This window comes from Rhinopithecus roxellana, chromosome 2 (assembly GCF_007565055.1).
Source record: "Rhinopithecus roxellana isolate Shanxi Qingling chromosome 2, ASM756505v1, whole genome shotgun sequence".
Taxonomy (NCBI): domain Eukaryota; kingdom Metazoa; phylum Chordata; class Mammalia; order Primates; family Cercopithecidae; genus Rhinopithecus; species Rhinopithecus roxellana.
The window spans coordinates 134,926,916-134,982,230 of record NC_044550.1 but is presented as its reverse complement, the minus strand read 5'-3'; the positions used below and the strand labels follow the sequence as shown (position 1 = coordinate 134,982,230).

The window sequence follows — 55,315 nt, the reverse complement described above, 5'->3', positions numbered from 1 at the left end:
CGCTGTCACCTTAGATATTTTTCCTTTGTTTAAACACCAAATATTTTAAAAATTGTTTAGAAATGAGTTACATGAAACACAAGGTGGTTTAATTGGGACGTTATTTCCTAAGTAATAAAACCTAATTTCAGTTTTATTTTGGAAAGGAGGGAGACGGGTAGTGTTTGAAACGCTGAGAATGTGAAGTGGCTGAAATGAAGGCAGGGCATGACCCGGATGCCAGCGCTGCCCACCCTGCAAGGAGAGGGCGGAGAGGCCACAAGCTTCTCATGCTTCGGGAGTTTCTGTCCATAAATCAATTTTAGGTATTGGGCCTTTCCTTTTCCAATGGGAAGTCGGAGGTTCCACATCAGGATTCCAGCAGCTGTAAATCGGTGAAAACTACAGGCGTATGTGGCCAAGCGTTTTGTCGGCGTTGGCCTTGGTACCGCAGGCACGAGGGACCCACAGGAGACCACCCCGCGGGAGCCCCGAGTAACTGGACGGACGCCAAGTCCCCCAGCCCGCTCGGCCCCAGCTCTACCCGCCCGGGCCGCTCTCCGCACCCCACCGGCCTGCCCCGGGACCGGGAGCATCCCCAACCCCGGCGTCTGCGGCCTGAACCTGGCAGCGAATTCAAGGAGGAAACCGCCAGCCGGGGCTACCGTTGATTGGCTGAGCGGGAGAAAACCCGGCAGTGATTGGTTCGCGCCTTCTTCCGCCTCCGGCCGACTGGGCGGATACGATTGGTGCAGGCGCATCGGCCCGCCCCCGCCCCCTCCGGCCGGCGCGCGCGGCGTCATTTCCCGGCGTGCAGCGCGCTCGCGCGTCCCCCGCCCGGTAATGTTTTGGCCGCTTCAAGATGGCGGTGCAGGAGTCGGCGGCTCAGTTGTCCATGACCCTGAAGGTCCAGGAGTACCCGACCCTCAAGGTGGGCGCCTGCGCCGCGCAGGCCGAGGGCAGCGATGGCGCCTCCAGCCAGTGCCCATGGGCCGCGAGGGACCGCCCCGGGAGGGCCAGCGGCGAGGGCGGCGGGAGCTGGGCGCGGCCTGACGGGGCCGTGCGGGCTCCTCGGGGGCGCCGGGTCCGCGCCGGGCAGGTGTGACGGAGGCGGCGGCTTTGGCCCTGCCCAACGCCCGACTGTGGCCCCTCTGCCTGAAGAGCTGCGTGAGCCGAGGCAGGGACGACTCTGGCAGCGCGAAGGCTGGCGAATTTGGGGCTGGGGTGGAAGCCGGAGTTTGCGGGGCGTGGGATCTCTGGCGCTCAGGCAGACAGAATGCGCGGCGTGCCCGGCCGGTGCCCGGCCGCCCTCCCGGGAGCCCAGGGCTGGGAGGTGCCGGGTGCGCCGGTCGCTAGGTAGGAGCTGTAGGGAGAAACCTCACGGCCTGATGGCACCCAGCGACCTTTTTGATGGGCGTCACCAAACCTGAAATACAGCTTTTGCCGTCCGGCTGCCGGTTGCGTGACCTTGGGTGGTCACTTAGCCACGTCGCACTTCTTAGAATGAAATTTGTGCTCCTAGTAGAAGGAGCCGATACTTGCTCTTTACCTAGTTAGTAGAGGATTTCCTATGAAGCACCTGGGAAGGAATTCCTTAAAAGATGAAGGTCATAGCTTTCTCAGAGCTGCGGCTGAGCTTTGTGGTTCTGTGTTGCCTTCCTGGGGAGCTGCGTAGCTTTTCTCTCCTCCCTGGGCGCCCTGGTGTTCCCGTCCGTCTCAGGACGGACGGTGTGGCGACAGGTGTGGAGGATGCAATGTGGCCAGGTTGCTGTGCGTTCCCCCAGCCCCAGGGCCATTCGGCAAAGGGCTGAAGAGCACAGGCTGTGAGCCATCCTGCTGGGGTGTGAATCGGGCTCCTCTGTGTTCCTCTACTGGGAGACATCAGGGCCCACTTAGTGATTGTTTATTCTTGTCAGATTTAAGCAATGGTAGCGCCTGTGTCACCTCAGGGTGAAATGAGTGACCACGTATTGTTTCAAGCAGTGCCTGGCATTCATTAAAAGGTCCCTGCTACAGTTAGCGCTGCTGAAGCCAGGCTGTACCCTGGTGTAGCTGGTCTTCATAGGAAAGCAGAGGCAAGCTTCTCCTCCTCTTCATTATCTAGCGGTTTATTTCATATTTTTAAAAAGAAACGGGGTTTCACTGTTGCCTCCGGTGGTTTTGAATTCCAGGGCTCAATCGATCCTCCTGCCTTGGGCTGACAGGTGTGAGCCACGCGCCCGACCCACTACTGGTTTCGCAGTGGAGTATCATGGTGCTTGTGATGCGTGTCCAGCAAGCACTTCATTTGATCCAGGAAGGGAGGGCAATGTTGTTGACGTTACCAAACGTCTAGCCTCTTGCTAGGTCCCTCCAAGATGTAGGTGGTTGGTTTTTAACACTCAGCGACATTGGTGGATCTCTGTTGGTTTAGAGATGGAGACCCTGCAGCTGAGAGAGGTATATACCAGGACATTGTGCTGCCGCTAGTAGGGAGCCTTAACCACTGACCACTTTGTCTCACGCAGTGCACCTCAAGGCCCGTCATTTCAGCTAACACACAAGAAGGCTTGAAGATCAGAACCGCAGTGGTTTGTCACTTTTGGTACTGGCTGGTGAATATGGGAAACACCAGATAGGAAAGGTTTCCAGAAATCCTTTCATTGTGTATTGAAGGAACTAGGAAGGGAGATGGAAGGTCTCCAGAAAGGATTCTTCTTCAGGTCTTCTGCTGTTTTGTAATCGTGAATGTAATTTGCATTCCAGAGTGATTGCATAGCTTCTGATTAAAATAGTCATGCAGATAGTCATACAGGTGAAGAAATCTAGTGTCGTAATTCCTCTGTTGACACTTGTGTCACTACTGAGTTAAAACTTTTTCTCGTAGAAGTTTTCAGGAGTGATTCCTAGTGCATAATGGAGGTGTTTTGCTGGGGAACTAGGGATCCTTGATTTAGAAGCATTTATTAGTATAGAATTAAACAGAATATGCTGAGCTCACAGCTGAAGGCCTGCACTCTTCAGTCTCCAGGAGGGGCCAGTGCGGATGTCAGAGAAGGAACCAAGGGCTGCGGGACTGGGGTTGTGGAAGGTGTGGGGTGGATGTCGTGCTTCTTAAGTTTGAGAGCACATCCTCCTGCAGGGTGGTAGGAGCTGGCATGCTCTGGACTGCATCTTCACCTGGTAAGAGTTAAACTGCTTTCCTGCCAAGTGAGTCCTCTGCAGACTCACAGAGGATTCCTTCCTCTTCAGGGGGCTTGGTAGCCCTAGGTGGGTTTCAGCAGTAGCACCTGGGATGTCTGCTTCCTCACAGCGTCAGGGCGGCTGGGGCTGGTGGGGCTCCTGGGTGCCTGGCAGGTACTTATTTTTCTATTTTCCTGGTGAATTGGGAAGAGAATGGAACAGATGTGAATTGCTGCAATCAACATGCACTGACCTTGGGAACCTCTTTCGTCACCAGCTTCTATTTCCGCCAAAGGGGTGGACCGGCCTGTGAACATTTGGGCTGGATGAGCCTTTGTTGGAGCAGGGGGGTCGCAGGAGACTGTGCAGTATAGGATGTTTAGCAGCATCCCTGGTGTCTGCCTGCCAGATGCCAAGAGCATGCCCCAAAATGTCTCCAGACATTGCCAGATGTGCCCTGGGGGCAAGCATACACCCACGAGAATTGCTGGGCTGGATCTTGCTTTAAGGGACTTATTTCTTCCTCTTACCCAACGGAGGTGTGGCTCAGGAGGACTCACACTTGCTCAGGAGGACTCACCCTTGCATCCTGGCTGTGGCTGTGTCTTTTTTGCTGTCAAATGCTGTGAATGCCATTTGGTGTAGGGTGGTGGGTAATGCCTTGTGGGGGGGGGAAAGATACATAACTCACCATCTTTTTTTTTTTTTTTTTTTTCTTTTTTGAGATGGAGTCTCGCTCTTTTGCCCAGGCTGGAGCGCAGTGGTGCAATCTCGGCTCACTGCAACCTCTGCCTCCCAGATTCAAGCAGTTCTCCTTCCTCAGCCTCCCGAGTAGCTGGGATTACAGGCACCTGCCACCATGCCCAGCTAATTTTTTGTATTTTTTAGTAGAGACTGCGGTTTCGCCATGTTGTCCAGCTGGTCTTGAACTCCTGACCTCAGGAATTCACCATCTTTCAATTCAACATGCATAGATCACCATTTTGAATTGGAAGCCCTTGCTTTCATTATTTTGTAAAAGGTTTTTTTTTTTTCCCCCGATTATAAAAGTAATTTGATGAGTTGGGTGCAGTGGTGTGCGCCTGTGGTCCCAGCTAATTGAGAGGCTGAGGTGCGAGGATCACTCGAGCCAGGAAATCCAGGCTGTGGTGAACTGAGATTGCGCCTCTGCCCTCCAGTCTGGGCGACAGAGTGAGACCCTGTCTCAAATAATAAATAAAAGTAATTTGTCTTTTCTTCAAGTTACCCTGCTGCACAGAGATAACTTCATTAACATTTTTGTGTATTTACTCCTACTGTTTTCCTTCAGATAGCTGAAGAAAAATAATTTAGAGAATTTCACATGGGTGTCTGCACGGCCCAGGGCAGGAAGCAGCGTTCATTACCTAGAGACACTGGTCTGGACCTGGCTCCTCTCTGTGAGCCCCACCTGGGCCCGCAGCTCCAGTGAGTCCTCTCACACCCCAGGTGGTGATGCTGTCCTCTCCCCAGAGGACAGGCTGAGAAACACCGGGCCTGTGGGCGTATTCTCAGGTGTCTGAATTCTCTACAGGAAGGTTCGCATGTTCTGCCTTTCGTTTGATGACAGTCTGGTTGCCCAGGCACCGCCCTGATGCCTCACAGTCAGGGTTTGTGCCTGTGGTAGGGAGTTAGGTGCCAGCTGTGTGCCTGAAGTTTTAACTTCTCCTGCACCTTTTGCAGTTTTCTTAACTCCATCTTGGCTGGATTTGGAAGGATCATGTGTTCTCAAGTGTGAGAAACACAGGCAACCACCAAGTGTTTGACTCAAGAGACACACACATTGGGTTGGACTCTGGTGATGCTGTGTCTGAGGAGTCTTAGGCCAGGTCTTCACCTCTTCTGTGGCCGGCTTTTTTGATGTACTTTATCTGCAGTAAAGTCACATAACCCTCTAGAATTCTCCCAGTCTCTAGAGCACAGTGGAAATTCCTTCTGCCCAGAAGAGCCATGACCTGTCCTTTGTGGCTCCCGGCTCCACTCCCCTCGCCTCTCCCACCGTTCACTGGTGGTTTGGCCCTGGGCCGGCTTCCGCGGCCTCCGCGCTGGCACCGGTCTCGCCTCCCGGGCCTGGGCCTTTCCAGCTGGATGGGCGAGGCTCAGTTGAGGATGTGGACTTGAAGTCACTGCTAGCTGGGGGGTGGTTTTGTGTTTGTTTTTTTAAATATTGTGTTTTAAACACATCTCAAGTCCAGAAAGGGCTTTTTAATGCCTGATTCACCGTAATGGCCGGGCTAGGCTGGAGGCAGCACCGATGTGAGGCCTGGAGCCACCCTGGGATGTGAGCAGAGCACCGCCGCCAGGCTGCAGAGCAGGGCTGCTGGTGCACTAGCTTCTCGCATGCCCGCCTCCGCAGCAGTGATCTGAGAGCCTCCCTCGGCCAGGGATGGTCAGGCCTGGTATGGTCAGACCCTGCACAGTCAGGCCCTGAGCTACCATGACGGGGAGACAAGTAAGTTCCCTGTCTACACTGCGGTGGGAGGGAGGCATCAGCACAAGTACACACAGACATTTCAGATCCTTTCAAGACACTGATGAGGTTGAGGTGAATGTTGGACAGTGGCAGGAGGTGGGGGCAGGGGTGCGAGGGTGAGCCTCCTCCGGTGAATACGATATTGTGAGCTGGTTGGCAGAGCTAAGTTTTGGGGTGAGGCTCTGTGGACCGTGTTGAAGTCCTGGCTGACTCACCCCAGTAAGCACACAGCACCATTGGGGTGTTGTGGCTGGGGGTGTCCCAGAACCGTGCAGAGAGGGTCTCACAGCGAGAGTGAGTGCTGGGCAGTGACTCGGTCTGTGGGTACAGGGGTCGGCAGAATGAGAAGCAAGCCCAAGAATTGGCACTAGAATGAAGAGAAGGCCGGCTGGCGCCTGTAGCATGTGACTGCCCCGTCTGCAGGGAGGCTCTGCGGCGAGCCCCACCCTCTGGGGGCTTCAGGCGGAGTGGGGATGTCTGGGTGCTGACCTAGGCATCGCAAAGCACACTTCCTGCCAGGGTAACTGCTGATGATTTTTAGGTCTGTTATTTCAGAATCATTATAGCTAGGGGCCATTATTTTGAAAACCTGAACAGAAGAATTATTCACTGTGTTAATACCACATGTAGTGACTGTGGAGCTGAATGTGGCTGAGCAGAAGGAAGTGCCTGCTGTGCTGATGGCTGTGGACCTGGGTCCGGGACCCTGAGTGCTGCCCCGCTGGAGGGAGGGGCCCAGAGCAGTCTCCTTCCTCTCCTCCCAGGCCAAACTTTCATACCCGACCCTCAGACTTTGCCTCCTACTTCATGCTCACCGATGCCTGTCACGCAGACCCTGCCTGACCTGCACCTGCTTTCACACCCATGGTGGATGAGCCCCCTCAGCCGCACCTGAACCCCCCTCACCCGCACCTGTACCCCCCTCACCCACGCCTGTACCCCCTCACCGCTCCCGTACCCCCCGACCCGCTCCTATAACCCCCTCATCTGTACCTGTACCCCCTCACCTGCTCCTGTACTGCCCTCACCCACGTGTGTACCCCGGTACCCGTGCCGGTACCCCCATCACCCGCGCCTGTGCCCCCCACCCGCGCCTGTGCCCCCCTCACCTGCGCCTGTACCGCCCCCACCCGTGCCTGTACCGCCCCCACCCACGTGTGTACCCTCCCACCCGCGCATGTACCCCCCACCCGCGCCTGTGCTCTCCCACCCGCGTGTGTACCCCCCCACCCGTGCCTGTGCCCCCCTCACCTGCACCTGTACCCCCCTCACCCGCTCCTGTGCCCGCCTCACCTGCGCCTTTGCCCCATCACTTGTGTCTGCACCGCCCTCACCTGCGCTGCCCTCACCTGCACCTTTGCTCCCCCGACCTGCATCTGCACCGCCCTCACCTGCACTGCCTTCACCTGCATCCCCTCACCAGCGCCTGTGCTACCCTCACCTGCACCTGCGCTCCCCTCTCTCGTGTCTGTGCCCCCCTCACCAGCACCTGTGCCCCTCACCTGCGCCCCCCACCCACGTCTACACTGCCCTCACCTGTGCTGCTCTCACCTGTGCCCCCCTCACCCACTCCTCCCTCACCTGCATCTGCACCACCCTCATCTGTGCCCCCTCACCCGCGTCTGTGCCACCCTCACCCGTGCCTTTGCCCTCCCACTTGCGCCGTTCCTTACCTGTACCCCCGTCACCCATGCCTGTGCCGTTCCTCACCCATGCTTGTGCCCCCCTCACCTGCGCTGTGTGCCCCCCTCCATCTGCGCTGTGCCCTTGCCTCGCGGCTGCTCCTGCACTTGACTCTCCCTCTCCTGTTGGTCGGTTTTCCCATTGGCTGTGCGGCTCCCTGGTGTGCAGATGGCTCTTGAGTCGTCTTCTCGTGAACCAAACCCCTTCCTTGCCCCATGTCCTCCTCCAGTTATGACTCCCTTTCTCTGCACCTTCCTTATGTCTCTCTTCCTGTTTTACCTCAATCAGGTTTTTGCCCCCCACATTCCACCCAAATGCTCCTCTTGAGGACAGGATGGCGCTCCTGAAAGTGGTCAGTCCACAGCGAGGCGCACTGCCTTGAACACTCCCTTCACTGTCTCCTGTGACACCATCCTCTGGGCGCTCCCCACCCCTCGATGCATGTCCTCACATGCCTGCGCTGTCTTCTCTAGTCTTGGGGACTTTTTGTTCTTTTCTGTCACCAGCCAGCCCTCCAGAGGTCGTGTGGCTTCACAGACGGTCTCCATGCTCCTGTCCTCACACTGCTGCCCTCCCCAGGCCTCTCCCTGAGGCCATCTCGGGTAGTCACCTCCCGGAGCTCTCTTCGCATGTCTGGGAGGCAGTTCAAAGGTACGATTCCAGGCGCAAAACAAAATGCTGTATCTTGGCCTTGGAGCCCCAGACAAGCCCCAGACCTGCCTTACTAAGCCAGCCTTCCGAAGTCAGTTGACAGTGATGTCCCCTGGCACTTGTTCAGTGACAGCCCAGAACTTGGAGGTTTTCTCCATTTCTGTTTCTCACGTTTATCCTTGAGTCCACGATGGCTGCTGGGGCTGCGGCCTTCGCAATCGGGAGGAGGGTAAGGGGGAACAGTGCCGCCCTGCGTGGCCAGCTCCCTGCATGGGCCCTTGGCAGAGATCTTCTCGAATGTTTACCTTCAGCTCATTACCCAGAGCGTGGGGCTGGCCATTTCTAGCTTAGAAGGAGCCTGAAAAAATACATACATGTGTATGTGTGCATGTGTGCGTGCGTGTGTGCATGTGTGTGCACGCGTGTATGTGTATATGTACATGTGTGTATATGTGTGTATGTGTGCATGTGTGTATATGTGTGCATGTGTGCATGTGTGCAGTGCCTGTGTGCATGTGTGCGCACGCGTGTGTGCGTGTGTGTGCATGTGTGTATGTGTATGTGTGCATGTGTGTATATGTGTGTATGTGTGCGTGTGTGCGTGTGTGTTGTGTGTGTGTGTGCGTGTGTGTATGTGTATGTGTGCATGTGTGTATATGTGTGTATGTGTGCATGTGTGCGTGTGTGTGTATGTGTGTGTGGTGTGTATGGAGAGAGAGTGCGCGCCTGAGTGTGGGCTCATTGCTGCCCTAAATAAAATTGGGATGTGGTTCCTTTTGCCCTTTGTCCTTTGCCTGCCTCCTGGTTTCCTCTGCAGCGCTCGTCAGAGTCTGACGTGGCCGCCTGAGTCTCTGTGCTTCGGTTGGGCGTCTCCTTTAGAGCGCCTGCTCTGTGAGGGCAGGGCCGGTCTTTGTTGTCGTTCACTTCACACGCATGAGTGCCTGGCACAGGAGTCACAGTCAGTGGCTGTTGGCCCAACCAATTTCTACCCCGTCTGTCTGGGAAATTTCTAAACTTTGCCTCTCACTTTTCGTCCACTTGCCGCATTCCAGAGTACGTCTTGGTCTCACAGCCTGTACCCTCATCTGGGTGTGGTCAGCCTCTTGCATTTCCTTTCTGCCTCCCCTCTACCCCTTGCAATGTAGCCCCAGCCCCTGCCCTTCTCTCCTTCCCATTGTTCTAGAACATTCCAGCATGGAAACCCCACCGTGAAAGGCCCCTGCACTGGCCACAGAAGCGGCACCTAACTGCTGACGAACCTGGTTGCTGGCCTGGAGTGGGTGCGGAGTACTGCCTGGCAGCATGGCCATGCTTCTAGAGGCATTTTAGCACCCTGTACACCAGGTGCTGTTCCATATGCCACCTGTTCTCCATGAGCGCCCCCGCACCTGCCCCCATCCTTGTGCTGTGCTTGTGGCTTGGCCCTGTCTGTTCTCTGCCCACTTGCGCTCACTGTCTCCTTCCCATTACTGGGGATACGTCATCTGTGCTCCACCCAAGGCCAGCCTTTGTTCATGCACCAGACCCCCTGCCCCGTCCCTGTGACCTGAAGAGGAACACACCGTCTTCTGGTTAACCATGAAGAGGTACATGCACCGTCTTCTGGTTAACTGTCGGCGGGACCCACGGGTCCCCTCTCTCTGAGCCGGCCCTGCCTTGGGGTCTCTGGAATTGCTTCTCATCTGGTTTTGCCCCCATCACAGTGCTATAGCTGGGTCACCAGGTAACCTCAAGACACTGCTGAGACCCATGCTGGATTCTTGCTGCCCATCTCGACCTCTCATGGGGCTAGAAGACAGTTCACCCCCTCGGGCTCCCAGAGCACCATCCTCGCGTCTCCCCGGGCTCAGTCCTTGGCCCTGGGTGTTGCTGTGAGTGCCGCTGCCTTGGTGTTCTCACAGGGTCTAGTGGACTCTTAGGACCCTCTGCGTATACTGATGACTCCCAGGCAGGTATCTTTGCAACCCCAGAGCCCTGTGTCCGGTAGCCCGTAAAACATACCCACTTGGCAAGGCACCTTGGCATTAAAATTATTATTATTTTTAGAGATGGGGTCTCACTCTGGCACCCAGACTGGAGTGCAGTGACATCATCACAGCTCACTGCAGCCTTGACCTCCTAGGCTCAGACGATCTTCCTGCCTCAGCCTCCCAGGTAACTGGCACCACAGACGCCTACCTCCATGCCTGGCTGATTTTTTTATTTGTAGAGATAGGTTCTCACTCCGTTATCGAGGCTGGTCTCCATCTCCAGGTGTCAAGCAGTCCTCCCTCCTGGGCCTCCCAAAGTGTTGGAATAACAGGTGTGAGCCACCACGCCCAGCTCCTTGGCATATTTAGATCTGAGCTTTTCATCTTAACACCTGTTGCCCAAACCAGTTCTACCAGTCTCCCTTCCCTTGGTCAGGCCAGAACCTTCGGGTTGGCCTTGACGCCTCTGTTGTCGCAGCTCATGCCCAGCCCGTCTGCCCCTCCACCCTGGCGTCAGGACATGCCCAGGCCCAGCTGCTGCTGCTCGTCCCTTCTCTGCCCCTGCAGCTCAAGTCGCATCTCTCTCCGGAATACTGAATAGCCTTCTGGCTGGTCCTGCTCTGCCCATGCCCACCCCAGCTGCCCCAGCGCCAGATCCTGTCATCCTTTTGTTCTAGGAGTTTCCTGTCTTGGGGATGAAGGCCAGGGTTGTTACAGTGGCTCCCAGGCCCTTTGCCCTGTAGGGCGCTGGGCCAGTGGCCTTTCTGCCGCCGCTCAGCCAGGCCAGCATGCTGAGCCCAGGGTTTTAGTGCCACCCTCCTCTGTCTGGAGCGCTCCTCCCACAGATGTCTGTGGTCCCATGTCCTCACCTTCAATCTTTGCTGATGTCTGTGGGCCCATGTTCTCACCTCCTTCAGTCTTTGCCCATGTGGGGCCCATGTCCTCACCTCCTTCAGTCTTTGCCAATGTCCGTGGGCCCATGTCCTCACCTCCTTCAATCTTTGTTGAGCTGTCACCTTGTGAAGCTTCTCTGACCCCACTGTTGAAACCACAGCCCCAGCATCTCCCACTTCCGCCCTTTTCCCTCCTGAGTCATGACTGCTGTCTCACATACGGTATTTGCTCATTTCTGACCACTGGGATTATAAGCTCTTTTGGAGGATAGAAAAGAAATCAATTTTCCAATTAACAAATGAGCAAAATAATATTAAATATTATTTTGGCAATTCTGTCTAAAGCAGCAAGAATTGAAATAGAAGTAAATGTAATCATTGAGAAAGTCAGCACAATAACGGGGCACACAGTAAGTGCACGAAACCCAGTCACTGTTCTCTATACCACCGCCAGCCAGTTAGAACACATCCCGTTCACCATAACCCAAAGCAGCAGAAACAGACGATCCAACAGTGTCCTTAGCAGGCAGCCTGACTGCCATGGCGCTATTTCAGTAAAGGCCCGAAGGAAGATTGGCACTAGCAGAGGATGCCGTGTTTCTGCATGAAGCCGTAATGATACCGTGTTGCTCTTTTTGTGTTTGATAAAACATTTCTTATTTATAATGAGAGGGACACCAAGAAGGGCTGGGCCCTGCCAGACACAACAGCCAGGTATGTAACTGCCGAAGTCGTGACCTTGTGGCAGAACAGCTGGCTCCCTTTGAAATATTTTATGGAAAGGTGAGGAAGGAAGCTCTGCTAATGTCGTGTATATGAACTGACATTCCTGCCCGCTTGTGGTCTGTGTGTCGTTTGGTCAGGGAGTGACCCGGGGATGAGGGCACTGGACTGCATGGGGCACAGCCCCGGCTCTTCCACGCTGCTGACTTCCGAGTCTGGTGCTGTGTTGTGTGTGTATGTGCCGCTGTCACAGGTCACATACCCTTTCCAAGATGGATCAGTGGCTTAAAAAGGTTCCTGCAAGGAAGTGGCTGGCTAAGGCTGAACCTAACTGGGAGTGCGGAGCTCAGGGCCAACAGTGCTCTTCCCACCGTGAACTTTGTAGGGTGCAACGTCAATCTGGTCACATCCCCTCAGAAGTTGATTGGAAGGGTCTTTTTTTTCAAGAAGCCTCTTGGGGGATTCGAAGCATTTTTGTCCTTTGTGAGCCTCCCTCAGGGTATGTGCTGTGCCTGGGGAGATTAGCTCAGGATGGCAGGAAGCCACCGTGATTACATGCCCTGCACCAGAACATGAGACTGGGCCCTCCAGGACGGAGGGGGATGCAAACTGCCACTCAGGGCTTAATCCAGCACTTCTGGCCCTGTGATGAGCTTTGTGATCACTATTTAGAAACCTCTTATGGTTAATTGCAAAAGACAAAGAGCCTCATGCCATTGGGGAAATTCTTCCTTCCTGTGTTGGTGAAAACATGATGATGACACACTAAAATGCGTTTCTTTTTGTCAGCAAATTCTGTCAGAGAAGCACGGCAAAGGCTGGAGAAGGTTTGAGGAAGCACATCCTGAACCTGGTGGCACAGTGTGGGGGCAGCGGGCAAGCAGGTGCAGACGTTTCACGCATGTCTCCACTCACGCTACTTGCCACATTCTGTTTCAGTGACGAAATCAGGGAGGATTACTTCTGGGAGTCACCGAAGGGGAAGATGTACTGGAGAAAATGTAATTTAACATTCGCTAAGTTGAGAAATCCTGTGATTGTAAAAAGCTGTAATGCAACAAATTACTTAGGAAAAATTGGGGAGATGTGATAAATAAAAGTTTAATTATTTGGTATAACCAGATAAGATAGAACCAGAATTTAAAAGCAAATACCAAGCCAGGCACAGTGGCTTATGGCTGTAATCCCAGCACTTTGGGAGGCTGAGGCAGGAGGATCACTTGAGCCAGGAGCTCCAGGCCGCAGTGAGCTATGATTGTGTCACTGGGCTCCAGCCCGAACAGTGGAGTGAGACCCTGTGTGAATGAAGGAATAAGTAAGTGAATAAGAAAATAAAAACAAGTAAGCATTGCACAAGGGACACAGACAAAATGTGTAGAAGGAAAAATGTATTAGGTTGAACCATATATAGTTGTTATTTTTGTAAGTTAAAAATGATGACTTAATAGACCTGTAACAGGTGGTTACTACAAAAAACCTCACAAAGAAAAGCCCAGGACCAGATGGTGTCACTGATGAATTCTGTTAAACATTAAAGAAAAATTTACACCAACTCTTCCTAAAAACAGTTAAGGAGGGAGTACGTCCCAACTCCTTCTGTGAGGCCAGTATAACCTTGATATAACCTTGAACCAGACAAATACATCACAAAGCCACAGACCATTGTTCCAGTTGAAAGAAAATAGATGCCATAATCTTCAACAAAATCTTAGCAAACTGAATCTGGTAACATATAGAAAGGATTATGCGTCAGGACTAAGTAGGATTTCCCCCAGAAATGCAAGGTTGGTTCAATGCATGAAAATCAATGTCATGTATCATATTAATAGAATGAAGGACAACAACCACCTAATCATCCCAATAGATGCAACAAAAGCACTTTACAAAATCCAACACCTTTTCATCATACAAACACTCATGCTGAAAAAACCGGGAATAGAAAGGAACTTCTTCAATCTGATAAAGGGCATCGTGGAAAACCCACAGCTAACATCTTGCTTCATGCCATACAGTAACACTTTCCTCCTAAGAACAGCAACAAGATGAAAGATGTCAGTTCCCATTTACATTTGGCATCATCCTGGGGGCTCTAACTAGGACAGTTAGGCAAGGAAAATAAATAAAAGACATTCATACTGGAAAAGAAAATGTAAAGTTGTAATTGCAGATGACATGATCTTCTATATGGAATTCCTAAGGAATACGCTTGGGAACTGGTAGTACTAATAAACTAGTTCGTCAAGGTTGCACAATACAAGATAAGTAAAAATAAGTTATATTTCTTTACCTTGGAAATGATCGAAAAGGAAATTAAAATGTTATTTACAACAGCACCAAAATAATAAGATACTTAGAAATAGGACTTACTGTTATTAAGACAGCAGTACTCCCACAGTTGACCTACAGATTCAGTAGATTTTTGTGTCAAAATCTCAGCTGGCCTTTTTGTGGACATTGACAGCTGTTTTGAAAATTCGTGTGGAAATGCGAGGAGCCATCTTTGAGAAAGCAGTTGTGAGGCCTGCGTTTCCTGACTTCAGTGCTTTCCACGGAGCCGTGGTGATGAAGACTGCACGGTGCTGGCAGAGGGGTCGATGTAGATCAGTGGGGTGGAATCACAAAAGGGTTGATGCACGTCAGCGGGGTGGAATCAGAGTCCAGATGTGAACCCATGCATTCGTGGGAATTGATTTTTAGCGAGGCTGCCAAGATAGGAAAGAATAGTGTTTTCAACAAGTGATGCTGAGATAACTAGATCTCCACAAGCATAAAACGAAGTTGGGCTTCAACCGCACACACCGTATAAAAAAATTAAAATGGGTCAGACTTACACGTAAGACCTAAAATTATAAAGCTCTTAAAGATGTAACTTTTCCTGACATGGAATTAGGCAGTGGGTTATTAGCTACAATGCCTAAAACACACACACACACATGCACACACACAAAATAGGTAAACTGGACGACTAAAATGGGAAGGTTGTATTTCAAAGGACACTGTTGAGGAAGTTTTGCAGACTACCGCTGTGTGCTGAGTGTCTGAGTCCCTCCAGCTCCATGTGCTTAGACCCTAACCTGCCATGGGGTGGTATTTGGAGGTACGGCCTTTGGGAGGTAATTGGGTTTGAAGGTGGTCACGAGGATAGAGACCCAGAGCTGAGATTAGTGTCCTCATAGGAAGACAGAACAGGGCGCTCTCAGCATGCACATACCTGGGAAGGACCACGTGAGGACATCACCAGGAAGAGGGTCCTCACCAGGAACCGCACCGTGCTGGCACCTTGAGGTCAGACATGCAGCCCTCACAACTGTGAGAAATCAGTGTTTGCTGTTTCAGTCGCCCAGTCTGTGATACTTGTTACAGCAGCCCGAGCTGACTAAGACAGTTGCTCAGAACAGGGAGAAAATCTTTGCCAGTCATATATCTGTTAAGGGTTTAGTATTCAGAATAGGTTAGGAACTCTTCTAGTTCATTAATACAAAGGCAAAAGAAACCTTTTTTTTTTTTTGAGGCGGAGTCTCGCTGTGTCACCGAGGCTGGAGTGCAGTGGCGCTATCTCGGCTCACTGCAAGCTCCGCCTCCCAGGTTCACCCCATTCTCCTGCCTCAGCCTCCCAAGTAGCTGGTACTACAGGTGCCCGCCACCATGCCTGGCTAATTTTTTTGTATTTTTAGTAGAGACGGGGTTTCACCATGTTAGCCAGGATGGTCTTGATCTCCTGACCTCGTGATCCCCCACCCCGGCCTCCCAAAGTTCTGGGATCACAGGCGTGAGCCACTGCGCCCGGCCAAAAAAACATTTTTTAAATGAGCACACAATTTTAGCAAACTTCTGCAAAGATACACAAATGACCTCTAAGCACATCATTAATCCTTGGGGAAATACAAACTAAAACCACAGTGAGGTGTTGCTTCATACCCCACCAGAAGGGCTGTAGGAAAATCAATGGCGAGTTGTTGGGTGTGAATGTGGGGAATTGAAATCCTCAAATGTAGCCACCTCGGAAAACAACCTGGCCGTTCTTCAGGTGACACATGGAGTTACCGTAGGACCTGGCAGTTCCTCTCCTCAGCTTATCCCCAAGAGCAGTAGAAACTCTTAAGAATGTCATCCTTGGGCCGGGTGTGGTGGCTCATGCCTGTAATTCCAGCACTTTGGGAGGCCGGGGCGGGTGGATCATGAGGTCAGGAGATTGAGACCATCCTGGTCAACATGGTGAAACACCATCTCTACTAAAAATACAAAAAAAAATAAAAATATTGGCCGGGCGTGGTGGCGTGTACCTGTAGTCCCAGCTACTCAGGAGGCTGAGGCAGGAGGATCTCTTAAACCTGGGAGGCGGAGGTTGTAGTGAGCTGAGATCATGCTACTGCCTGGGCGACAGTGAGACTCCGTCTCAAAAAAAAAAAAACAAAAACAAAGAATGCTATCTCCTTCTCGATAGCAGCCAAAGGTCCATCACTTGTGAATTCCTAAACAAATAGGTGTATGAATACCCTGGAAGACCGCCATGAAGAGGAATGGTGTCGCTGCATGCCACATCACAGGTGAACCTGGTAAACATGCTAAGTGAGAAAAGCCAGATACGAAAGTCCACATCCCGTGAGATTCCATTTATATGGAATCGGTGGTTGATTGCCTGGGTCTGAGGGGACTACAGTGGGTTCCTTTTTTGGAGTGATGAATCTTCTGGAAGTAAAGAGTGATTTGTACAACCTTGTGCTTATTCTAAAAACTACTAAATTGTACACATTAAAAGGGTGAATTGTATGGCCTGTGAATTCTGTCAGTAAAAATTGGTAAAATTAAAAATGACATTGGGATTTTTTGTATGATTCAGCTTAATAGACAACTGAAGAGCATGCTTGCACCATGCTGGCAGGGCAGGGGGCTCCGACGGCGGGGCGGGGGTTCCAGCAGGGCAGGGGGGGGTCCATGGTGTGTAGCTCTGCACATAGGAGTGGGGAGTTTTTAGTCTTGGTCCATAGAAGTAGAATACCTGGGTCAAAGGGTGAGGCCCAGGTTCTGTAGCTCCTGTCAAACCCCACACACCCTCCTCCCCCTGTTGGTAGTGTGGCTCCAGTTTACTGAACCTCCCCGGCGTGTCTTCTGGGAGTCCCATGTGGCTGTCGAGTACTTGAGATGTTGGTCCAAATCGTCGTGTGCTCTCAATGTAAAACACACCCTGGCTTTCCAAGATTTAGTACCAAGAGGGTAAAGAATGTAAAATATCTAATGATTATTTATTATTGTTTTATTTTGTATATTTTTTGTAGAGACGGGGGTGCCTATGTTGCCCAGGCTGGTCTCCAACTCCTGGCCTCAAGCAGTCCTCCCACCTTGGCCTCCCAAAGCACAGGGATTCCAGATATGAGTCACCGTGCTTCGCCCTCAAATTGTTTTATTCATTTATTTATTTGAGACAGAGTCTGGCACTGTTGCCCAGGCTGGAGTGTAGTGGCGTGGTCTCCACTTACTGCAAGCTCCGCCTCCCGGGTTCACGCCATTTTCCTGCCTCAGCCTCCCGAGTAGCTGGGACTACAGCCCCCTGCCACCAAGCCCAGCTAATTTTTTTTGTGTTCTTAGTAGAGACGGGGTTCATCATGTTGGCCAGGATGGTCTCGTTCTCCTGACCTCGTGATCCGCCTGCGTCGGCCTCCCAAAGTGCTGGGATTACAGGCGTGAGCCACCACACCAGGCCCCTGATAATTATTTATGTTGTTTAAATGAACATATTTGGGATGAATTGGGTTAAATAAAATATATTAAAATACATTTCATGTGTTTCTTTGTACTGTGGCTACTAGAAAATATGAAACTATACAAATGTGGCTCACGTACTCTATTGAATGGTACTGCTTTGTGGCTTTATCCTTTTTTTAATCTGCTTTGGCTTCTGAGAGATGTTTTAAAAACAAAAAACTTGTACTGATATTTCTGTCTTTCCGTAGCCGTCCAGATTGATGATGGTTACTAATACTGTGGACTTCTCTTCACCGTCTGATTTTGCTTTCTGTTTCCTATACTTTTGTCTTTGGTTTTTCATTTCTTAGGTGGATCGATAAGGTTTTCTTTGTTCCAGTTAATTTCCTCTTGTGGTTTGTCCAGTTCACAGCCATGCTCCAATTGTGGCAAATCAAAAAGGTCTAGATGTCCTCTGGGGGCACGTTGTCCCTGTGGAGAGCCGCTGCAGTAGGTGAGCCCGGTCCTGGTTAGGGTGCCTTGTGAGTGAGCCCACGTGTGCTGCTGTGCCCAGCTGCTTCCAGGTGGCACGGCCCTCCCTCTGATTGCTGGAGGACTTTTCTGTGTGGGCACACCACGGTTTGTTTACCCGTCCTGGTCAATGGACATTTGGAACTGTGGTGAACAAGCATTCCTGCACCTGTATGTGGATATTCTATGTCCATTTTTCTTGGGAGTGGAATGGCTGAGTCATCTGGTAGGTGTCTTTACCTTTTAAAGAACTAAGTGCTTTTTCCAGAAGGATCATTAGAACGGCGGCCAGCAAGAGTCCAGGTATCCTGGCTCCACAGCATGTGGCGGCGGTCTCTTGACTTGGAACTGTCCTTCTGGGTGCCAGGGTTCTCCAGAGAAACAGCCAGTGGCACCTGTGCGTGTGTGGGTGTGTGCACGCGTGCGTGTGGGTGCGCACGCATGTGGGTGTGTGCGCACATGTGTGGGTGCATGCGTGTGGGTGTGCGTGTGTGTGGGTGTGTGTGTGTGCACATGTGTGCACGTAAGGCGATGTATCACAAAGAATTGGCTGGTGCAGTTATCGAGGCTAAGTCCCAAGCTGGAGACCCAGGAGAGCTGAAGTGTAGTTCCAGTCTGAGTCTCATGGCCTGAGGACCAAGAGGGCTGACAGTAACAGTTTTAACCCAGAAGCTGTCAGGTGGGCGGGAGATTCAGGAAGAGCCAGGGTTTAGTCCAAGTGCAAAGGCCAGAAAAGACCATGCCCCGCCCACAGGAGGAGTTCCTTCTTACCCAGCCTTGCCCTTCCCTTCAGGGTCCTCAGCAGATGGGGCAGGCCCTTCCCCAACGGGATGGCTGTGGGCTTTCCTCAGTCTACCCATTCACATATTAATCCCATCCCAGAATGCTCCCACAGACACACCCAGAATAATACTTGGCCAAATGTTGGGGAACCTGGCAGCGTCAAATGGACCCGTAAAATTCATCATCATCCCTTCCGCTGTGGTCTAATTTGCATTTCCCTGACGACTCATGATGTCGCATGTCTTCCTAGAGATTACTTGCCCTTCATAGAACTTTTTTGTGATGTTCCTGTTCAAACCTTTTCCCCATTAAAAAAATGGGATTGCTAACTGGGCGAGGTGGCGGGCGCCTGTAGTCCTAGCTACTCAGGAGGCTGAGGCAGGACAATCGCTTGAACCCGGGAGGTGACGGTTGCAGTGAGCCGAGATTGCGTCATTGCTCTCCAGCCTGGGTGATGGAGTGAGACTCTGTCTCAAAAAAAAAAAAAAAAAGGGTCGGGGGAGCTTGCTTGTCCTAATACTGAGGCTGCAGGAGTTGGCTGTATTTCAGATGGAAGCCCTTTGTCAGGTGTGCTATGAAGGCCTTCTCCCAGTCTATGGCTCATGTTCTTATTTTCTATATTGTTTTCTGAAGAGGAGAAGTTTTAGTTTTGATAAGGTTCAGAGGATGGATTTTTCTTTTTACACTTGGTGCATTTTGTATCCTTCTAAGAAACCATTGCTTGTCTCAAGGATGGGAAGATTTTCTCCCGTGTTTCCCTCTAAGGAGTTTCACAGTTTGAGCTTTTATGTTTAGGTCCATGATCTATATGGACACACTTGTCGTGGGGATGTGAGGTTTGGGTTGCGGGCCATCCCTTCCTTGTCCTGGCTGTTGCAGAGACTGTCCTTCCCCTCAGTAGCCTTGGCCCCTTGGCTGGATGTAAATGGACCCTGCCTGTGGGTCCTCTTCTGGATTCCCCACCTGCATTGACCCCTGTATCCGTTCCTAGACCAGTGCTGTACTGGCTTGATCACTCTAGCTTTATAAGAAGTCTTGCGGCCGGGCGCGGTGGCTCAAGCCTGTAATCCCAGCACTTTGGGAGGCCGAGACGGGCGGATCACGAGGTCAGGAGATCGAGACCATCCTGGCTAACACGGTGAAACCCCGTCTCTACTAAAAATACAAAAACTAGCCGGGCGAAGTGGCGGGCGCCTGTAGTCCCAGCTACTCGGGAGGCTGAGGCAGGAGAATGGCGTAAACTCGGGAGGCGGAGCTTGCAGTGAGCTGAGATCTGGCCACTGCACTCCAGTCCAGGCGACAGAGCGAGACTCCGCCTCAAAAAAAAAAAAAAAAAAAAAGAAGTCTTGCAATCAGGTGCCATTTATCAAAATTCATTAGAATTTTTTTAACATTTTAAAATTTAAGATATTATTAATGTTACATATATATAAAATTTGCCATCAACCATTTATACAGCAACCACTTTATCCATTTATAGTGTAGACACTGTACCATAAGCACACAGTACAGTCATACCATCTGTATCACTAGGACCCTCTCATCTTGCAAACTGGAAACTCCATAGCCATTGAACAAAACTGCCTCCTCCCCACCCCAGCCCCTGGCATCCACCATTCTGCTTTCTGTGTCTAAGAGTCGGACTGTGTGAGATACCTCACACAAGCAGAGTCATGCAGATTTGTCTTTTCATGATTGACTTTTTTCACTTAGCAGAATGTCCTCAAGATTCATCCATATTACAGCGTGTGAGAGGACTGCCTTCTTTTAAAAGGCTGAATACTATTCCACTGTGTGTTGTGTTAGTTTTCCCCAGGGAGACAGAATTCATACTGTATATTGGTAGATGAGGGGATTTGTTGGGGAATTGGCTCATGTGATTACAGAGGCTGAGTCCCCCAGCAGACTTGCACCCCGGAGACCCTGGGAAGCTGGTGCATGGCTCAGTCCAGAGCCAAAGGCCTGAGAACCCTGGGGGATGCTGGTGCAAGTCCCAATGTCCAAAGGCCAGAGACCCTGGAGTGCTGATGCCAAAGGGCAGGGTCCCAGCTCCAGGAGGGAGAGGAAATTGCTTATCCTCTTCCTTTCTTGTTCTGTCTGGGCCCCAGCAGGCTGGGTGGTGCCACTCACCTAGAGGGCATCTTCCCACTCATCCACCAGTCTCCTCTGGAAAACCCCCACCGGCACACCCAGAAGTAATGCTTCACGGGTTCTCTAGGTATCCCTAATCCAATCAAGTTGATGCCTGAAATGAACCGTTACGTGTGCAGATACAGTCATGTGTCACTTACATGGAAAAGCTCTGAGAAATGCATCATTAGGCGACTTCACTGTGCGAACATCGCAGAACGAACTAACTCACAGGAGCCCAGATGGTGTGGCTGCTGCCTGCTCACACCGTGGTACAGCCTGTGGCTCCTGGGCTGCAAACCTCTACAGCATGTCACTGTGCTGAATACTGCAGGTGGCTGTTCCACGGTGGTGGTTTGCATCATACATATCGAAACATAGAAAAGGTGCAGTGAGAATGCAGTGTCCTAATCTTAATGCGACCACCATCACCTGTACAGTCAGTTGTTGACCAAAATGTCGTTACATGGCGTGTGACTGCCACGTTTTCTTCCTTCATTCCCCTGGCGATGGACATTTGGGTTGCTTCTGCCTCGTGGCTGCCATGAGCACAGCTGTGCAGATACCTCCTAGGACCCTGCCTTCAGTTCTTGTGGCCTGCTGGGGACTCAGGAGCCTAGTGCCTAACGTTCTGAGGAATTGCCTCTGCTCTCCAGACTGTGCCGGGCACATTCCCTGGCCCTGCACGCGGGTCCCTCTGCTCCGCTTCCTGCCGTGGCGTAGCTTTCCGTGTTTAGCAATCGCCATCCTAGCAGACACGAGGTGATGCCTCACGTTTGCACTTGCGTCTGCCACGTGGTTGGTCGTGTGGAGCATCTTGTCATGTACCGCTTGGCCATTGGTTTATCTTCTCTGTAGAAGTGTCTTAAGTCCTTCACCCGTTTTAAAATTGAAGATTTCCTTTGGTTGTGGAGGTGTGGGAGTTTTTAAAGTGCATTCTGGATAGTAGCTTCATATGCAGATCCTGGATTGCAGCTATTTTTTCCCATTTTTTACTCTATTGGTTTTTCCTGCTCTGCAGTTTTTAAGTTTGATGTAGTCCCATTTGTCTCTTTCTGTTGCCTGTGCTATTAGGAATCTATTTTTAATGCTTTACCCCTTTTCACAGTTCTTCTTGTGATACAGTCTGTTAGGTTGCCTGTCCTCATTTGGGCGAGCTGTATTTTCTGCTGGCCCCTCTCTGCAGTGCTGTTTCTTGTGTCTTACATTGTCTTTCTCCATGGATTTGTTGTGTTTGGTCACTAAGCAATATTTCTGAGTAGTTTTTCTCCCAGAAAGGTTTGTGTGTGTTCAGCTTTCAGCCCTTGCATATCTGAAAGTAACTTCAGTTTGTCCTCATTCTTGAGTGATAATTTGGCTCGAGTTAGAGTCTTCAGCATTTCTGAAATTCCACTCACTCGGTCACCAAATGCCCTTTAAGGAGCCTGTAAAGGGGGTGTTGCTAACCAGCCAGCCCAGGCCAGCGTAGGGGAGCTTTTAGGGCCGGGAGTCACGTGCTGGGTCCCCCGGAAGAGGAGGCACTGCTTTCCGGGGCTGGCTTGGCGTCTCTGGGGGGCGTGGTCAGCAGCTGCCCAGCTGGAGTGAGAGGGTCTGCAGCGCTCATCCCCTGAACGCAGATTGGATAGCCCCAGGCCGGCGCTGGAGGAGGAGCAGGAGGAGGAGCGGAGGCAGGGAGGTGGGAGGAGCGTGCGCAGAGGCGTGGGAGGCCTGAGGAGTAAGCGGCTGGATGTGGACCCTGAGACCCGCTGGCAGGGAGGTGGGGTCTTTCCAGTTGGGAAGACACCGTGGCCCCGGTGAGCCCCTCCTGGGCTTCCTTCATGCTCGTGTCCTGCGTAAGCGTGGCGAGTTCTGGGCAGGGCCTCTTTGCCTTGCACTGGGAGTTCCTGCCCGTAGCACATCAGCTGCCCGGAGCTCTGCCCTGTGCCTGAGCAGCGTAAGCACGGCGGTGAGGGGGATGGCCCACCAGGGATTGGACAGTCCGGAAAGGCCCGTTCCCGCGTGGAACTTGAATGCAGCTGAGGGACGTCCAGAGAGGCCTTTCCTTTCCTGGTGGCATTCTGGAATGTGCTGGTGTGTGGATGCTGTGTGGGTTCCTCCGTGCGAGCGAGGGTGGTTGTGCCTCTTTGTCTATCCGTCTAATGGCAAAGACTTTCTGTCCTGCTCGTGTGAGACCCCGGCATGGCAGAGCGAAGACTGAGTGTGCTTTGCGTCCTTTAGAAATTCCGCCTCGTGGCAGGACACGCTCAGATACGGTCTCCAGTGGGAGAGTCGCGTGGCGCAGGCCGGTGTCCAGCTGTGGTGTCAGGGCCTCGGGGACCTTTGGGGCCTTCCCCAGTGGGTCTGGTTGAACTTGCTTGCACTGGTCAGGTATTTATGGAGAGCTGAAGTGCTGTCTGCTGTGACTTCCCATCACTGGATGTAGAGCAGAGAAAAATAATTTCTCCCATCTTTCCTAAGGGGTGCTGAATCCTTGGGAGAAATCTTGAAGGTGGGCAGTGTGGGTGATGGGACCCCAGGCCGCGTGGCACCAGCAAGCTTGGTTCCGGATGGCACACACGGTGCCTGGCTTCGAGTCCGTCTCCTGTTGTCACTGCTTTGTGAGTTGGTTAAACGTGTTGTACCTTGACAGCTTCCGTGCCTTCCTTCTCAACATCCTAAGACTCATTTGCTCACCAGTAAGTGTGAGTCCTACTCGGTAGCAGACGGTGATGCTGGCTGCCATTTGCATGCCCTCCTGTGTGGCTGTCTGGTGTGAACGAGAATGTGTGTACACTGTCACCTGTGGTGGGTCCACGTCGGCCCTGGGGGATGTCTGATTGGAGGGCAGCTGGGGCCAGGCTGAGTGGGGAGTGGCAGCGGGGGGGGAATGGCTCAGAGCTGGCCTTGCCACCTGCCTCCTGCCCCTGCTTTTGGGGGAAAGTCTGGGGAAGAACCCTGCTGTGTGACTCCTTCCTTGGCTGAAGCCAGTCCAGTCTCTGTTGCCCTGGCTGTCCCAGTCCTGGGAAGCCCAAGTGCTGAGCTGTGTCCAGGTCTCCCTCACTGCAGCCCTGCCTTCCTCACGTGACCTCACGGCTAAGCACAGTGGCTGACACGAGGTCGAGGCCCGCCCAGGGCCAGGGGAGCAGGCAGTGCCCGAGAGTCTGTCCCCCATGGTTGGGCACAGCTGGAGATGCGGCAGAGGTGGAGCGCTTGTTCCAGCACAGCTGCAATGGCAGAGTTGGGCCCAGTGCTCCCGGGCAGCAGCATGGCCGTGTTGCTGACGCGCTGTGCGGTGAGCTGCTGGCTGCCAGCGCAGCTAGGACTACGGGCAGTGTTTCCTGCGAGAGCCCGGCCACGGCAGCTGGGGAGCGCTGGGGCGTGATTCTGTCATTCATGCTGCTTTCAAACCGTAGAGCACAGGGAACGGGCAGAGAACTCAGCAGCGCTTCTCTCCAGAGGGACAGAAAACTAACGATGACGTTAAGATTCTCCTTGATACACTTATTTTCCATAGGGAATGGATGATTTTTATGAGTGGGAAGGCAAATGCTCTTGTGCAGGAGGGTGTGAGTTGTGCGCTGTGGCTTCACCTGCGTGTTTGAGGCTTGCTGTGCCCAACCCCAACCCCTGTGGAGCCCACACCCCGTGCACTCTTGTCCCTGCCCGGCCCGGCCTCATGTGGTGGTGCCTGCAGCCGCACCAGCCTAGCTGATCACCGGCCAATCCTGTGTTTTACCGTCTGATGGCCTCACGCCCTGGTCACTCCTCTCCTGTTTGGAAATTTCTTGGACTGTTCATTATTCTGGATGAACTTTGGGATTATTTTGCCTACATACACTTACAATGTTTTTGGCAAAAATTGGGGTTGCTTCTCATCCAGGGATGTGGAGTGGCTCTCCGCTCACCAGGGCTTTTGTGGGTCTTGGTTGAGGTTTAGAGTAGATCCTTTGAGACCACGAACCTCCTGAGACTTCTGCCTCTGCAAGTGCCATGAGGAGACGTGGTGTGTCCTGGGTGCGGGGCTGGTGGGGCTCACACCAGGGGAGCGGTTCCTCACCATCCTCCTTCCTCTCTAGGTGCCCTACGAGACGCTGAACAAACGCTTTCGCGCCGCTCAGAAGAACATTGACCGAGAGACCAGCCACGTCACCATGGTGGTGGCCGAGCTGGAGAAGACACTGAGCGGCTGCCCCGCCGTGGACTCCGTGGTCAGCCTGCTGGACGGCGTGGTGGAGAAGCTCAGCGTCCTCAAGAGGAAGGTTGGTCCCGCCCGGCGGTCCCTCTTTGGCCGGGGGCACGGACACCCCTTTTGTCTTGAAAATGAGGCCTAAGACAGGCAAGCTGCTATGGTGGGAACGTGGGAGGTGTGGTTGGGGGCCCTCTTCCCTGCTGCTTGCCTTCTGGGGCCACTGTCAGCTGAGCAGGCCAGCTTCCTGTTCCTGTAGGGACTGTATTGTCTTGTTCCAGGAGTGTCCAGAGCCCAGGCCACAGGGAGGCCAGGATGTACAGCAGGTTGATTGATTTTTTTTTTTTTTTTTTTTTGAGATAGAGTCTTGCTCTATCACTCAGGCTGGAGTTCAGTGGTGCGATCTTGGCTCACTGCAGCCTCCATGTCCTGGGTTCACGCAATTCTCCTGCCTCAGCCTCACGGGTAGCTGGGAATACAGGTGCGTGCCACCGTGCCTGGCTAATTTTTGTATTTTTAGTAGAGATGGGGTTTCACCATGTTAGCCAGGCTGGTCTCGAACTCCTGGTCTCAGGTGATTCACCTGCCTTGGCCTCCCAAAGCTGGGATTACAGGCGTGAGCCACTGCACCTGGCCTGATTGATTATTTTTAGATGAAATTTCACCTCCAAGGAGAGTGTGGAGTTCCTTGTCACTGGGATTGGTGGACAGCGGCATTGGGACTAATCTGGCCCACTGAAGACACCCAGAAAGTGGGATAAGATATCTTGAAACATCGCACTAGAATATGAAACAGAAAGGAATCACCAGGCCAGAACCGGCGGGCAGGGAGTCAGAGGTGAGCAGCGAGAGACTGCTGTTGCCCCCAGAGTGTTGGCCAGGCCAGATGGAGGTAAGGACCGATGACTCAGGCCATGGAAAGTGGGGCCCAGTGGAGAGAAGCTGGGACCCCACAGTATTACAGCTCAGGGTGGGGTGTACCAGCAGTGGACTGGCATTGACAGTGTTGCAGCTTAGGTTCAGAGGACTGGGGTGATCGGAGACCCTTAGTCTTCACTCCAGTGAGGTGGTCCCGGCTGGAGTCTGGTGGTGCCTTCCAGCTCCAGGTAGGGTCAATTCAGATTCTTCCATGGGGAGAATACCTTCAATATGGGCATACGATGATTCTTAGATTCTGAGTTTTCAAGTACAACATGCAGCACAGAGACAGCCTGGGCGCCAGTGATACCCTGTCTCAAGACACCACGGTGGATTGGAGACCCAGCAGACAGTAGACAGAGGGCTGCACGGACTGCAGGTGTGGGGGCTGCCAGGTGCCACACCTTACTGTGCTTAAAGAACAGAAAGAGGCTGGGCGTGGTGGCTCACGCCTGGAAAGCACTGTGGAAAGCTGAGGCAGCAGAATCACTTGAGTCCAGGAGTTTGAGACCAGCCTGGGCAACATAGGGAGACCCCATCTCCACAAAACATAAAAAAAATAGCCAAGGGTACTGGTGACCTCCTGTAGCCCCAGCAGTTACTCAGGAGGCTGAGGCAGAAGGATTGCTTGAGCTCAGAAGGTCAAGGCTGCAGTGAGCCATGATCGTGCCACTGCACTCTCTAGCTGGGCGATAGTGAGACCCTATCTCAAAAGAGTTTGAAAATCTCTGCAGGGAACAGAAAGTATGAAAAGTGATTTAAGACTGGACGCCGTGGCTCACTTTGGAAGGGCGAGGCAGGTAGATTGCTTGAGCCCAGGAGTTTGAGACCAGCCCGGGCAATATGGCGAAACTCCATCTGTACAAAAAATATTAGCCAGGTGTGGTGGCACACACCTGTAGTCTCAGCTACTTGGGAGGCTGAGGCAGGAGAATTGCTTGAGCCCAGGAGGTCGAGGCTGCAGCGAGCAGAGATTGTGTCACTGTACTCCAGCCTGGGCAGCAGAGCGAGACACTGTCTTAAAAAAAAAAAAAAAGTGATTGGCCAGGCACAGTGGCTGGTACCTGTAATCCCAGCACTTTGGGAGGCCGAGGCAGGTGGATCACCTGAGGTCAGGAGTTCAAGACCAGCCTGGCTAACATGACGAAACCCCGTCTCTATTAAAATACAGAAAAATTAGCTAGGCATGGTGTGCACCTGTGGTCCCAGCTGCTCGGGAGGCTGAGGCGGGAGAATCACTTGAACCCAGGAGCTGGAGGTTGCAGTGAGCTGAGATCGCACCACTGCACTTCAGCCTGCACAGAGACTCTGTCTCTTAAAAAAAAAAAGGGAGAGATTTAGAGTTTAAAAAGAATTAAAACTTCAATAAATGGGAAATAACAAAAGTGAAAAACTCAATGTTTGCCTATAACAGTTCAACAGCTAACAGCTAGACAAAGCTAAAGACGGAATTAGTGAACTGGAGGGTGGGTCTGAAGTAATGATCTAGAATGGAACACAGAGATTGAAAAATCAAAGTGGCTGTGAGAATAAAGCACAGAATAGAGCAGAAAGCTGCGGTGTGTTTCACCAGAGCCCACGAGTGGGCGGGGACAGAGGTGGTGCTGGGAGAGTGAGCAAGGCTTCAGAACTGATGAGTACCACCAGGTCAGAATCCTACACAGGGTAAGTGGAAATAAACCGACATGGTGGAATCGAAGAAAACAGACAGAGAAATATTTGAAAATCAACTAAGGGCAAAAGATCACTTCCAAAGGGGCAACAGACATCAGGACAGCTGATTTCTGCACAGCAGTTGGAAGCCAAGATTCGTAGAATGTGCTGAAAGAAGCCAGCCCGAGTCCTGGATCTGTCCAGTAGTCTGTTGCTGTGCGTGCTGTTAAACTGTAATGAAGAATTCAGTTCCTCAGTTGCACCACTGCCCTTCAGTGTGTGGCAGCCACATGGGCTGGTGGCAGCTATGTTGGGCAGCCCAGGCCTGGAACGTTTCTATCTAGCTTGATTCATTTTTAACAAAATTGACTTTAAGAAAAAAAGCATTGCGAAAGATTTGTTAAAGTCACCTTTTAACGATAAACAGTTTAACCAGAAAGGCATAGCAAATTTAAAGTTGCGTGCATCTGGCAACATGGCTTCAGGGTACGTTAATATAAAGCCAGAACTAACAGAGAGAAGCTGCAGATCCAGGTGGTGGATTTTTCACTGCCTTGGTCTGCAGCTCTTGGGCCGGGCACACCTGCCTGGCGGACTCGGTAGAGCGTGGTTTTTCCTTGTCCCGCGATCCCCGCTTTTCTCCTTGTGGGTTGGGGCAGCCTGGCCTCCCGTGGCGCAGGGCTGCAGGGCGTCCCTGTCCTGACCGGGTCTCTGTTGTGTGTGGCTCAGGCGGTGGAGTCCATCCAGGCCGAGGACGAGAGCGCCAAGCTGTGCAAGCGCCGGATCGAGCACCTCAAAGAGCACAGCAGTGACCAGCCCGCGGCGGCCAGCGTGTGGAAGAGGAAGCGCATGGACCGCATGATGGTGGAGCACCTGCTGCGCTGCGGCTACTACAACACAGCCGTCAAGCTGGCGCGCCAGAGCGGCATCGAGGTGGGTGCCCATGTGCGTGTGTTCCCCTCCCCCTGTGTGTGTCCCCCTTCCCCCCATGTGCATGTCCCCACCCCCGTGTGCGTGTGTTCCCCTCCCTCCAGTGTGTGTGTCACCCTCCTCCCATGTGCGTGTGTTCTCCTCCCCCCATGTGCGTGTCCCCGTCCCCGCCATGTGCGTGTTTCTCCCCGGCCCCGTGTGTGTCTGCGCGGTGGTGAGGGCCTCATCCCTAGATGAGAGGCCCTGACCCTTTGTGGAAACGCAGCGGGGGCTTCGTCTTCTGAAGGCAGAAAGTCAGTGTCTAAGCGGCTCTCCAGGTTCTTCTCATTTCCCTGTGGCGTCTCCACACATCCTGCTTAGGATTTTCCCGCCTGATACCTGCACCCTGGGTTTCGCACTGGCACATGCTCCCTTGCTGCCTTGTGAGGGCTTTGCCTTTATCTTAGGCAGGGTGCGTTTTCCGTGTTTTCTGTGTCACCCTGGTTGGCTGTAGAAACGTGGCACCCTTGCCCTCCACGGGTACAGCTGAGCAGACACCAGACGGTGCTGCCCTCTGCCCTCGGCTGCCTTGATAGACTCTTCTGCACCTTTGGGCCAGGTTAACTGGGGCAGCCCCTCCGCCATCGGGCATTTGTCCACCGCCGTGGGGGCCCATGGCAGTTGGAGCCTCCTAGACCAGCACTTGGGCCCATCGCCCTTGCCCCTGTCCAGATCCCGCTGTGGGTGCACGGGCTCACCTGACTCAGGTTAAGGTGGCATCCGTATTCCATTTGACTAAGATGACAACGCTTGAGAACCTCTCAGGCAGCATTTGTGCGAGAGGAGCGTGCCCCATGGCTTGCCCCGAGCCCAGCCTCCCCATGCCCGGCCATGCACCTGGCCCCACAGGCCTCCCTCCCATGCCACTTCCTGCCACGGCTCCTCAGCCCACCTCTTCCCTGCTTCTGCCTAACCAGGGGTCTTCTCTTTCCACGGCTTAAATCCCACCCACATGTGTGTGGCTCCCACCTGGGGCATGATGGACCTCAGCCCTGGCCACATTCAACCCCAGCACAAGGCTCCCTTCCCAGCCTTGGAGGCGGCCTCACATTTTGCAGTCCAAGGCCTCAGGTGCCCGTGGGGCCACACTCACGTCCCCATGCAGCCATCTGCAGGCCCTGCTGGCTCACAGCCTCCCCCACACTCCCATCCCACTCCTGCCCAGCTCCCCTGCCCTGTGGTACTCCAGACTCACCCCCAGGCCCACCCAGCCCCACACTCCAGACTCATCCGCAGGCCTCACACTCCAGACTCACCTGCAGGTCCACCCCAGCCCCCACACTCCAGACTCACCTGCAGGTCCACCCTGGCCCCCACACTCTGGACTCGGCTGCAGACCTGCCCGGCCCCACACTCTGGACTTGCCTGCAGGCCCACCCGGCCCCACACTCCAGACACATCCGCAGGCCTCACACTCCAGACTCACCTGCAGGTCCACCCCAGCCCCACACTCTGGACTCACCCGCAAGCCCCACATTCCGGACTCACCCAGAGACCCACCTGGCTCCCCCACTCACTGGCTCCTGTCCTCGGCATTTGTCCCGAGCCTGGTTCAGCTTCTCTCAAATGCTGCCATCCCACCCGTGCCTTCTCCCCACTGCTGCACGGTCTCCCTGCTCGTGTGTGTGCAGTGTCCATCCTGTCCTCTAGGAGGGGAGTGGCGAGCAGCTGACCAGTGGGCAGGGTGAGCGAGTGAGTCCTCGTGTCCTGGAGGCACTCACCTGCCCAGACCCGCTCAACGCTGTCACTCTCGGCACCCCTGGGGTGTGGCGTCTCGGTTCACAAACGTGAATGTGACATGTCATAGCTGTGCCGTGAGTGGATCTGCCAGATGGCAAAGTACACTGGTTCTCTGCAGTGGCCAGGGCTGGTGCCCACAGCTGCCCTGCGGTCTTGTCAAGTGTCTGAGGTCTCCAGATCATGACTCACAGCTGCTCCGGTGTGCACCGAGCATTCTTGTCACTGGACGAGGTCGTCTGTGTTGCCTCTGCTGCGCTGCCTACTGGGCTCCTGTGGCCCCCATCTGGTGCCATGTTTCCTCCACCTGGGTGTCAGGGAAGGGCATTCTCACCTGCACCTGCCAAGGCTTACGTGACTGACAGTGGGGCAGGCACATGTCAGCTCCGGTGCCCCTGTCCCACATGCCTGTCCCACCCACCTGCCTCCCTGGCCCTGTGTGCCTGGCTTCCCCCAATGCACAGGCCCTCACTCCGTGCTGCCCACATGTCCTGGCTGTTTGGGGCGGCCCCTCAGTGTGTTCACAGATAAACTGGCTCTCCTCTCCTAAATGTCCAGCACACTGTCCTTGCAACCTACGGGGTGTGGCCACGCACATCTGGAGGTGCCTGCTGAAGCATAAGCTGTGGGTGCCCCTGGCCCCAGGGAACTTGTGCTGTGTTGGGGGAGAGAGGCGTGAGGTGAAAGAAGGAGGTCCTGTGGTGGGCACAGGCCGCATGTTCCACAGAGGTGCGTAGAGCAGGGTGGATATGGGAGGGCTGATGATTCTAAGGCCAGCTGGAGTAGGTCTCAGCAGGATGAGACAGGCTAGACTCGAGGTGTTGGGGCACCCTGAGCGTGTCCCAAAGAGGGCCTGGAGCTACTGTATGGAAGAAGGCGGGCGTGTGCAGAGTCCACGAGGACCGGGTTGCGGGGGAGGAGTTATTCCTGCTGAGATGCTCCAGAGGGTATTGAGCTGAGGAATCCTTTTTGACCACAGGCCACCACAGCACTAGGAGGCCCCGGGGAAGGTGCTGCTGTGGCCGAGGGGGAACTGCCAGGCTGTGGAAATGTAAACCCCTGCTGCACTGGTCAGACCTGGACTTCCTGTAGGGGGCGCCATGGAATTCCCACACGGGACCCCTAGTTTCATACCTGTGCACCAAAATTCCTGTGCACCAAAATTCCTGTGCACCAAAATTGGAGACATAACAAACTTAGGAAAATACCCTCATGCTCTGGATTGGAGGAAGGTCCCAGACGAGACAGGACAGGAAGGCTGCCGCCGAGGGAAGGCCACCCAGGAAGAGGACAGGAAACTGCCGTCCAGGGAAGGCCGCCCAGGAACAGGACAGGAAACTGCCGCCCAGGAAAGGCCGCCCAGGAACAGGACAGGAAGGCTGCCGCCGAGGGAAGGCCGCCCAAGAGAGCACCAGGCTGCCTTGAGCCCAGGAGTTTGAGACCAGCCTGGGCAACAAAGTGAGAACCCTTCTCTACAAAATTTTTTTTTAAATCAGCTGGAAGTGGTGGCGGGCACCTGGGGTCCCAGCTACTCTGGAGGCTGCAGTGCGAGGATCACTTGAGCCCAGGAGGTGGAGGCTGCAGTGAGCCAAGATCTCACCACTACACTCCAGCCTGGGCAACAGGACGACACCCTGTTTCAAAACAAACAAGCAAAAGTCAGCGTGAGCATTTTGTGTGAGACAGAAAACCAGTTCACTTAGACGGTTTCCAGTTTCAGTTGACGTACAAGTCTGCTGCCAGCTGGCCTCACATCTTTCCTGTGACTCACAACCAGAGACCCAGACACTGGAGAAACCCTCAGTGAGAGAGATCCAGCTGGGTTCAGTTCAGACCCTGAGGCTGTGCGGATGGGACATGAGGCAGGAGACAGACCAGGAGCCACCTCCTGAAATTTAGAGCAAAACTACAAAACAAGGCCGTTGGGAGACCAGGGTGGGAGGATCACTTGAGCCCAGGAGTTCAAGACCAGCCTGGGCAATGTGGCAAGACCCTATTTCTATAAAAATAAAAAATTAACTGGGCGTGATAGTGTGTGCCTGTAGTCGCAGCTACTCAGGAGGCTGAGGTGGCATGATCACCTGAGCCCAGGAACTTGAGACAACAGTGAGCCATGATCTCACTATGGCATTCCATCCAGTCTGGACAAGAGAGCAAGACCCTGTCACCAAAAAAAAAAAAAAAAATTTTTTTAAGTTGCAAAACAAAGCAAGACTTTGTGGGAGACCCAACATTCGCCTGCCATGAAGGGGCTTCAGCAAAGAGAAATCATCAAAGCAAACATGCAAGAAAACACGATGAAGGGGTTTCAGAAAAGAGAAATCATCAAAGAAAAGATGCAAGAAAACAACGCTATGAGGGGTTTCAGAAACGGGAAATCATCAAAGAAAACCGCGTGTCTGTGAGGCCGGTGTCCAGACATGGGGCTGTGGGACCCTCTGTGAGGCCGGTGTCCAGACATGGGGCTGTGGGACCCAGGGGTAATCTGTGGCCTCACCCTAGGCCGTTGGGTCTTGGGCCGTGTGCAGGTGGAGGTGCTGCCCTTGGTCCCACTGGGGAAAGTCGGGAGTCATTGCTGCTGAGGACCACGTGAGCGCTCACCCCCAGCCTTGCGGTGCCTGGTGGAGTCCCGGGCTGGCTGCTGTCCTGCCTCAGCCGGTGACCATGGGTTTCACTGCTGGGCACTGAGCACCCACCCCCTGTGCCCGGCCACTCGCAGAGCCTCGATGCTAAGCCTGGGTTACTTTGGGTTTCTCTTTTTTTATGTGTAAATCATGGGTTGTAACTACCGTGATACTAGTCATAATGTGTTTATATATTATTTAGCATGTTATTTTTCACTTACTGTTGATTTTGAAATGAGGGGGCTGCCCAGGGAGGGGCTGTAGATGTGCTGGGGGGCTGTGGGGAGTGGAGATGAGGCCGCCGGGCACGTGTCCTGGCCCCACCTGGTACGTGTCCTGGCCCTGCCTGCGTATGTGTCTCTGCAGCTCCTCTCCATGGGACAGGCGAGGCCAGCCTGGCTCCCTTGCCTGGCCGTGGCTGCTGTCCACGTGAGCGTCTGACCTTTTGGTCCTTGGGGGCTATTCTGTTTCTCGGATCTCAGAGTAGCCCCGAGTAGTCCATGAGTGCTGACTCACGGTGTGGACTGGAGATGCATCTCGAGTGGGAGCTGGTGCTGGGCCCTGCCTCGTGGAGGCCGGGGTGCGGGAGGGTGGCATGGGGGCCTTGAGCCAGCACATTCTGACCAGGAGCTGCTTCCTTCTTCTAAGGACCTAGTGAATATTGAGATGTTCCTGACGGCCAAAGAGGTGGAGGAGTCCCTGGAGAGGCGTGAGACGGCCACCTGCCTGGCCTGGTGCCATGACAACAAGTCCCGGCTGCGGAAGATGAAGGTGCACAGACTCCCAGGTTGGGGTGGGGTGGGTCGGGGCCGAGGCCGCGCCACCCGCCCTGCAGCCAGCACCCCCTCGCCTGGTGGTTCACAGTAGTTTGGTTTTGGTTTGTAAGGTGGGGGTTGGGTTTGGGAGTTTTTTTGCTGGTTGTGTTATACTTTTAGGCTAAAATCCGGAAAAGTGCACCTCATTTGGCATTGCAGTTTGCATACACCTGGCATGAGGCTCAGAGGGATCGGTTATGGGAGGCTGACCACGTGCACATAGCATGTTTGGGGCTGCTGGACTTGGAACCTGGAGACACATCAGTCCTGCTCCATGGGGGCTGCTCCGTGGGCTCCCTGCAGTCAGTTATAGACACAGAAAAGCTGGTTGGAAAGCCATTCTCCATCTGCGAGGCTGCAGCACTCTGGGCTGTGATACTGTTAATGAATACCCACTTTTCTTTTTTTCTTTTTTTTTGAGACGGAATCTTGCTTTGTCACCAGGCTGGAGTGCAGTGGCGCGATCTTGGCTCACTGCAATGTTTGCCTCCGTCTTTAAGCGATTGTCTTGCCTCGGCCTCCTGAGTAGCTGGGATTACAGGCACGCGCCACCATGCCCAGCCAATTCTTGTATTTGTAGTAGACATGGGATTTCCCCATGTTGGCCAGGATGGTCTCAATCTCCTGACCTTGTGATCCGCCTGCCTCAACCTCCCAAAGTGCTGGGATTACAGGAGTGAGCCACTGTGCCCGGCCAAGTACCCACTTTTCTAGAGACCAAAAGAGGCTTAAAAAATGGACTGTTAAACAACAGAATTTAAACCTGCTTATTAAAAGGCATTGTCACTCTAGGGGCTTGCTGAAATATATTAACACCTCTGCCTCCATTAGCAAAACTCTTCTGTTTTCTAAACTGAGCACTGCTTTAACCCCACCCTGGCTGAGTTTGGCAGGGTGCACACAGTTACCAGCCAGGAGTGACACACTGCCACTCAGGGCCACCAAAACAAGCACGAAGCAAAGACGGGGTGCAAAGCGGAGCGGCCATGGCTCCCCTGAAGAGAGTGAGGATGTTGGTGTGGAAACCCTGAAAGGAAAGCCAGAATTGATATGTAACCCACGGCCCCAGCACACAGTGCCGGCCCCACATTACCTCCCAGAGAGCCGGCACACGCCTCACGGTGGGAACTCTGCCGGGGCCATTTCATGTGGACGTCAGAGGGAAGATAGGTTCTTGGTGCTGCCAGGATATTTCTGCAAGCCCTAGTTACCTACCAGACAGTGTTGCTGGAGGGTGTTGGGGGCTTGCTGCAGGCACATGACCTGTCTGAAGCTGCTATGGGGACAGGCAGGGCCAGGACTTGGGGCCCTGAATGCGTGCCTAGGGGATGAGTATGCCTGGTGTTGGATAAAGTTGAGATTGGTGTTGGATGAGTTGAGATTGGATGCCTGGCAGATGAGTGTGTCTGGTGTTGGATGAAATTGAGATTGGATGCCTGGTGGATGAGTGTGCCTGGTGTTGGATGAGTTGAGATTGGTTGAACGTGCCTGGTGTTGGATGAGTTGAGATTGGTTGAGCGTGCCTGGTGTTGGATGAGTTGAGATTGGTTGAGCGTGCCTGGTGTTGGATGAGTTGAGATTGGTTGAGCGTGCCTGGTGTTGGATGAGTTGAGATTGGTTGAGCGTGCCTGGTGTTGGATGAGTTGAGATTGGATGAGCGTGCCTGGTGTTGGATGAGTTGAGATTGGTTGAGTGTGCCTGGTGTTGGATGAAATTGAGACTGGATGGGACCTGAATCCATGTTTGGATGCTGTCCGGAAATGAGCCCTGAAGACTCCAAATGACACGAAAACATGCCCGGTATGAGATGCAGCTGAGCCAGGCAGGGTATATGGCTGTCTGTGTGGTCTGCTCATATGTGCACGCACGCCAGGGAGCATGTGGGGAGACAGGGAGGAGCCAGACGGTGCTCTCGTGGGTCCCTCGGACCAGCCATGAGAGCCTCGATGGGAAAAGAAACTTGAGGCCCAAGTTTCACCTGGCTGGGAAATGGATTTCACAGGCCTGGGTGGGCGAGTGGCCCTGAAGCCCGTGAAGCAGTGATTTGTGTGCCGCACGTCTGTACGAAAGCCACACAGAGCCATCAGTGTGGGCGCCTGTCTCAGGGTGGGCACAGCCTTGGTGCTCCATGCCGTATGGGACAGTGTAGACTCGGTGTTTTAGATTTGGGTCTGAATACCTAAGTTTCACGACATCGACACACGTGTTAGTGGACCAATTGAAAGTAACCTACTAGAGCAAAAGGTGCCATTGAAAAGCAGGTTTGAGGTGTCCACTGTGTGAAGCAGTAACCTAGAGTGGGCGCAGAGTCCTGCTCTTCTAGAGCACCCCCTCGGCAGCTGCTTCCTGCCTTTAGACAGAGCCCCAGCACTCGCCTGCTCTAGACATGGCAGCCATCAGGCGGCCCCTGGGAGGCAGGTGGGGCCCTGGTGGGGAGCCTCTGTCTTTTCCCGCTGGCCCTCTCCTTGCTCTCCGGCCAGGCTGGCTCTGAAGGGAGTGGAGTGCTGACCAAAGTCTGTCTACTGATTAGTGGGGTGGGGACTGGGGACCCTTCAGTGACCTTGTGCCTCTGGGCTGGTTTGTACCAAGCCTGGCACTCGCCACCCAGAGCCTGTGCCACTGCTGGGGTCAGAGACAGTCCTCCTGCCCCAGTTTGGAGCAAACCTGTGAGTTCTGCATACAACCTGTTGACCTGTCTGTCTAGGGACACAGGGCGGTGAGGGGCTGAGGGCACAGGGCAGGGGCAGCAGGGCAGGGACCTGAGCCCCTCTGAGCCCCACCCTGGAAGGCAGGTGGCTCTCGGCGCCTTGGCTGGCCCCCCGGGGGTCTGGGCAGCCCCTCCCCACACCCACGCGGAGCCACTGCTGTGGGTGCTCTGTGTGTTGGGGCAGCAAGGCTGGCAGGCAGGGTGGGCTGGAGCACAGGTGGCCCCTCAGAAAGCTCAGTGGGAAAAGCTCTGGGAAATGGAAGTGATGAGCTTCGACTTAAATACAGTGATCCGGGGTGGATTCATTTGCCACGTAGAGTTTCTGTTCATGCCATCCTGAGATCCAGACCCTGTGAACTCAGAGTGACAAATGTGGCCCCATCCCAAGACGTGCTCCGTGGTGCCCCCGCCTATATCCTGTTTGCGGGGTGAAGCCCCGAGAATGTCCTGAAACCACACGAAAGATCTTACGGTTTAGATGGACATGGCCCTTCTGTGGAATCCGCGTCTCGTCTTGGATGACTTTGGTCCATGTTGCCGCTGCTCCCACCCCAGCCACAAGTCTCGGCCCACATTGGACTGAGGTTGCTGAGATTTCAGAGTGAGGGTTGGGCTTCCGTGGGTTTCCTTTAGCTGCACGTGAGAGACTCGTAGGCAGACACATGTGGGACTTGGTCCTGCAGGAGCTCCCCCCCAGCCCCCACCTCAGGCATGCTGCTCTCAGCCAGCAGCCCCAACCCGGCCTCTCTCCGTCTTGCACACATCCTGGAAGCACCCTCCCTTCACGGGAGCCGCCCCTTGGCCTCGCAGCCACCCAGGACCTCAGTGGCCCCTGGGCCAGGCCTCCATTCCATGTGCCACCTGCCTGGGGCCTCGGTGCTGGCCCTGGCTTCTGCCGGCCGTGTTCACACCCAGTCTGTGGGGTCCCCCGTCCGTAACCTCGGCACAGGCACTCCCTGCCCTGCTGCCCTGGGTCCTGCCTGCTCCAAGCTTGCTTCTCTGCCTCTTGCTCCTGTGAGGCACCACCCATCACCCCCATGTGTGGTCACTGTCTCCTCCCCGCCCTGGGCATCAGTGCCTCAGGACAGGACTTGCTCACGTTCTCCCAGAACAGCCCCGGGCTCAAGCCAGCACCCAGTCTACACTCGGGATAGATGGGTCCAGAGGCCCAGTGGGGGTGTAAAGGAGGAAGCAGTGGCATCAGGGCAGGACCCAGGAAACTGCTTTGTCCTTGCAGAGGGGTTGGTGCCTTTGGTCCAGTGGCCGCACCTGCTGCTCTGCCCTCCCAGCGTCCCCCAGGCCGGCGCTCCCGGGAGCACCCTGAGTGCCCCGGCCTTCGGGTTGAAATGCTGGGTGGCTGCACACCCCACTGCAGCTGCAGGAGCAGGGGCGGGACTCACGTTCAGAACCCGTGCTCCCTGGAAAGTCAGCTGCAGGTTGAAGTGGCAGCTTCAGCCTCAGCTTTGCCTTCCCGGTGCCTGTGAGAGAGGGTTCCAGAGCTTTGCTTGTGGGGTCTGCTGGTAGACGTGTGGGTGCGGCACCCGGGCACCCGGGCTCTGTGGGATGTGCTGTCTAAGCCTCGTCTTGTCTTTGCCTTCAGAGCTGCCTGGAGTTCAGCCTCAGAATCCAGGAGTTCATTGAACTCATCCGGCAGAATAAGAGACTGGACGCCGTGAGGTAGGCATCGCGGTCGTGCGGCAAATCGAGGGAGGGCAGGATGTTCGGCTGCGGCCCCTGCCAGCCCTCCCCGTCATGGTCTGGGTTCTGGGACGTCCCCTGGGTCTTGAGTCTGACCCCTGCCCGCTCAGGTGGCTGCTTCTCCCACTGTTCCTGAATGGGACTTGGGGAGTGAGGCCTGGAACCTGACAGGGCCCCCACCAAAGTGTGGCCCCAGGTGGGCACCCAGACCCCCATAGCTGCCAGGGGAACCAGCTTTGACGTCCTGACCATCCGCATAAAACACACGACTCCTGGTAGCCCCTTTCCATGCAGGAAAGTGCCGCCAGCCTCTGTAGTTTGGGCATGTCTCTGACGTGTGGTCCTCAGGTAGCTCCAAGTGCCCTGCGCTTGGGAATGTCCCTCAGGGTCATTGGGGAGTGTTGACAGCGTGTGGCAAGGGCACTTCTGGGTTCCCTGGCCTGTCTCCAATGCAAGGGTGCTGTGCAGTGGGCTGAGGCCAGCGGCGCCCTGGCAGTCAGGCCTGAGGAGGGGATGCTGGCTGTCACTGTGGCTCAGCCCAGTTAGGGTGCACGGCATCTGTAAAGCAAGAGAGGCTGTCCGCTGGCTTCCCACTGGCTCTCCAGAGCGGGCATCGTCAGGCAGCAGTGGGTGCCTGGCCTGGGCGGTGTCGGCCAGTCGTGCTCACCCCGTCTCAGGGCAGGGCTGCTCCTTGAGTGCTGGGTCATCTCACTCACTTCTGTGGAGGTTCCTGAGCAGCCAAGCCTCGCAGTGACGCTTGAGTTGCTGTGTAGGGCGGGCCCAAAGCTCCCGGGTGAGTGCCCAGCAGGTGTGTTTGCCAGGAGGGGCCGCCTGTCCGTGCCCACAGAAACCCGGCCGCGACTCCATATCCACCTGCAGCAGGCTGGGTGGCCGAGTGTTCCACAGAGGGCTGATTCGGAGAAGTGGGCGTCTCGTGATGAGGTGCTGAGGGTAGTCCCCACGACGCACGGCAGAACCGTGGCGAGTCCCTGCCCCTGCATGGGCCCTGGAGAGGCCCGGGGTCCTGCTCTGGCTCCTGATGCCAACCTGGATGCATGGGGGCAGATCAGGCCTCGTCTTCATGCACAAGTGAGCCAGGCCCTGCGGCAGGGGAGCTCACTGCCCTTCTGTGCCTGAGAGGGCTAAAGCAGGGGTCTTAGGACCCAGCCCAATGGAGAGCGGCGTGTGAGTGTTCCGGGGACACGGCCAGGGGCGCCCTGTCAGGAGGAGGAGCTCCTGCTCTGCTCTGGCCTCCTCCGTGCAGCCTCGGTGCCTGTGTCGCTGGCCTCTGTCCGGCCGCAGCCTGCTTCCATCCTGAGTCAGCCTCCGTCTCCTTGAGGGCCCCGGCCACTGTCAGCCCAGGAGTCTGAGAACAAAACATGTCCATCCTGGAGTCCCTCCCTGCAGCCCCTCCTGTCACAGGTGTCTTCATCTGGGTGGCAGCTGGCTCCGCGAAGGGTCTGTTTGCCTGTGTTACCCCCGCTCCGCATAGAAGGTCTATTTGCCAGTGTTCTCCCCACTCTGGGTAGGGTTTGTTTGCCTGTGTTCCCCCTACCCTGGGTAGAATCTGCCCTGGAGACTCGCAGGGCCTGCGCCTCATCATGTCTGGAGCCGAGCTCAGAGCTGTGCCCTCTGCGGCCTCATCTGTTGCAGAGGAGCAGGCAGGTCCCAGGAAGTGCGTGTCCTTCTTCCCCCACGCAGATGTGTGCTGCCCTGAAGCCTCCGCACCCAGTGGGGCAGGCATGGCAAACAATACCCCAGTGCTCGGGGGCAGGCGCGGTGTGAGCTACGTCCTCTGCTGGGGCCGTCTTGGGAGTGGGTCTCCAGGTGCCAGGGCCTGGTCAGGGAAGTCCGACCTCAGCTCACTGTGGCCCTGGAGGTACCCACAAGGCACATGGGAGCTGGGCTGGGGTGGCAGGTGGGGCGTCGGCAGGACCTTTGTGGGGTGAGGGAGTACAGGTGTCTGGCTGGGAGCACAGAGGGTGGTATGTGTCACTGAGGCTGGACAAGAGGGAAGGCGGAGAAGCCTGGCCACTCGTCTGCTGAGGGTTCCAGGCGGGGCTCTCTCGCCTGCTGCCAGGGTCCCAGCCCGCAGGAGCTTCCCGTCCACCACTGAACTCATGGTCCACGCGGAGCTGGGGCGTGGGGCACCATCTACAGGGCTTGAGGCCAGCAGCCCAGCCTCTGGGTCCACTGGGGCAGGCGAGGTGGGTTTTGTCTGTGGAGCCAGCGTGCTGGGCCGGGCAGGGGGCCTCATTGGCTGGGGTAGCTGCAGCTTCGCCCTGCCTGGGGCATTTGTGGGTTTGCCATATGCGAAAGTACAGCTGCTAGTGATTAATTTTTAACGTTTTTAATTTTTAGTAAATGAGTAAGTGAATCCGTGAGCCCAGGCGGCTGGGACCTGGCCTGCACTTCGGGGGCTTTGTGTCAGCGGCTCCGTGCCGCACGTCTGTCGCACACCCACGCTTCAGTCTGGCCAGGCACAGTTTAGGAAGTTTGTCTTCTGGGTGTTTTTTCTGTGTGTGTTTGGTTTTTTTTTTTTTTTTTGAGATGGAGTTTTGCTCTGTTGCCTGGCACAATCCCAGCTCATCGCAACCTCCACCTCCCGGGTTCAAGTGATTCTCCTGCCTCAGCCTCCCGAGTAGCTGGGATTACAGGCACAGGCCACCACGCCTGGCTAATTTTTGTATTTTTAGTAGAGACAGGGTTTCACCGTGTTGACCAGGCTGATTTCGAACTCCTGACATCGCGATTTGCCCGCCTTGGCCTCCCTAAGTGCTGGGATTACAGGCGTGAGCCACCGTGCCTGGCCCGTGTGTTTATATTTTTAAAGAAAAATTGATGTCTTGGTGTTTCTTATGTTGGCTGCATTTAGTCTGTTAAAAGTCACGGTTTTGTTTCCCCTGTTTCCTGTGGATGCACACCGTGCTGTTCTCCCCAGATCTGCTCTGAGGACCCCATATCTGGGCTGCGGTTCTCTGTGTGTTGGGGCCAAATGCTGACATCACACGATCCGAGAAGAGCCAGCCGCCACTGTTAGGTTTTCTGTTTCTGTCTTGGGGTCAGGATTTGCGGATCAGGGACCTGGGGTGCGAGGCGAGGCAGCTTGTCAGGCGGGCGATGTCCGTCTGGGGTTTGATTGATAGTGAGATAAGACGTGTAAACCAGGTCACGCAAATGAGATCTCATAGATGTCAACCACAGAGATTAAATTCCCTCTTCAGCGGCTCTGGGAGGAGGTGAGATGCCCGTTGAATGAAACAGCCCTGGTGGGCCGTGTTCTGGGCACGTCTTGGTGTAGGACGAAGGGTGACTTGTCTCCAGAGATGGAATGAGGGGGTTGGGTGGGGCCCCTCCTGGACTCAGACACGCCCCCCGCCCCACGCTCCACGATGGGGATGCATGGGCACTGGAATCTCAGATGGCCATCCGCAGCCCCTGTACACGCACCCTGTGGGGTCGGCCGTGTGGACTCACCCCGACTCCCAGTCCCTGCATATGTCCTGCGGAGTCAGCCATGTGGACTCCCCAGGCTGGGTCCCAAGCCTGGGCACCCCCCACTCCCTGCTGCCCCAGGCTCCCCTGGTGGTGCCCCCACCACATGGTCACCGTGCCATCCATCAAGGGGCTGTGGGGGCACCTCCTGCACTAACTCCAGTCTCTACCAGTCACTGCCTCTTCTCCGAGGCCACCGTGAGCACCCGGCACCTCCTCAGCCCCATGTTCCTGGGTACATCCCTTGTTCTGGACGGCACAGGGCTGACTCACACGTGGGACTTGAGGCCCCTGGTTCTGTGCATTGGGGTCACTTTGGGGGAGGGCCCCTGAGGGCTGAGGACCCATGTGAGGGTCGGGACATGGGGGTGCAGGTCCTCAGGACAGCCAGAGGGACTGTGACCCTGTGTGGGGGGAGGGGGGCATGAGAATGGGGGCCCTTGGGGTGAGCAGGTGCCCTCTGATCAGCTCGAAAGGGACCTGTCATGTTCTGCTTTGGTTTCTTGGTTGTCCAGCCGCAGACTGGAGTGGGGTTCTGGCCTGGAGCGGGCCTGTGTGCATCCTGCAGAGTTGCCTCAGGAAAGATCGTGGCTGCATGTGGTGTGTGGCAGGCTCAGGGCTGAGAGGGCTGGGCCGGGTCTGCAGGGAGTCCAGCCTGTGGGCTGAGGGAGGCTGTTCTTTGGAAGCTTGGGCTGGGCGTCACTGCCGAACAGCAAGGACTGCAGTCGAGAAGACCACACGTTCTTGGTCCACTGGGGTCCACTTGGTCCACTGGGGGCCACGGAGGCAAGCATCCAGGGGCAGTGGGAGTCCTTAAGGTTTGGGTTCCTTGTAAACCAGAATCGCTTTGGAGAGGCCTCAGGGGCAGGTGCCATTTGCAGTTCTGGTGTTTTCCGTGGGTTGTGTGTGGCTTGGGTGCCCTGTCCCTGGAGGAAGGAGTGTCTGATAGCTGCTTCTCCAGCCTCAGGTGAGCTGCACCTCCTGCCATCCCAGCCCCACCCAGCAGGTCGGCTTGGAGTGAGGCAATTACTTTGTACCTAGACTCTGACATCAACGCTGTTAGCTCAGATTTTTCAGCTTAAGAATGCAGGCCGGGTACAGTGGGTCATGCCTATAATCCCAGCACTTTGGGAGGCTGGGGCAGGAAGATGGCTTGAGCCCAGGAGTTGGAGACCAGCCTGGGCAACACAGCTAGACCCTGTCTCTAATAAGATGTTTTTTACATTAGCTGGGTGTGGTGCTGCACATCTGCGGTCTCAGCTTCTTGGGAGGATCGCCTGAGCCCGGGAGTTCGAGGCTACAGTGAGCTGTGACTGTGCCACTGCACTCCAACCTGGGTGACAGAGTAAGAACCTGTCTCTAAGAATTAAAATAAAAACGCGAACTTAAATGTGCCAAAATGTTGTTTTTTAGACACGCGAGAAAGCACTTCAGCCAAGCAGAAGGGAGCCAGCTGGACGAGGTGCGCCAGGCCATGGGCATGCTGGCCTTCCCGCCCGACACGCACATCTCCCCGTACAAGGTAGGGCCTGGGTCCCCGGGGTCAGTGTCATGATGGGGTGGGGATCCAGGGTGTGTCTCTGGTCTGTAACTGCTTCCATACATGGGACAGGACGTGAGGGCCCTGTCCCAGCCACACAGCCTGTCCAGCCTGCCAAGACAGGCTTTTCTTGTTTGATTCCCATTTTGCTCATAAGAATTTTGAATCAGGGCTGTGTGTGGTGGCTCACCCCTGGAATCCCAGCACTTTGGGAGGCTGAGGTGGGAGGATGGCTTGAGCCCAGGAGTTTGAGACCAGCCTGAGCAACATAGTGAGACCCCATCTCTACAAAAAAATTTTTTTGTAAATGAGCTGGGCATGGTAGCACCTGCCTATAGTCCAGGTACCCAGAGGCTGAGGTGGGAGGATCACTTGAGCCCAGAAGGTTGAGGCTGCAGTGAGCCGAGATTGTGCCACTGCACTCCAGCCTGGGTGACAGAGCAGGACCCTGTCTCCAAAAAAAAAAGTTGAATGAGAAAGGTTCAGGAAGCTTTTAAGCCTGGCGTGTTCAGCCGGGGCCCAGCTTCCTTGCCCGTTTCCCTGGTTCTCCTTTCTCTGCAGCCCGAGTCAGATGTTAGGCTGCACCATCTTCTGTGGTTTCCGTGGTCCTCTTGCTGACGCTTTGTATTTTACCTGTAAATACTGGAGTCTCCAAGTCTCCGTGGTCACTGGGGTAGGGGTGGGGATTCTGCCATCACTAACCAGCACCCTGTGCTCACACCTGGCCCCAACCCAGCAGCCAGCTGCTCCTGGGTGAGTGGCTCCGCTCTGCACCCGTGCCCACCCCTGCACCCACCCTGCCCCCACCGTGTGCCCACCCCTGCACACACCCCGTGCCGTGTGCCCACCCCTGTACCCACCTCTGTGCCCACTGTGTACCCACCCCTGCACCTACTCACATGCCCATGTGCTCACTCCTGCACCCACCCCCATGCCCACTGTGTACCCACCCCTGCACCCACTCCTGTGCCCACTGTGTGCTCACCCCTGCACTCATCCCCGTGCCCGTGTGCCCACCCCTGCACCCACCCCCATGCCCATGTGCCCACCCCTGCACCCACCTCTGTGCCCACTGTGTACCCACCCCTGCACCCACTCCCATGCCCACTGTGTGCTCACCCCTGCACTCACCCCCGTGCCCACCCCTGTGCCCACTGTGCCCACCCCTGCACCCACCCCCGTGCCCGTGTACCCACTCCTGCACCCACCCCCGTGCCCACCGTTTACCCACCCCTGCAACCACCCCGTGCCCACCGTGTGCTCACCCCCATGCCCACCCCTGTGCTCATCACGCTGGGAACAGTTTCAGTTCCTGGAAAAGGGGGAAGCGGATGAAACCTCCTGGAGTCGACAGTTTGCTCTTTGAGTTGGCGCCGGTCTTTGTCAGAGGTGGGGGTGTTTCCCAGCAGCCCCCACCCACCACCCTGTAGGGACTGCAAAGTCCTGGGCAGACCTAGACTTGCTGCCTTCTGAAAGCTGCTGGAAGCTTTCTCAGCCTGAATTCTCCTGGATCTCAGGCGTTTGGGACATCTCACAATAAACCATCATTAGGTTAAGAGGATCTTCAGGGGTGGAGTCTAAGCTTCCCAGATTGTGAGTTGGCACCTTGTTTCTCTCGCTTGCTCTAGAGAGGATTTTGTTAGAAATGCAAGAAAGGCTGACACATACAGGGCGCTGAGACTTTAGGCCTAGGCCAGGTGGAGCGTGCACCTCTCCCCGGACGCAGCCCTGCAGTATGGTAAAGAGGGAGGCAGGCAGTTCTAGCCCCAAGGCTCATCAGTTGCCAGATTCAGGGGGCAAAACCGTGTCTCGTGGCAAGAACATGGGCCCCGTTGCCATGGGTCAGGCAAGAAACAGGAGGAAGCATTTTGTTCAGAGAATGACAGAAGCCGCCAGAGGCCCAGAGGCAACCGGTCCTGGGGAGTGAGGGTGCCGTGCCGGGAGCTGTTCCTTCTCAGTGCGGACCTTCTGGACTGTGGGCTTCCTCTGTTGTAGACTTTGATTTTTAGACAAGAATGAGATTAAAAGCAGCCTTTCAAAATGTTGGATTTAAGTGTGACATTTACCTTAAACTGAGACTGAGAAGCTTATGGAGACTGACGGGTGACGTCCCCTGATGACCACCTCCCCTCCCTCCAGGTGTGGCCGTCTACCCCCAAGCTAGAGGCTGAGCGGCCTTTCTGGGTTGATGTAAAGGTTTTTCTCTCCCGTGCTCATACATGCGGTCTCTCCAAGTCTAAACCTGAGGTTATTTAGGGACAGACGTTAGTGAGGTTTAATTTTCTGTTCTGTGATGCTTTAACCTAACATGGACTAGCTATTTTCCGTTTCATACATGATTTCTCTAAAGAGTTTTTACACCTAATGCTCTGAGGTGCTCTGTGCACTGAGCTGTCCTTCCAACTCTGTGAGTCCATTTTTGTCACAGTGTACAGCAGAGTTAAGTCAGCACCGGCCCTGCAGCTTGTTGAAATCACAGAGTTAAGTCAGCACTGGCCCTACAGTGTGCTGAAACCACAGAGTTAGCACTGGCCCCACGGTGTGTTGAAATCGCAGAGTTAAGTCAGCACTGGCCCTGCAGTGTGTTGAAATCAGAGTTAAGTCAGCACTCATCCCGTGGTGTGTTGAAATCAGAGTTAAGTCAGCACTTGTCCCACATCATGTTGAAATCAGAGAGTTAAGTCAGCACTGGCCTCACAGCATGTTGCAATCAGAGAGTTAAGTCAGCACTGGCCCTATGGCGTGTGGAAATCAGAGTTAGGTCAGCACTCATCCCACTGTGTTTCAGTCAACACTTGAGGGAGGTATGCTTTGTGCTGACCCTTAGTGCAGAGTGTGTGGGTCATTGGGAGATGGCTGTGGGCCGATGGCACCGCCCCACCATGGCCCACGTTTTTAAGCTGTTCCAGGAGCTTCCCTGGGAGCATCCCCAGCACCCTCTGCCCTCTATCTTCCAGGACCTCCTGGACCCTGCACGGTGGCGGATGCTGATCCAGCAGTTCCGGTACGACAACTACCGACTACACCAGCTGGGAAACAACTCTGTGTTCACCCTCACCCTGCAGGCTGGCCTCTCAGCCATCAAGACGCCGTATCCTGCCTCCTGTGCGCGGTGCGGCTTGGCCTGGGGTTCGCGTCTTTGGTCACATTTTAACACACTGACCCTGCACATTTTAACACACTGACCCTGCACCTTGCCACCCTTGTCCTCCCACCACAGACAGACCCGGGCTTCTGCGTGCTGCACCTGCACAGTGTCTAGATGGTCGGGGTGGGGCCATGTTGAGGGGCCTTGGATGCGTCGCACAGCCTTCACTCTGGGAAGTGGCACCCTTCCTCTCTCTCTCATCATCTCAGATGCCGCCATGGGCACCGAGCATTGATCTAAAAGCCTGACTCTGATGTGTTCTGGCGGCTGGGAGATTACCATTCAGAATAGTTTCCCCATGTAATTACCAAGAACCTTGCCTGTGACTGACTTGGCCCCCGCCTGTGACTGATTCTGTCCCACCTGTGGCTGACTGTCCCGCCTGTGACTGACTCTGTCTGCCTGTGACTCTGCCTCTGCCTGTGACTGACTCTGCCCCTGCCTGTGACTGACTCCATCCTGCCTGTGACTCTGTCCCACCGGCGACTCACTCAGTTCATGCCTGTGACTCACTGCTCCTGCCTGCGGCTGACTCTGTCCCCACCTGTGACTGACTCTGTCCTGCCTGTGACTCATTCCTTCCTGTGACTGTGTCCCACCTGCAACTGACTTCTTCCCGCCTGTGATTCACTTTGCTCCCTCCTGCGACTGACTCTGTCCCCACCTGTGACTGTGGCCCTGCCTGTGACTGACTCTGTCCTGCCTTTGACTGATTCCTTCCTGTAACTGACTCTGTCCCACCTGCAACTGACTTCTTCCTGCCTGTGACAGACTCTGCCCCTGCCTGCGACTGAGTCTGTCCCTGCCTGCAACTGACTCCATCCTGCCTGTGACCGTCCTCGCCTGTGACTGACTGTCCTACCTGTGACTGACTATGCCTCAGCCTGTGATTGACTCTCCCAGCCTGTGACTGACTCCATCCTGCCTGTGACTGACTCTGCCCACGCCTGCAGCTGAGTCTGTCCCCACCTGTGACTGACTCTGCTCCTGCCTGTGACTGACTCTGCCCATGCCTACGACTGAGTCTGTCCCCGCCTGTGACTGACTCCGCCCCTGCCTGTGACTGACGCTGCCCCGCCTGAGACTGACTGTCCTTGCCTGTGACTGTCTCACCTGTGACTGACTCTGTCCCTGCCTGTGACTGATTCTCCCAGCCAGTGACTGACTCTTCCCCACCTGTGACTATCCTGCCTGTGACTCTGCCCCTGCCTGTGCCTGACTGTCCCTGCCTGTGACTGACTCTCCCAGCCAGCGACTGACACTTTCCTGCCTGTGACTCTGCCCCTACCTGTGACTGACTCTGTCCCTGTTTGTGACTGACTCTCCCAGCCAGCGACTGACTCTGCCCCTGTCTGTGACTGACTCTGTCCTGCCTGTGACTGACTGTGTCCTGCCTGTGACTGACTCTGTCCCTGCCTGTGACTGACTCTGTCCTGCCTGTGACTGAATCGGCCCCTGCCTGTGACTGTCAGCCTGTGACTAATTCTGTCCCTGCCTGTGGCTGACTCTGCCCTGACTGTTCTCTTGCACCTGACTCTGCTCTCACCTGTGACTGACTTTATCCCCACCTGTGGCTGACTCTGCCACCACTTGTGACTGACTGTCCTCCTACAACTGACTCTGCCCTCTCCTGTGACTGACTCTGTCCCTGCCTGTGAATGTCTCTCGTGTGACCTGACTCAGGCCCAGAAGGCAGTGAGTGTTTCGGGATTGCGCTGATTCCTGGCTGTGCTGGGATATGAATGAGACTCAGGCCCCCTCCCTTGTCCCCTTTGTGGAACTCTGAGGGGGAGGGCTGGTGTGCTTGCCCATTGCCTGTTCCTAGGTGCCAGCAGAACATCCCTGCTGGGTGGCTCTTGTCCTGCCTGGAGAGGTTGCATAGCAGGGGAGAGGGTGGTGGGCGACGTAGCCGCTGTGTGCATGTAGTCCTGGCACAGGAGGCCGGGGCGGGAAGGTGCGGGCTTCTTGTCTCCCCCAGGCCTTGGTGGGGCTGTGTAGCTGTCAAGTGCAGCCCTTCCTTTGCCTTGAAGGATAGCCCGTGCGGTCTGCACGGTGCACACATAGCCAGAACGGCATGCAGCCCGGGGTAGAGTGGCCACAGGGGGCTCGGCTCACCCTGGCTGCCCCGGGTGGCCCCCAACCCTTCCTTGACCCGATGCACAGACAGTGCTATAAAGAGGACGGCAGCTCCAAGAGCCCCGACTGCCCCGTGTGCAGCCGCTCCCTGAACAAGCTGGCACAGCCCCTGCCCATGGCCCACTGTGCCAACTCCCGTCTGGTCTGCAAGATCTCCGGCGACGTGATGAACGAGAACAACCCGCCCATGATGCTGCCCAACGGCTATGTCTACGGCTACAATGTGAGGGGGCAGGGCAGGGGGGCCAGGCCGGCACGTGTCGCCATCGGAACAGGGTTGTGTGGGGCGGGCAGGGCAGGGGGCCACGCCGGCACGTGTCGCCATCGGAACAGGGTTGTGTGGGGCGGGCAGGGCAGGGGGGCCAGGCCGGCACGTGTCGCCATCGGAACAGGGTTGTGTGGGGCGGGCAGGGCAGGGGGGCCAGGCCGGCACGTGTCGCCATCGGGACAGGGTTGTGTGGGGCGGGCAGGGCAGGGGTGCCAGGCCGGCACGTGTCGCCAGTTGGAACAGGGTAGTGTGGGGCGGGCAGGGCAGGGGGCCAGGCCGGCACGTGTCGCCATCGGAACAGGGTTGTGTGGGGCGGGCAGGGCAGGGAGCCAGGCCGGCACGTGTTGCCATCGGAACAGGGTTGTGTGGGGCGGGCAGGGCAGGGGGCCAGGCCGGCACGTGTTGCCATCGGAATAGGGTTGTGTGGGGCGGGCAGGGCAGGGGGGCGAGGCTGGCACGTGTTGCCATCGGAACGGGGTTGTGTGGGGCGGGCAGGGCAGGGGGGCCAGGCCGGCACACGTTGCCATCGGAACAGGGCTGTCCTCTTGCCCACCCTGCCTTAGCTTCATTCGAAATGGATCAGGGGCGGGAAGGACAGGCAGGGTGGCCCCGGGATTTCTTTGGCAGGTGTGCCTTCGGGAAGCAACTTTGCCTGAGAGGATGCGTGATTCCCTGGTGGTTCGTTGTGGGGATTTTCCATGGAAATCTGTTTACGTCATATTCGCTTGCCTTAACGCATTCCCGGTTTTATTTTTCAGTCTCTGCTTTCTATCCGTCAAGATGATAAAGTCGTTTGCCCGAGAACCAAAGAAGTCTTCCACTTCTCACAAGCCGAGAAGGTATACATCATGTAGGCCCCACGTCGCCAAGCGCACGCCTCGGGGACGGGCTGCAGCGGGCGGGGAGGCCGCGCCTTCCTCCTGCCTCACGCTCCAGCCTGCCGCGGCGTTTCTGTTTCTTGCGACCAAAGATGAGTGAGCAACGAGAAATACTCTTAGGAAGAGAGAAAATAAGGTTTCCTAAGTTTGTACTTGAAAACAGCATTTTGATTGGTAGGATTTTGTAATAACACGTCAGCCATTTGATGCTTCTGAAAAGTACTTTCAACTTTCGAAGGAAACTTTTCTTTAAAGACTGGCCTAAACACTGAGGGGAACTTTAGAGCGTTTGAGCGGTAGGAGCCCATGATTTCCCTGTTTTCAGTTTCCTTCCTTCTGTGAACGATGAGACTTGGAGAACGGGCTGGTCCTTCACCGCCTCCCGTTGGCCCTGGCCCGGCCGGGGAAGGTGGCAGTGGCACTGGACTGACCTGCAGTGACCCGCGATGCCGCGCCACAAGGGACACTCACGGCTTCATTCGAGCGCTGCTGCCAAAACGCCTGGCGCCACCACCGTCAGGGGCTGGCTTCGAGGACGCCCGCCTGCCTCGCGGGCCGTGTCCGCGGGACCGTGTTCCTACGTGCGTAGTTTCGATACCACATCGCGGGGCTGTGTTCCTACGTGCGTAGTTTCGATATCACACCCTCCGTGTGCCGCCTTACTTCCTGCTTTGAGAATGTATAACGTGGAAATCCACGGGACCAAGTTTCTGCAGAGGCCTTGCCGGATGGTTCCATAACTGTAGAGTCTAAATACTATCCATTACAGAAATTAATCGTTCAGTTGAGAGAAGTACTGATGACTTTTCAAAACAAACGAACCATCGTAGTTGACAGAGAACCATATTGTAGAGGTTTGTAGTTAGTGCTTATTTTTGCATGTTGATGTTGACTAGCTAATAAACTGTAAATGTAAACCATGCGAATAAAATGGTTTTCTATTTCTCATTTCTGTGTGAGCCGAGGCTGCCGTGCGTTTCTAACACTGAGGGTTGTGTCCTGCTCCTCCCTAGGGCCCAGGCAGCACGGCGGGCATGTGCATAGCTTCTGGCACCATGGCCACAGGGAGTTGAGAAGCTGGCTGGAGGCCACTCTTGCCCAGAGCGCACCAGGAGCATAGTCCTCCTCTCAGGCGCTGCCCTCAGGCATGATGGCCCCAGTGTCTTGCGGCCCCAGCTTGCAGCTGGGTGTGACTCAGACACTGGTTCCTGGAACCCGCAGGCCGTTGTCTGTGGTGGGTGGGGGTTCAGGCTGCAGCCACCAGCAAGCCTGAGCCTGCGGCTTGGGCTGAGTCTAGGCTTGGGCTGAGGAGGCTGCAGGCTATAGCCACTGGCCCTTCCCCCCACCGCCCACACCTGTTCTCTCCAGCAGCCCATCCCAGCTCTTGTGGCCAGCGGGTGCCCCTTAGCCCGCCTCTTACCCCATGGTGGCTGCCCTGGCTCCTCCACAGCACCCGGCTGGAACCCACCACATTCCCACGTGCCCCACTTTGGAGTGCCCATGACCGGGTCAGCCCTTGGCCGAAGCAGACCCTGTGGCCCCACTGCCGCACACACCGCTCCCGGGCTCCTGAGCCGCCCAGGCTCCACCGTCCTCATGTGCAGGGGCTTTTCTTGCTTTGTGTCCTGTTCTTTCCTTTTTAACTTGAGTAGAACATACTGGAGCACACACATTCTAAGTTCACATAACGAATTTCTGTGCAACACGCATGTAACCACCAAACAGACTGTTCCCAGCCCCTGGCCTTGCCCAGTCAATATCCTGGTCAGTCATCATCAGAGTGGCTCACTCTGGCCACATGGCGTGGGTCCGTGGCTCAGTGTTACTCAGCAGCCCTGGCACTGGCAAAGTCTTGCCTGGTTAAGGCCTGTGCTCTCCAGGCGGAAGCAGCACAGCGGCCCAGCCCCTCTCGCGCTGGTGGACATCGGGCAGTGTCCAGGTAAAGCTGCCATGAGCACTCTGGGAGGTGACCCTTGCTGGACACATCATCCTTTTGTGGGAAGATGCTGAGGAGTGGCATTGCTGTGTCCACTCGGCAGACACTGGTTTGCTAAAGCGGCTGCACCCGCTTCCGCCCACCTGCTCCACATCCGCACCAGCGAGAGGCACTGGGAGTCTTGAATGTGAGATGTTTTGTTGGTTGTGTTATCTCGCTGTACTCTTTCTCAGCTGAGGCACAAATACATGCACCAAAATGCACATATAAGTAAAAGCTACTCAGTGAGTCTCAATAAATGTACCTCCACGTGACCACCACGGAAGCCCAGGTGTGGAACGGCCCCAGAAAGGGACCCCTTGTGCCTTCTGAGTTATCCACAACCCCGGGGCACAATCATTGCTCTGATTTTTGTCACCCTAAGAGGGGGTTTGCCTCCATAGGCATCAGATGGTAGAGTGTGGACACTGGTGGGTCTGGCTCGTTTCACTCTGCAGACGCTTGTGAAGTTCATGCCTGTTGCACATGTCAGCAGTTGTGTCCTTTGTGTTGCTGAGTAGGAGTGATAGTAATCCATGTGTGCACAGACCACAATGTACACCAGGCTGGAGTGCAGTGGTGCAATCTTGGCTCACTGCAATCTCCACCTCTCGGGTTCAAGCAATTCTCCTGCCTCAGCCTCCTGAGTAGCTGGGATTACAAGTGCACACCACCACGCCCAGCCCAGCTAATTTTTGTATTTTTAGTAGAGACGGGGTTTCACCATGTTGGCCAGGATGGTCTCAATCTCCTGATCTCATGATCCGCCCGCCTCGGCCTCCCAAAGTGCTGGGATTACAGGCGTGAGCCACCACACCCGGCCCGTGTCCATTCTCTTGAAGGGCATTTGGGTTCCCTATTTGGGGCTATGATGAGTAAACCTCTTACAAACATTTGTGTGCCAGTCTTCTTGCAGACATTATTTTCATTTCTTTGGGAAGTAATTATCTGGAAGTAGAATGAACTGAGTCATGGTGTATTTATATGTTTAACTGTACCACAAATGCCAAAGATTTATCCGAAGTTGGTGGTAGCGTTTTACACTCCAGCAGCAGTGTGAGGATTCCAGTGGCCCCACGTTGTTGTCAACACTTGGTGTTGTCAGGTTAGCCATTCAGGTGGGTGTGCACTGCGGCCTCAGTGTGATTTTCCTTTCCTTTACTCTGATGTCTGATTTTGACCTCCTGATGTGCTGATTGTAATTTATATATTTGTCTGTTGCTCATTTTAGGTTGCATTATCTTACTGATTTGTAGGAATTCCTCACATACGAATCCTTTGTGGGATATGTGTATTTATGCTTTATTGACTGTCATTTGATCAGCAGATTTTTAAAATTTTAGTGCAGTTCAATTTATTCTTTCCTTTGTGGCTAATGCTTTTCTATGTTCTAAAAAAAAAAAAACTGCCTGTGCCAGGGTTGCGATAATATTCTCTTATATATTCCAGAAGATTCTGTTTCAGCTTTTCTGTTTAAGTCTGTAACACATCTCTAACTTGTGTGTGTTGTGTGAGGAAGAGCTTGAGGATGATTCCCCAACCCATCCCATATATTTATTGTTCTAACACCATTTGTTAAAAAGACATTTCTCATCCCATTGAATAATGCTGGCTCCTTTAAAAAAAAAAAAATTCCTGGCTGTGTAAGTTGGGGTTTATTTCTGGACACCGTCTTCTGTTAAATTGGCCTTTAGGTCTATCCTTGTACTAACACCACCACAGTATCTTTTTTTATTTTTTAGACGGAGTCTCACTCTGTCGCCCAGACTAGAGTGCAGAGGTGCGATCTCCACTCACTGCAAGCTCCACCTCCCGGGTTCACGCCCTTCTCCTGCCTCAGCCTCCCGAGTAGCTGGGACTACAGGCGCCCGCCACCGCGCCCGGCTAATTTTTTTATTTTTAGTAGAGACGGGGTTTCATCGTGTTAGCCAGGATGGTCTGGATCTCCTGACCTCGTGATCTGCCCGTCTCAGCCTCCCAAAGTGCTGGGATTACAGGCGTGAGCCACTACGCCCAGCCCACATTATCTTAATTATTGCAATTTTAAGGCAAGTCTTGAAACCAGGGAGTATGAGTCCTCCAGTTCTGCTTTTTCAAAATGGTCTCAGTGGTTCTAGGTCCTTTGCATTTCCACGTACATTTTAGAATCAACTAATCAATGTCTGCTGAACACTGTAAAAAGTGTGCTGGGATTTTCACTGGAACTGCAGTGAACCTACGGTCCCCAAAGGGACGGTATTAGTTTGCTTGGCTGCCATAACAGAAGACCACAGACTAGGGGGTTTAAACAATGGACATTTATTTCTTCACGGTTCTAGAGATGCTGGCAGGGTTGGCTCCCGGTGAGGCCTCTCCTCCTGGCTTGCAGACGGCCCCCTTCTCACTGTGTCCTCTAGTGGTGGACTTCCTCCTGTGCACACACATCTCAGGAGTCTCTTCATGTTACGAGGACATCAGTCCTATCAGATGAGGGCTCTATCCCTAGAATCCCATGTAATGTTCACCTCTTTAAAGGCCTCATCTCCAAATAAAGTCACACTGGAGGTTAGGGCTTCAACATAGGAATTTGGTAGGCAGGGGCCACAATTCAGTCCATAACAAGGACTTAAAAATCGTAACAATATTGAGTCCTCAACCCATGAATATGGCACATCTTCCTGTAGATTTAGATCCTTCTCTCATCTACGGTATTGCCACCTCCAGGAGGCAGATCATGAGGTTAGGAGTTCGAGACCAGCCTGACCAACATGGTGAAACCCCATCTCTACTAAAAATACACAAATTAGCCGGGCGTGGCGGCACGTGCCTGTAGTCCCAGCTACTCAGGAGGCTGAGGCAGGAGAATCGCTTGAACCCAGGGGGCAGAGGTTGCGGTGAGCCAAGATCTTACCATTGCACTCCAGCCTGGGTGACAAGTGAAACTCTGTCTCAAAAAAAAAAAAAAAAAAAGTATTTATAGAACTTTTCATTCCTTTTATAGTTTGCCTCTGGTATCATTTTCCTTTCATCTGAAGAGCATCCTGTAACAGTTCCTGGACTGCAAATCTGCTGGTCATAATTCATGGAGCTTTTGTCTGAAAATGCTTTTGTATCACTTCAGTTTTAAAAGGCTATATTGCTGCAGATACAGTTCTAGATTGACAGTATTTTTTCTTTTACCATCTTAAAGATGTTCATTTTCTTCTGGCTTGCTTTTGTTGTTGTTGTTGTTGTTGGGGGTGGAAGGGACAAGAAATCCTTGGCTTCTTTGTGCCTGTATGTCATATGCCTTTTTTACTCTGACTGCTTCTAAGATTTATCAATAGTTTTCTGCAATTTAAGATGTGCCTTGGGTGGTTTTGTTTATACTGTTTGGGTTTTATCATCTCAAAGTTTCTGTTGGTTCTTTTAAAATATCTTTTAGAAGTATCTTCTAATTCTTGGCTGGGTGCAGTGACTCACGCCTATAATCCCAACACTTCAGGAGGCTAAGGCGGGCAGATCACTTGAGGCCAGGAGTTCGAGACCAGCCTGGCCAATATGGTGAAATCCTGTCTCTACTAAAAATACAAAAATTAGCTGGGCATGGTGGTGGCGCCTGTAATCCCAGCTATTTGGGAGGCTGAGACACAAGAATCACTTGAACCTGGGAGGCAGAGGTTACAGTGAGCCGAGATCACGTCACTGTATTCCAGCCTGGGCGACAGAGCAAGACTCCATCTCAAACGAAAACAAAAAAATAAAATATCGTCTAATTCTCATCATGATTTATCTTGGCTTTCTAATCTTATCCAGCATTCAACAAATATTGAGCACTACTTTGTGTCTGGCTTCATGAAACAAAACAAAGATCTCTATTTTTATGGACTGTGTTTTAGGGGTGAAGAGAAAAAAGCGAATCAGCTAGTAAGATAGTAAGTCTGTGTGACACA

At 54.4% G+C, this 55,315-nt stretch overlaps 1 protein-coding gene across 1 annotated transcript; it reads left to right on the top strand.

Annotated features, from left to right (window-relative positions):
- Window positions 1-777: 777 nt before the first annotated feature.
- On the top strand, window positions 778-50,377 carry MAEA (macrophage erythroblast attacher). The gene is made up of 9 exons (XM_030920629.1): window positions 778-910; window positions 24,734-24,916; window positions 28,144-28,347; window positions 33,393-33,515; window positions 37,867-37,943; window positions 42,873-42,981; window positions 45,957-46,090; window positions 48,311-48,506; window positions 49,310-50,377. Exons 1-9 carry the CDS (start codon window positions 842-844, stop codon window positions 49,403-49,405), a joined length of 1,191 nt encoding a protein of 396 aa, XP_030776489.1. The 5' UTR covers window positions 778-841; the 3' UTR covers window positions 49,406-50,377.
- The last annotated feature ends 4,938 nt before the right edge of the window (window positions 50,378-55,315 follow it).

Excerpts from the sequence above, each read along its gene's own strand:
- MAEA (XM_030920629.1), top strand. The coding sequence starts at position 842 with ATGGCGGTGCAGGAGTCGGCGGCTCAGTTGTCCATGACCCTGAAGGTC. Across the intron at positions 37,944-42,872 it reads AAGAGACTGGACGCCGTGAG|ACACGCGAGAAAGCACTTCA; the intron begins GTAGGCATCGCG and ends GTTGTTTTTTAG. Across the intron at positions 48,507-49,309 it reads GCTATGTCTACGGCTACAAT|TCTCTGCTTTCTATCCGTCA; the intron begins GTGAGGGGGCAG and ends TTTATTTTTCAG.